The sequence below is a fragment of the Oncorhynchus tshawytscha genome, linkage group LG12 (genome assembly GCF_018296145.1).
Source record: "Oncorhynchus tshawytscha isolate Ot180627B linkage group LG12, Otsh_v2.0, whole genome shotgun sequence".
NCBI lineage: Eukaryota > Metazoa > Chordata > Actinopteri > Salmoniformes > Salmonidae > Oncorhynchus > Oncorhynchus tshawytscha.
In genome coordinates this window covers 3,592,584-3,664,672 of record NC_056440.1, presented here as the reverse complement: position 1 = coordinate 3,664,672, position 72,089 = coordinate 3,592,584, and the positions used below count along the sequence as shown (strand labels likewise).

Here is a 72,089-nt window from a genome sequence, read left to right as displayed (position 1 = left end):
TGATGACTGTGTTGTTCTCGGTTTGATGACTGTGTTGTTCTGGGTTTGATGACTGTGTTGTTCTGGGTTTGATGACTCTACTGCTCTAGGCTGGTTTGATGATTTCCTCTTCAGGAAAATGTACAGTAAGGTTGGTTATTATTGCAATGCAGCGCCCTCTGCTGGTGACTAGAATAACTGCGCTCTGTAACGTCAGGAGGTAGCAGCATTGAAAATGTACAGTAAGGTTGGTTATTATTATCTAAACTTTCAGCTCATACAAGGAGAAGACTGATCAGAGATGCAGCCAAGAGGCCCATGATAACTCTGGATGAACTGCAGAGATCTACAGCTGAGGTGGGGGACTCTGTCCATAGGACAACAATCAGTCGTATATTGCACAAATCTGGCCTTTATGGAAGAGTGGCAAGAAGAAAGCCATTTCTTAAAGATATCCATAAAAAGTGTAGGTTAAAGCTCGCCACAAGCCACCTGGGAGACACACCAAACATGTGGAAGAAGGTGCTCTGGTCAGATGAAACCAAAATTGAACTTTTTGGCAACAATGCAAAACGTTATGTTTAGCGTAAAAGCAACACAGCTCATCACCCTGAACACACCATCCCCACTGTCAAACATGGTGGTGGCAGCATCATTGTTTGGGCCTGCTTTTCTTCAGCAGGGACAGGGAAGATGGTTAAAATTGATGGGAAGATGGATGGAGCCAAATACAGGACCATTCTGGAAGAAAACCTGATGGAGTCTGCAAAAGACCTGAGACTGGGACGGAGATTTGTCTTCCAACAAGACAATGATCCAAAACATAAAGCAAAATCTACAATGGAATGGTTCAAAAATAAACATATCCAGGTGTTAGAATGGCCAAGTCAAAGTCCAATCGAGAATCGGTGGAAAGAACTGAAAACTGCTGTTCACAAATGCTCTCCATCCAACCTCACTGAGCTCGAGCTGTTTTGCAAGGAGGAATGGGAAAAAATTTCAGTCTCTCGATGTGCAAAACTGATAGAGACATACCCCAAGCGACTTACAGCTGTAATCGCAGCAAAGGGTGGCGCTACAAAGTATTAACTTAAGGGGGATGAATAATTTTGCACGCCCAATTTTTCAGTTTTTGATTTGTTAAAAAAGTTTGAAATATCCAATAAATGTCGTTCCACTTCATGATTGTGTCCCACTTGTTGTTGATTCTTCACAAAAAATACAGTTTTATATCTTTATGTTTGAAGCCTGAAATGTGGCAAAAGGTCGCAGAGTTCAAGGGGGCCGAATACTTTCGCAAGGCACTGTACATCCAAAGGTACACCTCCAATTGACTCAAATGATGTCAATTAGCCTATCAGAATCTTCTAAATACATGACATAATTTTCTGGAATTTTCCAAGCTGTTTAAAGGCACAGTCAACTTAGTGTATGTAAACTTCTGACCCACTGGAATTGCGATACAGTGAAATATAAGTTAAATAATCTGTCTTTAAACAATTGTTTAAAAAATTACTTGTGTCATGCACAAAGTAGATGCCCTAACTGACAAAACTATAGTTTGTTAACAAGAAATTTGTGTAGTGGTTGAAAAACGAGTTTTAATGTATCCAACCTAAGTATATGTAAACTTCCGGCTTCAACTGTATCAGGTTGCTGCCAACTCTTAGCGAACTGTTGGAAAAAATTGTATTTCACCAAATACAATGCTATTTCTCTGTAAACAAATTAACAACAGACTTTCAGCATGCTTATAGAGAAGGGCGCTCAACGTGTACTGCAGTGACACAAATCACTGATGATTGGTTGAGATTGTGGGAGCTGTACTGTTAAATATCAGTGCAGCCGTTGATATTATTGACCATAAACTGTTTTTGAAAAAACGTATGTGTTATGGCTATTCACCCTCTGTCATATCGTGGATTCAGAGCTACCTATGTAATAGAACTCAAAGGGTTTTCTTTAATGGAAGCGTCTCTAATGTCAAACATGTAACGTGTGGTGTACCGCAGGGCAGCTCTCTAGGCCCTCTACTGTTTTCTATTTTTACCAATGACCTGCCACTGGCATTAAAGAAAGCATGTGTGTCCATGTCAAATCAAATCAAGCTTTCTTTGCCACATGCGCCGAATACAACAAGTGTAGACTTTACCGTGAAATGCTTACTTGCAAGCCCTTAACCAACAGTACAGCTCAAGAAGAAGAAAATATTTACCAAGTAGATTAAAATAAAGAGTTATAATAAAAAGTAACACATTAAGAATAACAATAACAGGGCTATATGCAGGGGGTACCGGTACAGAGTCAGTGTGGAGGCTATATACAGAGTGTTACCGGTACAGAGTCAGTGTGGAGGCTATATACAGGGGGTACCGGTACCGAGTCAGTGTGGAGACTATATACAGGGGGCACCGGTACCGAGTCAGTGTGGAGACTATATACAGGGGGCACCGGTACCGAGTTAGTGTGGAGGTTATATACAGGGGGCACCGGTACCGAGTCAGTGTGCGGGGGTACAGGCTAGTTGAGGTAATCTGTACATGTAGGTGGGGGCGAAGTGACTATGCATAGGTAACAAACAGTGAGTAGCAGCAGTGTACAAGAGGGGTGGTGTCAAAGTAAATTGTCCGGTGGTGATTTTTATGAATTGATCAGCAGTCTAATGGCTTGGGGGTAGAAGCTGTTGAGGAGGCTTTTGGTCCTAGACTTGGTGCTCCGGTACCGCTTGCCGTGCGGTACCAGAAACTGGAGTCTCTGACAATTTTATGGGCTTTCCTCTGACACCGCTTATTATATAGGTCCTGGATGGCAGGAAGCTAGGCCCCAGGGATGTACTGTGCCGTTCACACTACCCTCTGTAGCGCCTTATGGTCAGATGCTGAGCCGTTGCCATACCAGGCGTTGAAGCACAGGTCAGGATGCTCTCGATGTTGCAGCTGAGGAACCTTTTGAGGATCTGAGGACCCATGCCAAATCTTTTCAGTCTCCTGAGGGGGAAAAGGTTTTGTCGTGCCCTCTTCACAAATGTCTTGGTATGTTTGGACCATGATAGTTTGTTTGTGATGTGGACACCAAGGAACTTGAAACTCTCGACCCGCTCCACTACAGCCCCGTCGATGTTAATGGGGGCCTGTTCGGCCCGCCTTTTCCTGTAGTCCACGATCAGCTCCTTTGTCTTGCTCATTGAGGGTGAGGTTGTTGTCCTGGCACCACACTACCAGTTCTCTGACCACCTCCCTATAGGTCGTCTCATTGTTGTTGGTGATCAGGCCTACCACTGTTGTGTCGTCAGCAAACGTAATAATTGTGTTGGAGTCGTGTTTGGCCACGCAGTCGTGGGTGAACAGGGAATACAGGAGGGGACTAAATACACACCCCTGAGGGGCCCCAGTGTTAAGGATCAGCGTGGCAGACATGTTGTTGCCTACTCTTACCACCTGGGGGCGGCCCGTCAGGAAGTCCAGGATCCAGTTGCAGAGGGAGGTGTTTAGTCCCAGACCTGGTTTCAAAAAAACAGATAAAGCAACACCTCGCGGCACAACGCCTCTCCCCTATTGGACCCAGATAGTTTGTATGTGTGCTTTAATATGCAGGCTACGTGTGCCACTTTTAAATGGATGTAATTCTGTTCTGTTAATGTTCTGTACTATGTCATGTTTTATGTTTTCATGTTTTTTTTTACCCCTGGAAGAGTCACAACAGCTAATTGGGATCCTAAAAAATATATAAAATCTATTCCAGATTCAGAGTATTAAACAAAAAACGCATTATTCAATTCATTATACAGAGTATAAAACAAAAAACACATTATTCAATTCATTATTAAGCAACCTTTTGATTTTGTATGTATGTAATTAAACGATTATTTTAACATTTTGTAGAGAGACACGTGGATCATCTGACAAGTTAGATATGTTTACAGTATCAGACAGGGATACAATGTGCAATTTAGGTGTGACAATTTAGGTGTGACAATTTAGGTGTGACAATTTAGGTGTGACAATTTCAGTTTCCGCCATAAGTGCAAGGAAAATAGAAAGCGACTCATTTCAGTAGCAAATATCTTATTTCTTTCTGTATTTCAGTGCTGGAATCTGCGGAAGGGGGGAACCAGCACCACCGTTGTTACTGTTGTTGTCAAGCTGAGGAGCGTCCACAGCATAATAAATATAACAGTAGTACTATATGCAATACTGTCCGAGGGGGAAAAACATATTTTACAGTAACTTCTTTGTTGTTGTAACATCGCAAACAGACGTGGCAGTTTCACCATCTAAGGATTCACAGGTTTTAATTTCATTAAAGTAGGCTGCAGTAGGTAGGCTGCAGTAGGTAGGCTGCAGTAGGTAGGCTGCAGTAGGTAGGCTGCAGTAGGTAGGCTGCAGTACAGGATGGTCCATAAGAAAATAAAGTTTTCACATTTTCTAAATCGCTTCATAACTACGGTAAACATGCATAAAGATTGTGGGCACAGGATATTATCAATGCTTCCTTGAAAAGGACATGCTATACATGATATAAGGATCAAATGTAAAATGAATGCATTCAATATGCACATTTACAGAGAGACTGAAAAACAGCTTCTATCTCAAGGCCATCAGACTGTTAAACAGCCACCACTAACATTGAGTGGCTACTGCCAACACACTGACACTGACACTGACTCTACTCCAGCCACTTTAATAATGGGAATTGATGGGAAATGATGTAAATATATCACTAGCCACTTTAAACATGGGAATTGATGGGAAATGATGTAAATATATCACTAGCCACTTTAAACAATGCTACCTTATATAATGTTACTTACCCTAAATTGTTCATCTCATATGCATACGTTGATACTGTACTCTATATCATCGACTGCATCCTTATGTAATACATGTATCACTAGCCACTTTAACTATGCCACTTGGTTTACATACTCATCTCATATGTATATACTGTACTCGATATCATCTACTGTATCTTGCCTATGCTGCTCTGTACCATCACTCATTCATATATCCTTATGTACATATTCTTTATCCCCTTACACTGTGTATAAGACAGTAGTTTTTTGGAATTGTTAGTTAGATTACTTGTTGGTTATTACTGCATTGTCGGAACTAGAAGCACAAGCATTTCGCTACACTCGCATTAACATCTGCTAACCATGTGTATGTGACAAATAAAATTTGATTTGATTTGATTTGATTACAGTACATCAATATTTAGGCATTAGTTTCAATATAGTTCAACCACCATTTATTGCCACATCCCAACCTTCAAATACAAATCAAATTATAATTCTCATAAAAATGAACAGAATTATTCCATTAACAGTTAAGATTCTCATCGTAGTTGTGCGGCCACTAGAGTTTTCCTGAGCTGACCATTTTCAGTCTTCAAGCTTTTCTACTGTGGGAGAATACAATGCTGCTACCTCCTGACGTTACAGAGCGCAGTTATTCTAGTCACCAGCAGAGGGCGCTGCATTGCAATAATAACCAACCTTACTGTACATTTTCCTGAAGAGGAAATCATCAAACCAGCCTAGAGCAGTAGAGTCATCAAACCCAGAACAACACAGTCATCAAACCCAGAACAATACGGTCATCAAACCCAGAACAACACAGTCATCAAACCCAGAACAACACAGTCATCAAGCCCAGAACAATACGGTCATTAAACCCAGAACAACACAGTCATCAAGCCCAGAACAATACGGTCATCAAGCCCAGAACAACACAGTCATCAAGCCCAGAACAATACAGTCATCAAGCCCAGAACAACACAGTCATCAAGCCAGCTGTATATATTAAAACAACTGCAGCTATATGGGCTGTACTGTAATACCTGTATATATTAAAACAACTGAAGCTATATGGGTTGTATTGTAATACCTGTATATATTAAAACAACTGAAGCTATATGGGTTGTATTGTAATACCTGTATATATTAAAACAACTGCAGGCTGTTAATGCCATACGAAGTAGAAGGCAGACTGTTACAGAATAGGATTCAAAGAGCACATTAGCAATTTTATGTCCTTATCCAATTACCGCAGTAACTAATGTAAGGTTGGACATAGTGCGGTAGAAATGAGTGAATGAGTGACTGACAGTAGACTAAATGCAGGCCAGAAGGTTCAATCTCCAGAAAGAGCCCTTACCAGGCCTTCTTCTCGTGTCCTAAGCCTAACAGCTACCTGCGCGGCAAGTATGACAGTATTGGTTTCGAATACCATTCCACAGAGTTTAAGTATGACAGTATTGGTTTCGAATACCATTCCACAGAGTTTAAGAGGAAAACAGTAGAGTACAAAAATAATCTCCCTTTCTGCGGTATAAAAACATAGAAGTTGTTCTCTTTTTAGTTAAAGCTGCAATATATAACCCGACCAAATTCACATAGAAATGTGAGTTATAGATCTGTCATTCTCATCGAAAGCAAGTCTAAGAAGCGGTATACAGTGCCTTGCAAAAGTATTCATCCCCCTTGGCGTTTTCCTATTTTGTTGCATTACAACCTGTAATTTAAATGGGTTTTTATTTGGATTTCATGTAATGGACATAAACAAAATTGTCCAAATTGGTGAAGTGAAAAAAAACAACAACTTGGAAATGGAAAGTAGTGCGTGTATATGTATTCACCCCCTGTGTATATGTATTCACCCCCTGTGTATATGTATTCACCCCCTGTGTATATGTATTCACCCCCTGTGTATATGTATTCACCCCTGTGTATATGTATTCACCCCTGTGTATATGTATTCACCCCCTGTGTATATGTATTCACCCCCTGTGTATATGTATTCACCCCTGTGTATATGTATTCACCCCCTGTGTATATGTATTCACCCCTGTGTATATGTATTCACCCCTGTGTATATGTATTCACCCCCTGTGTATATGTATTCACCCCTGTGTATATGTATTCACCCCTGTGTATATGTATTCACCCCTGTGTATATGTATTCACCCCTGTGTATATGTATTCACCCCTGTGTATATGTATTCACCCCTGTGTATATGTATTCACCCCTGTGTATATGTATTCACCCCTGTGTATATGTATTCACCCCTGTGTATATGTATTCACCCCTGTGTATATGTATTCACCCCCTGTGTATATGTATTCACCCCTGTGTATATGTATTCACCCCCTGTGTATATGTATTCACCCCTGTGTATATGTATTCACCCCTGTGTATATGTATTCACCCCTGTGTATATGTATTCACCCCTGTGTATATGTATTCACCCCTGTGTATATGTATTCACCCCTGTGTATATGTATTCACCCCTGTGTATATGTATTCACCCCCTGTGTATATGTATTCACCCCCTGTGTATATGTATTCACCCCCACCCCTGTGTATATGTATTCACCCCTGTGTATATGTATTCACCCCCTGTGTATATGTATTCACCCCTGTGCATATGTATTCACCCCTGTGCATATGTATTCACCCCTGTGTATATGTATTCACCCCTGTGCATATGTATTCACCCCCTGTGCATATGTATTCACCCCTGTGCATATGTATTCACCCCCTGTGTATATGTATTCACCCCCTGTGTATATGTATTCACCCCCTGTGTATATGTATTCACCCCTGTGTATATGTATTCACCCCTGTGTATATGTATTCACCCCTGTGCATATGTATTCACCCCTGTGTATATGTATTCACCCCTGTGCATATGTATTCACCCCCTGTGTATATGTATTCACCCCTGTGCATATGTATTCACCCCTGTGCATATGTATTCACCCCTGTGCATATGTATTCACCCCTGTGCATATGTATTCACCCCTGTGTATATGTATTCACCCCTGTGTATATGTATTCACCCCTGTGTATATGTATTCACCCCCTGTGTATATGTATTCACCCCCTGTGTATATGTATTCACCCCCAGTGCATATGTATTCACCCCTGTGCATATGTATTCACCCCTGTGCATATGTATTCACCCCTGTGTATATGTATTCACCCCTGTGTATATGTATTCACCCCCTGTGTATATGTATTCACCCCTGTGTATATGTATTCACCCCTGTGTATATGTATTCACCCCCTGTGTATATGTATTCACCCCCTGTGTATATGTATTCACCCCTGTGTATATGTATTCACCCCTGTGTATATGTATTCACCCCCTGTGTATATGTATTCACCCCTGTGCATATGTATTCACCCCTGTGCATATGTATTCACCCCCTGTGTATATGTATTCACCCCTGTGTATATGTATTCACCCCCTGTGTATATGTATTCACCCCTGTGTATATGTATTCACCCCTGTGTATATGTATTCACCCCTGTGCATATGTATTCACCCCCTGTGCATATGTATTCACCCCCTGTGCATATGTATTCACCCCTGTGCATATGTATTCACCCCTGTGCATATGTATTCACCCCTGTGCATATGTATTCACCCCCTGTGCATATGTATTCACCCCCCTGTGTATATGTATTCACCCCCTGTGTATATGTATTCACCCCTGTGTATATGTATTCACCCCTGTGCATATGTATTCACCCCTGTGTATATGTATTCACCCCCTGTGTATATGTATTCACCCCTGTGTATATGTATTCACCCCCTGTGTATATGTATTCACCCCCTGTGTATATGTATTCACCCCCTGTGTATATGTATTCACCCCCTGTGTATATGTATTCACCCCTGTGTATATGTATTCACCCCTGTGTATATGTATTCACCCCCTGTGTATATGTATTCACCCCTGTGTATATGTATTCACCCCTGTGTATATGTATTCACCCCTGTGTATATGTATTCACCCCTAGTATATGTATTCACCCCTGTGTATATGTATTCACCCCTGTGTATATGTATTCACCCCCTGTGTATATGTATTCACCCCTGTGTATATGTATTCACCCCTGTGTATATGTATTCACCCCTGTGTATATGTATTCACCCCTGTGTATATGTATTCACCCCCTGTGTATATGTATTCACCCCCTGTGTATATGTATTCACCCCTGTGTATATGTATTCACCCCCTGTGTATATGTATTCACCCCTGTGTATATGTATTCACCCCTGTGTATATGTATTCACCCCTGTGTATATGTATTCACCCCTGTGTATATGTATTCACCCCTGTGTATATGTATTCACCCCTGTGTATATGTATTCACCCCTGTGTATATGTATTCACCCCTGTGTATATGTATTCACCCCTGTGTATATGTATTCACCCCTGTGTATATGTATTCACCCCTGTGTATATGTATTCACCCCTGTGTATATGTATTCACCCCTGTGTATATGTATTCACCCCTGTGTATATGTATTCACCCCCTGTGTATATGTATTCACCCCTGTGTATATGTATTCACCCCTGTGTGTATATGTATTCACCCCTGTGTATATGTATTCACCCCCTGTGTATATGTATTCACCCCTGTGTATATGTATTCACCCCTGTGTATATGTATTCACCCCTGTGTATATGTATTCACCCCTGTGTATATGTATTCACCCCTGTGTATATGTATTCACCCCTGTGTATATGTATTCACCCCCTGTGTATATGTATTCACCCCTGTGTATATGTATTCACCCCTGTGTATATGTATTCACCCCTGTGTATATGTATTCACCCCTGTGTATATGTATTCACCCCCTGTGTATATGTATTCACCCCCTGTGTATATGTATTCACCCCTGTGTATATGTATTCACCCCTGTGTATATGTATTCACCCCTGTGTATATGTATTCACCCCCTGTGTATATGTATTCACCCCCTGTGTATATGTATTCACCCCTGTGTATATGTATTCACCCCTGTGTATATGTATTCACCCCCTGTGTATATGTATTCACCCCTGTGTATATGTATTCACCCCCTGTGTATATGTATTCACCCCCTGTGTATATGTATTCACCCCTGTGTATATGTATTCACCCCTGTGTATATGTATTCACCCCTTCACCCCCTGTGTATATGTATTCACCCCTGTGTATATGTATTCACCCCCTGTGTATATGTATTCACCCCCTGTGTATATGTATTCACCCCCTGTGTATATGTATTCACCCCTTTACTATGAAGCCCCTAAATAAGATCTGGTGAAACCAATTACCTTCAGAAGTCACATAATTAGTTAAATAAAGTCCACCTGTGTGAAATCTAAGTGTCACATGATCTCATGTGTCTTGGCTGTGCAGACATTTACACACGCGCTCAAGCAAACACTCATATTGATACATCTCAACTTTGCATGGTTTTGTGCCAAAACATGAATAAATGAGGCCCCTTCCATCCTCATCTATGGATCTGACATATTTTTAATCTGAGCCTAGAGGAAAGTTTGTCCTCAGGCCTGAAGAGAAGCCAAAGTAATTCCGCTACCCAAGAGTGGTAAAGAGGACCTTTACTGGTTCTAACAGCAGACCTATAAGCTTGCTGCGAGCTCTTAGCAAACTATTGGAAAAATTAGTCTTTGACCAAATACAATGCTATTTCTCTGTAAACAAATTAACAGATTTTCAGCATGCTTATAGAGAAGGGCACTCAATATGTACTGCACTGACACAAATGACTGGTGATTGGCTGAAAGAAATCGATAATAAGAAGATTGTGCGAGTTGTACTGTTAGATTTCAGTGCAGCCTTTAATATTATTGACCCTAACCTGTTGTTGAAAAAATGTATGTGTTATGGCTTTTCAACCTCTGCCATATTGTGGTCTCAGAGCTATCTATTTAATAGAACTCAAAGGGTTTTCTTTAATGGAAACGTCTCTAATGTCAAACATGTAAAGTGTGGTGTACCACAGGGCAGCACTCCAGGACCTCTACTTTTTTTCTATTTTTTATCAATGACCTGCCACTGGCATTAACCAAAGCCTGTGTGTCCATGTATACTGATGATTCAACCATATACGCATCAGCAACCACAGCTAATGAATTCACTGAAACACTTAACAAAGAGTTGCAGTCTGTCTAAGAGTATTGTATTTGGTAAGAAATCATTCCTTAAGTTCTAGACCTCAGTTGAATCTGGTAATGAATGGTGTGGCTGCTGAACAAGTTGAGGAGACTAAATTACTTGCCGTTACCTTAGATTGTAAACTGTCATGGTCAATGGTTGTAAAGATGGGGAGAGGTCTAGTCATAATAAAGAGATGCTCTGCTTTTTTGACACCACACTCCAAAAAGCAATAGTTTTGTCTAATTTTGATTATTGTCCAGTCGTGTGGTCCAGTGCTGCAAGGAAAGACCTAGTTAAGCTGCAGCTGGTCCAGAACAGTGGCATGTTTTGCTCTTAATTGTAATCAGAGGGCTGATATAAATACTATGCATGCCTGTCTCTCTTGGCTAAGAGTTGAGGAGACTGATTGCATCACTTCTTTTGATAACAAACATGAACGTGTGGAAAATCCCAAATTGTTTGCATAGTCAACTTACACACAGCTCTGACACACATACTTATCCCACCAGACATGTCACCAGGGGTCTTTTCAAAGTCCCCAAATCCAGAACAAATTCAAGAAAGTGTACAGTATTATATAGAGACATTATTGCATGGAACTTCCTCCCATCTCATATTGCTCAAATAAACAGCAAACCTGGTTTCAAAAAACAGATAAAGCAACACCTTGCAGCACAATGCCTCTCCCTATTTGACCCAGATAGTTTGTATGCATTGATATGTAGGCTACTTGTGCCTTTTAAAAATGTATGTAGTTCTGTCCTTGAGCTGTTCTTGTCTAATGATGTTCTGTATTATGTTTCATGTTCTGTGTGGAACCCCAGGAAGAGGAGCTGCTGCTTTTGCAACAGCTAATGGGGATCCTAATAAAATACCCTGGAATTTGCCAAACAGCACGGGCACTTGTATTAGAGCCGGTGCTTTAGTCAGATGAAATGAAAATAGAGCTCTTTGGCCAATGTCGATATTGAATACGAACTTGATCATGGGTTGTCATTTAGATGCAGCAAGCCTACAGTAGCCTACACCTTCCAAACATTGAACAAACATTTGTTTATTGCTAAAAATACTAGTATGGTTTCATGGGCCTGTCAGCAGGCTCTAGTTGTTCTGTTGTGTGGATTCCTCCGATCTTTTAAGACAAAACTGATATGACCTTATATGCTCTGAATTGGCTTTTTTGCAGGGATCAATATTATTATTTTGCCTATTACTTATAAACATGGCTGACAATGTCACAAAAGAATGGTGCATTGATGAGGACGGAACACATGCATTATGATTCTGAACGGTCAGACCGCTAGCAACAACAAGCTTCTGCCATGTGGGTAATCGTATAGGTGGCTCGTTTCAGCTCGTTATTGAAAACATGTCATTTTGTGTTTTGACAGATTTCATGTCTATGCTAATATGTCAAAACAATTCACTAGCGAACCAACTAATGTGTTTGATACAAAGTGCTCATTGTGTGTAAGTACAGTACCAATAAACATTGAGACTAAAATAGTTGATAAGTTGTCAACAATCTAAGCCAACCTTACGCCTCCATAAGTTGTGCTCGCGTCAGTTTTGTTTAGCAACAATCTACAGATGGATTGGTTGTTTAACAACCCGTCTGTGTTTGTATTTATTATGGTTCCCCATTAGCACTCTCCCTGGGGTCCATTAAAATTAAGGCAGTTTATGCAATTTTAAAAACATTCACAGATTTTACAACACACTGTGTGCCCTCGGGCCCCTACACCACCACATACCTACAGGTCTAAATCCGTGTGTATAGTGCGTATGTTATAGTGTGTGTGTTCATGCATGTGTCTGTGCCTTTGTGTTGCTTCCGTCCCATAAGGTGCATCAGTTACCTGATGTGGAATAGAGTTCCATGTAGTCATGTCTCTATGTAGTACTGTGCGCCTCCCATAGTCTGTTGGGGACTGTGAAGAGACCTCTGGTGGCATGTCTTGTGGGGTATGTATGGGGTGTCTGAGCTGTGTGCCAGTAGTTCAAACAGACAGCTTGGTACATTCCTCTCATAAATACAAGTAGTGATGAAGTCAATCTCTCCTCCACTTTTAGCCAGGAGAGATTGACATGCAAATTAATATTATCTCTGTGTACATCCAAGGACCAGCCGTGCTGCCCTGTTCTGAGCCAATTGCAATTTTCTTAAGTCCCTTTTTGTGGCACCGGACCACACGACTGAACAGTAGACCAGGTGCGACAAAACTAAGGCCTGTAGGATCTGACCAATCAGTCAAAAAGGAAGCCCCACTAGAACAGTTTACTAGAGAAAGACTTACCCTGATGAAATAAATCGAGGAGAAACAAATTTAGGTTATCGTCTCAGAGCTTACCTTTACTCTCTAGTCCTTGTACTAAAATGAGACCTGCTGTGAGGTGGACTGTTGAACAGAGAGCAAAAAAAACAAACTTCACCACGAGTCCCTTCATTGAGGAAATGTCTTTATTCTGCCCATGGTAAAGCAGGTACTGAGACAGAGAGGCTGACAGTCAGGCATCAAAGAGTGGCTCTACATTTAAACCTCAATTACAACATCAACATTACGCTTTCTTTTTTACTCAACTGTTTTTCATTTTCTATAGATTATTCAAATTAAACTATATGTATACAACATTAAACCAAGATTAGGGGCAAGCCATTACATTTCCCATTATAATCAATCTGTAAAAACCAAAACATGTTAAAAGCCATAAAATAACAAAACAAAATCTGAAAACACAGCCATGCGCACTCTTCAACAAACCAAACACTTTTTTTGATCTGTTGCGAGATTATTAAAGGTATATTTTCATATGTTAGAGAATTAACTGCACTACTAAACAACGAATAAGAAATCAGTCTTTTCTTCAGATAATGTAGTATAACGGGGGGCCTGTGTTAAACATTAGAACACATTGCAGTCTGGCCTTTATTGAGGACAAGACGATAGATTTTACACCACTTTATGCATTATGCCACTTAAAAAAAGAAAAATAAACTATATTCAAAATTACAGCTTATGAGGAAAATAAAACATTACTGGCGATTAAATTATGGGTATTAAACTTTCTCACTAACAACACTGACTGTCTGCAACGAGAAATAACATACATGTTAGGTAGTAACATGGATCATGATCCTCCGGATTTATTAACAATTAGATGCGTCTTTTTCATAACTTCAACCTGGGAAGTCGGTCCTGAAAATAAGAGGGGGGGTCAAAAAAGGAGTAGATGCTGAGGAGGCCCCGTTGTCATGGAGAGTACAAGTAGTATCAGCTTGGAAGGAGAAGTTTAGGTCCCAACCACAGGTCGTATCAATCGCTAGCCAAAACAGAAACATCGTGGACAAACTGGGTGCTGCAGTAAGCCTATACAGTGAGCTGCAGAACAAAATAGGGTCTTATTTATTAGGCAACAAACGGAAGAAAACAGACTCACATTTGTTTGAAAATTGTCCGAATTAGAAATCTTTTTTTTTTCTCCTCTTCTTTTTTCCGTTGCAAAACATTTAAAAACGTGTGCCCTAATGAACGCATCGCTAGTCTATAGGGCTGACAGGACCAGGCCCTATCCGATGTGGGCTTTCAATTCTAAACAAACCCCTTTGTTAATATCAGAGACAGAATAAAAAAAAGGTACATATAGGCAAGCGTTTCAGGCCGACTACATTGCAGTCTTTCTACGGGAATAAACCAATGGCGGTGTGTGACTGCGCAAACTGGCATCAGAACATTGCTGTATCATACGATGCGGTTAACTCGCATTTTTAAAACACCTATCCAGGTGTTGTGAGATCTGGCAGGCGACTGCAATGTAGTCTGTCTGGAACGTGGCCACAGACTACGTTAAATGAATAAAGGGGGACAGGTCCTAGTAACTACTGTCGAAATCTTTCTTGTCCTTCTTCCCTTCGCCCTCGAAGCCGTCCGCTCCGTCGATGTCGCGCCGACGCTTGCGGTTGTTGTGGACGTTGAAACGAGGGTTCATCTGGGGCAGTGGGTCCATGCCCAGCACCTTGTGGATCTGACGGAAGGCTAGCAGCCGCAGAGCAAACTGGACAGAGACACAGCGAGTCAGCCTAATAACTACACACAGTACATTATATTTATGGTGTACCTCAAGGATCTGTTATTGCGCCGTTATCGTGTATATAGAGACCAATCAATATGTGCCTCTGGAGGATCAGTACCACAGGATTACAAATCAGACACCATTTTATTTTTAATCCCAGGCCCTCGTCCCCGCAGGAGGCCTTTTGGTAGGCCGTCATTGTAAATAAATAAGTAAATAGGAATTTGTTTTTAACTGACTTGCCTGTCAAATAAAGGTTAAATGACGACTATATTCATAGTCATCGGTTACTGGGTCATTATAGTTCATATAAAATGATTTGGCAGCGGTATCAAGTACGACCATTTTATTTAGACGATGAGTTGATACTGCTTTCCAACAAGTCTCAAAACCTTTAGGGAAAAACCATTACAATGCATGTTGGATGGCCAGTACCTTCTATTGATGGTGTAGCTCAAATGATCCTTTCTGAAGGCTATTATAACGTGTACATTATATAGGATTTATTCTATATCAGTACAAGTACCTGGGCACTTGAGGTGATGTCCTCTCTGTGCTGCTCCTCCATGGTTGTCAGGGTGTCAGTGGGGTTCTTCTCACACGGGTCGACCAATCCCGGACCACCTAGGAGGACAGACCGACACCTATCAGCATTCTGCTAACCCCACAACACCGGAGGGGGGATGTCTATCAGGATTGTCAAAAATAGTCGGCCATGATGGTCAAAATCCAGGTATAAAATAAAGATAAACACTGGTACTGACAGGTAAGAATATCTATAACACCAGCCACGTTGGCGGGTGGTCCATTTGAAGGGCCCTACAGTGCGAGCATTACATTAGAGAATATTAGTCAAGTGTGAGCACATTAAGGTTAGAAGAATGCTACAGTAGCTGTTTTCAAAGTGTTTCTGCGGTTCTGTTTCATAGCTGCTAATTGCACAAAGAAATACGAATCCTATATCCGGCCTCGCGCAGCAACACCGCCTGCCCAGTGTGAACCGGCATAACAGTCTAATTTACGTCTACAAAAATGAGACAGTCCTCATATTTCTTCGCTATTTACATTTGTTTTGTTCGCAAGCTTGTTTATCAATGTTAGTTTGAGTCTGCTGCGTCAACTGATCGCGAAGAGACACCCTAGTCGGATCCCCACAGGTGACTCAAACGGCTACGTTACCACGGCAACCTCCCGCCCCTTAAAGGGACAACTGAACATTTTTGTCTTCATATTTTTGTTGAAAAGACTGGAGGTCACAAAAACGATTATGAAATGTAGCCTCATACGACTAATTCTTACGAATACATTTCTTGATTTAGAAACATTACAAAGCAATTATTATTATTATTATTATTATTATTATTATAGCAGAAACTAAATTTGTCTCGTAAATGTTTTAAAATCTACCTGCCACAGTGACTAGTGGACCAGAAAGTACATGTTAGACCCTGGTCAAAATAGTCTATCACAATCAGTCAAGAAATACGACATTGTCATGGTTACCGGGGAGCAGGACTCCGGAGGAAATGCATTCAAAGACTCGTCTCAGTGCATCGCCTGGGCTCAGGGGGCCAGAGGCACTGCTAATGGTCTTCTCTACCAACAGCTCCATGGCCTGGAGAAAAGACACCAATCACAGGTAGGGAGAATGTACAGGTCAGTAAAGCAGGAGAACATTTCAAAAGGGTCCTTCTGGCTTTTAATTCCAGTCTGGAAAGACTAGGGACGCAAGAGAAGTCATTTCTATTACACTTCCTCTGCTTCAAAAACATTAGAGGGAACACCGCCATCACTTTATAACGTTGAAGATAAGAGAAATATCAGCCTGCAACGAACTCACCCAGCTGGGGAAGGAGGACCACGTGGGGACCCTCTGACAGAGGTCACGCAGGATTCGAATTACAATCACGCAGGACTGGAGTCCGTTGGCCCTAGCCTTGCAGTGCAACGACACGTTTAGTTTAGTGACAGTAAGAGACTGGAGCAGACAACAAGGGATCATAGTACACAATATATATACACACACACACACACACGACAACAGGTCTGTCAGAGGTCCAAATACTACTGTGCACAATGGAAGCTTGTGATTGGTTGATTGAAGCATTGTTAAAAATGGCCGTAATTGGTTGGGAATCAGCTGCCATTTCCAGGAGTATTTCACCTCTTCGTAACGTTAGTGAAAAGAGAGAGTTCACAGTTTGCAAGATGAAACAAGAAAAATTTAGGTTTAGTTTCCTTGTCATCTTATAAACTTTGACTTCTCGGGTTGTTCCAGGTGTTTCACAGACAGTCCGGTACTAAAGAAGATATAAGGGGACAGAGAGTGGAGGGAATCTGCTTTACTTTGCCTGTGTGTTTGCTTTTCGGACATGGCAGCGACACAGTAAACTAATCAGATGTCCCTTCTCTCAATCCCCATCATTCTACTAACAGAAAATAAAAGATACTAATGCTCAACATGGAAGCTCTTATCAGATGACAAAGATATCTCTGCAGCCTTATGGAATCATGTGTTAACACGAAGAAAACAGTTTGTTATGGAGGGAAAAACAAAAGGAATGCCATTTATTCCAATTTTTTTTGAAAAAAAACAACAAATTAAACAATTCTAAAAGTTCAACTGAATAAATATCATAAAAGATTAAATAGTCAAATCTGGTCAAAAAAATCATTATCATTACAAGGGTGGCATCCTTGAATATTTGTATTTATAAATGAAAAATCAGTTTTGTTGATGCTTAAAATTCATTATTAAATAATTCCTTCATTAACAAAAAAAATTAAAAACCAAAAGGTAAATCAAAAAGAAATGCATCTCATAAGGCTACAATAAGAAAGTAAGATGGATGTGTCCGAACCTGGAACCACTTAGCGTGCCGCAGAGCCGCCAGAGCGGCAAGGCATTTTAGCCTGTCCAAGACGTCCTCTGGGTCTTTCACCAAGGTTACATCTAAAAACGGATGAGTCCAATTGTCAAAATGGTGGTCGGTTGGGTTGGTGGTTGTGGTGAGGAAGAGGGAGGAGGAGGAGGAAGAGGAACGGGTGTTTGACCAGGTAAAGCAAGACTCATTGGGCTTAAAGACACAAACACATTGCCACACATACCAAGTTTCAGGGTTTCCGGAAGGAACTAGGAATTTAACCACTCTTTGATTTATTTTCTGCCAAATGAACGACCAGCAACCTGACCTCACCTCGATATTACTAGGGATTGGAGATGTAGTGTCATGAATGTAACATTAGATTCACATTGGTGTGAGGTGTTTGGTTATATGTTAGGTTAGGGGGATTGTCAATTATGGGACTGGCGTAAAATGCTGACCAAAATAGAAGCAGGATGAGTTCAACCACAGAGCTACAACAGCCAGAGAATTATCAAACAACTCTTGCTTAGGTCTTGCGTGAAGGCTGACCTAGTTGTCCCAACAGTGATCATAAATAAAAACAACCTCAACTGTAATATATTGGTAACGTGTTGAAATGCAACACCCGACAGAGAAGTTAAAAATCTTTGGGGGGAAAACGGAGAAGTTTACTCGTTAATGTAAGCAACGTTACGCCAATCATTAGTCAATTTTCAGTCTTACAATCCTCTACCGAGTTGACAGTGTAGGTGGATTCCAATGGGTCATGGTATAAATAAATATATAAGTAAATATAAAATATATATAAGTAGAACAAACAAAGGAGAGACAGAATCTGAAGTCCATCTGTGAACAGTAATGACTTGTTGCTTGGCGTGTGAACAGAGTTGCTACTAACAGCAAGTGGTGTGGCAATGGTAGGTGTGGCAGAATGTTTAGCTGTTTGGGGGGAGGGGACCTTGGTCAAAAATCCTTCCGCAGGAGCTGGTTGGCTGGGGTTGGAAACCTCTCATACACTTCAGAGGGCTTTGGGGCTGGACCAGTTAGAAAGATGGAAATTATGGTGACAGCAGCGTGTTGGAAAGCAAAACACAACAACATGCTCCCCCAGCAGCAAAAATAATGGTTAGATTGGACATCACTGCATGCATGGCTGGGGTGAGTCATACCTGGCTGATAGGTTGGCAGATACTACTCATACTAACTCAGGTCCAACCACAGAGTCCTCTGCCAAAAGCCTTCATCCCTGGCCTACCGGAGGTGGACCACGTCCCCATTTTGTGCAACTTTTCTCGTGAAGTGTGCACTTGCTCAATTTCTGGACACTAGATTTACCACTGGTGGACAATCAGGGAAATAGTCTCGGGGACAGAACACCAATCCCATGCTTTCAAATCCATTGACAGAGTGCACAAGTGTACACTTCTGGAAAGGGTGGAACATTTGGCACAACAAAACATATAAGTGCGTGCTAGAAACACGAGTGTTCCATTGTTGAGACGGACATAGACCAGTCCATTTCAGCCTGGCAACACTCACTACTTCAACCCTCCATTGTCAACAAATGTAAAAATATTGTGATTGAAAAGGGCTTTAAGTCATATCTGACAGAAGGATTAGCTACAATAAGGAAATGGAGTGCGATTGTTCTGAACACCAGTTCACTCAGGGAGACACCAGTTCACTCAGGGAGACACCAGTTCACTCAGGGAGACACCAGTTCACTCAGGGAGACACCAGTTCACTCAGGGAGACACCAGTTCACTCAGGGAGACACCAGTTCACTCCGGGAGACACCAGTTCACTCAGGGAGACACCAGTTCACTCAGGGGAGACACCAGTTCACTCAGGGGAGACAGACACCAGTTCACTCCACCAGTTCACTCAGGGGAGACACCAGTTCACTCAGGGAGACACCAGTTCACTCAGGGGAGACACCAGTTCACTCAAGGGAGACACCAGTTCACTCAAGGGAGACACCAGTTCACTCAAGGGAGACACCAGTTCACTCAAGGGAGACACCAGTTCACTCAAGGGAGACACCAGTTCACTCAAGGGAGACACCAGTTCACTCAGGGAGACACCAGTTCACTCAGGGAGACACCAGTTCACTCAGGGAGACACCAGTTCACTCAGGGAGACACCAGTTCACTCAGGGAGACACCAGTTCACTCAGGGAGACACCAGTTCACTCAGGGAGACACCAGTTCACTCAGGGAGACACCAGTTCACTCAGGGAGACACCAGTTCACTCAGGGAGACACCAGTTCACTCAGGGAGACACCAGTTCACTCAGGGAGTACTTCACAACTACCTCACTGCCAGACAAAAAAAAGTATGATTTGTTTCCTGTGGGGGACGTGTGATCCTACTTCCCATTTCCTGTTTGTGTTCGAAAACAGTCTGTTCTGTAACCCTTTTCTATCTACACTAGTCATTTGGGTAAATCCCACTAAAATAAACATTTTTTTTTTCTTTTTTCCTTTGCTGAAAATCTCCCCGGTGACATCAATCTATGAACGAGTTGGGTTCTGAGCACATTTCAGTGAGCCCACCACTTCCCTGTCCAAATGGTATCTTCTGTAGAGAAAAAAAAACAACGTTTCTCTGATGTGTGTAGTTCTGAGCTAAATAACGATTGACCCGGTAGGAAAGTTGGTTTAACGTAGCGATGAAACTGAAAAAACAAAAACAAAACCAACAACCCCGAAACAAAACAAATGTATCTTACCTGTGAACAAAAAAATAGACTGCGTTGTCAAACACGGATCATGCTTTGTTTGTAAGGGGACAGCTTTTCAAGAGAGCACCGAAGCCGAGTTGGAGATCTAAGATCTACTCTGCTGGCACTATTACAAACAGGATCTGAACTTCAAAAGGAGTGCTGAGCTAACCATGACTAGAGGGAAGGGTTTTTATCCCTCCAATGACGAGTCTTTGATGCAGATTTCCCTTTGCGGCACAGATTTGTTATTTTTTATGAAAAAGATGGCTTCTCGAACTTAAAAAAAAATAAAAAAAGTGTTGGACAATCTGAATTCTTGACCAAATGGTAGTTCCTTGTATTATTTTTCGTATCGTGAGTAAAAAAAATATTAAAAAACACTAAGCTAAATTAGAATGTCTACCCCAAGGTTTAGACGACACGCTAAGCACGAGTACTGTTTTTGAGAATGAACCAACCAGCTTCTCCTGTCATGACATGCTCCAGCACCTCCTTGGTTGAAGTTAAACAACTAGCGTTTCTAAAAGACAAAAAAAAAAAAAAAAAAAAAAAAAAATCTTGAGCGAGAGGCTTGGATGCCCAATAGATTAAATCCACTTAGTGGCCAGGGCAAACTAGAAAGTCACATTTAAAGTGCCACCAGGGTAGGTCTCTTCAGGATCAATCAACATAAAGGAATTTATCTTACAGGGTACATTTATTTGTGCTTGCCCAGTGGCCCCAGGTGAGCAGAGATTTCACATTAGGACTATTGAAATAGCCCAAAACATGTAAACTCCACACATCCAGCGCTCCTGGACAAACTAAACTAACGCACCCATAGCTAGGTGGCAGAGAGAAGGAGAAGGAGCAAGGGCTGAGAGAGAGGGAGGGAAAGAAGGGCTGAGAGGAGGAGGGAGGAGAGAAGGGCTGAGAGAAGGAGGGCGATGTCTTTCCAACCTCCATCCCGTGGCAGGGGTGTGGCAGGGGTCTCCTCCTCTCGGATGCTTGGGGAGGTCAGGGTGACGGTGACTGTCATTTTGGGGTCGGCTTCTGACGTCAGGATGATAGAACAGTCCTCGATGGAACCCTTCACCTCGTACTTCTCTGGGGTCACCAGCTGTCAATCAACCAAATCAAATCAACAGCTGGCACACAGGAAGGAAGTGTGTGACGCTATGCAGAGTGGACTGTGTGTGTGCGCGCAGAGTGGAGTGTGTGTGTGTGTGTGCGTGTGAGAGATGCTGTGCAGAGTGGACTGTGTGCGTATGTGTGTGCGTGCAGAGTGTGTGCGTGTCTGTAAGAGAGACGCTGTGCAGGGTGGACTGTGTGCATGTGCGTGTGTGCGTGCGTGCGCGTACCACCAGCTGTTTGGGCAGGTGTTCCACTATGCAGCTCAGCAGGGTCTTGGTGGGCTTCTCTGAACAGAGCAGGACCAGGTTGACGTTCTTGTCTCCGCGGAGCAGCAGTCCTTTAGCCAACACCCCTACCCGCATCACCCCCTTCAGAGCTCTACAGGAGGGAGGTGTTCATTAGGTATCTAACGTTAGAAACAGAGCAGCCGACAGAGTTCTATGCTTGACGTAGACGTTCCGCTATGCAGTGACGCAGGGTCTTGCTGGGCTTGTCTGAACAGAGTAGGACCAGGTTGAGCCAAAGGCAACAGCTCAGACGGGAAAAAATGAAAAATGACACCGGGAATCAATAGAACGCAGCTCAGATGGACAAAAACAATACAACATTCAAAATGGGTGAACCTCCTCCTCACCGGTCTTGGGCAGTCTTTGGGACCTCCTTCTCTTTCTCCTCCCCAGTCGTCTCCTTAGTCTTCTCCTGATCTGTGATGTCCGAGACCAGTTTGAGGGCTCTCTCTGTGATGGAGACGATCTTCTGGACGGCCTGCAGCTCCTCCTCAGAAGGGTAGATGGCCGTGTGCTTCGTCATCACGTAGCGATCGTCTGACGAGTCCGGGCGACGGGGAGGCTGTCAAGAGAACACAAAACAAAAAACGGCTCAAATAGTCTGTATAGTAAGAAATAAAACATCACAGGGTTTGGGCCAATTAAAATGCCACAGCACTGCCTTGGACTGGATTGATGCCTCTTTTATAGTCCCCAGTGCATTTTCACTAGATCATACAGCAATTACATCTAGTGTGTGTGTGTGTATACATGGGGTTGTTTCCAGCCACAGGTCCCTGTGGCTGAGAGATGGGCATGGTGGATTGTGTGTGGATCTACGTGTGTGGATCTGTGTATGTGTGTGGACTGGTAGATATGCTACCACAGGTCCTTGTGGCTGATGACTGGTAGATGATGGTGAGATGGGCATGGTGATGGGCATGGTGGTGTGTGTGGATCTACGTGTGTGGATCTGTGTATGTGTGTGGACTGGTAGATATGCTACCACAGGTCCCTGTGGCTGAGAGATGGGCATGGTGGATTGTGTGTGGATCTACGTGTGTGGATCTGTGTATGTGTGTGGACTGGTAGATATGCTACCACAGGTCCCTGTGGCTGAGAGATGGGCATGGTGGATTGTGTGTGGATCTACGTGTGTGGATCTGTGTATGTGTGTGGACTGGTAGATATGCTACCACAGGTCCCTGTGGCTGAGAGATGGGCATGGTGGATTGTGTGTGGATCTACGTGTGTGGATCTGTGTATGTGTGTGGACTGGTAGATATGCTACCACAGGTCCTTGTGGCTGAGAGATGGGCATGGTGGATTGTGTGTGGATCTACGTGTGTGGATCTGTGTATGTGTGTGGACTGGTAGATATGCTACCACAGGTCCCTGTGGCTGAGAGATGGGCATGGTGGATTGTGTGTGGATCTACGTGTGTGGATCTGTGTATGTGTGTGGACTGGTAGATATGCTACCACAGGTCCTTGTGGCTGAGAGATGGGCATGCCAGGCCGAACCCCCAGTAGTCCAGGTGGGCCAGGAGGCCCCTGGAGGTATGGTCCGTCCCCTGGCATCCTGGGCCCCCCACGTCTCTCGTCCCAGTGGTGCTGCTCCTCCATACAACGCCAGTACATGTCCTCCTCATAACGTCTAGAGCGACACACACACACACACACGAGAGAGAGAGAAAGAGTCAGTTTCTCCACCTTTCCCCCTTTAGTGTTCACTCAGTTAACATAAGAGGGTTAGCTAGGGAGGGCCTAGTACTACTAGGAGTACTGTTGACTAGTACCCCTGAAGGGGGTGTACACTTCAGCTATCGAACTTTAGACTTCGCACAAACAGACAGAAAAAAAAAACCTGTCGGACTACAAAAAAAAAAGGCACAATTATCATAATATATATGAGTGTGAACGGTTTCAACTGGGAAGCGACAGCCCCACCCCATACCTCATCTCCATCCTCCATCTCTCCTCTTCCTCTCTCCTCCTCCAGTACTCCTCCTTCTGCATCTGTTTCCTCATCTTCTCTTCCTGGATCTTCCTGGCTCTGATAGAGGGCTTCACCTCCACCTGCAGCTCCGGGTTCACCTTTTTCTACAGGGAGGGGGGGGGGGACGTGCTGTTGAGAATGGCGCTGCGTTGCATAGCAACCATTTAAGGGGCTCGTGACCAATTAATGAGTTCCGTTGGAGACTATCCTAGCAACAGGATCTGTAGAACTAATATCCTGTTTCACAGAGTCGTGGCTGAACGAGGACAACACATCTAGCTGTTTTTGTTTTTTATGGCAGGACAGTACAGCAGCGTCGGCTAAATTCAAGGGAGGTGGTGTTTTTTTATTTTTATGTATTTATACTTTTCGAATGCACTGCAAGCATGTGATGAATAAAATTGGATTTGATCTCAGCTCTGATAGAGGGCTTCACCTGTAACGTCTCATTTAAGGGTTACCCAAAAAGGGTCATCCGAAATGGCCATGGATAGACAGGCACACCTTCAAATACCAATGTGACTGACTGGATATCCAAACACTTGTGGTTTCATGACAGTGGGCAACAGAGTCGACCTGTTAAAATACTGCAGGCGGTGTCTCCTGCCCTTCAGTGACTCCACTAACTTCATACTGCAGGCGGTGTCTCCTGCCCTTCAGTGACTCCACTAACTTCATACTGCAGGCGGTGTCTCCTGCCCTTCAGTGACTCCACTAACCTTGTACTGCAGGCGGTGTCTCCTGCCCTTCAGTGACTCCACTAACCTTGTACTGCAGGCGGTGTCTCCTGCCCTTCAGTGACTCCACTAACCTTGTACTGCAGGCGGTGTCTCCTGCCCTTCAGTGACTCCACTAACCTTGTACTGCAGGCGGTGTCTCCTGCCCTTCAGTGACTCCACTAACCTTGTACTGCTTCATACTGCAGGCGGTGTCTCCTGCCCTTCAGTGACTCCACTAACCTTGTACTGCAGGCGGTGTCTCCTGCCCTTCAGTGACTCCACTAACCTTGTACTGCAGGCGGTGTCTCCTGCCCTTCAGTGACTCCACTAACCTTGTACTGCAGGCGGTGTCTCCTGCCATTCAGTGACTCCACTAACCTTGTACTGCAGGCGGTGTCTCCTGCCCTTCAGTGACTCCACTAACCTTGTACTGCAGGCGGTGTCTCCTGCCCTTCAGTGACTCCACTAACTTCGTACTGCAGGCGGTATCTCCTGCCCTTCAGTGACTCCACTAACCTTGTACTGCAGGCGGTATCTCCTGCCCTTCAGTGACTCCACTAACCTTGTACTGCAGGCGGTATCTCCTGCCCTTCAGTGACTCCACTAACCTTGTACTGCAGGCGGTGTCTCCTGCCCTTCAGTGACTCCACTAACCTTGTACTGCAGGCGGTGTCTCCTGCCCTTCAGATGCATCTCTTTGGCGTTGGGATCGTTGAAGCTACATTCACACAGCTTACAGTGGAACCGGATCACCTTGCCTTCGTCGTTACGCACCTACAGATAGGAAATACATTTTTATTTTTAAAGGCTATAGGAGTTAGTCGTGTTTCAGATACTGCTTTCATTATTCAACAGTGAAGACCTAGGTCTCTTTTTCAAAATGTGCCCTGTATACAAAACACCCCCCCATATATCCACACACGACCAAATAAAAATGTGTGGAAACCTACTCTTCAAACACCTCATTCCAAAATCAAGAGCATTAATATGGAGTTGGTCCCCCCTTTGGTGGAATAGCCTCCACTCTTCTGGGAAGGCTTTCCACGAGATGTTGGAACACTGGTGTTGGGCGATTAGGCCCGGCTCATAGTCGGTGTTCATCCCAAAAGGTGTTCGATGGGGGATGAGGTCAGGGCAGCAGTGGAGGCTCCTCAGAGGAGGACCATCCTCTGAATTTCACACACATTATTTTAAATTTTCTTCTTTATTTAACTAGGCAAGTCGGTTAAGAACAAATTCTTATTTTCAATGACGGCCTAGGAACAGTGGGTTTAACTGTCTTGTTAAGGGGCAGAACGACAGATTTTTACCTTGTCAGCTCGAGGGATTCGATCCAGCAACTTTTCGGTTACTAGGCCACCTGCCGCCCCAAATTAAACTAAATATAATCACGTCACCAAATAACTGATTAAAACACACTTTTGTAATGAAGGTCTACAGTAGCCTCAACAGCACTCTGCAGGGTAGCACCATGGTGTAAAAGGAGGACAGCTAGTTTCCAACCTCCTCTGGGTACACAGACTTCAATACAAAACCTAGGAGGCTCATGGTTCTCGCCCTCTTCCACAGTAATTATGACAACTTCCGGAGGATATCCTCCAACCTATCAGAGCTCTTGCAGCATGAACTGACATGTTGTCCACCCAATCAAAAGAAGAAATCTAGTACTGAAAGCATAAGCTTCAGCTAGCACTGCATAAAATGCAGTGTTTACTAACACATTAGTTCTATTAGTTATGCTGACTATGACGTTATGTTATCTAATATGGGGACAATGATGTAGGCTGTGTGTAGAGGTTTGGCTTGGAAAGGTTTTTTCTCCTGGTCACATACAGCTGATGTGTTGTGCATTGAAGTCCACAAGCGAAGGGAAAAGGTGAGAAGGAATACAACGTGGCTGCTATGAAAGTGAACTGTGTTTGTGTGATCGGGTGTACTCATTCCACCGATTATGTTGAGAAACATTTCTTAAACGGAAACTAACAGAAAAGGTGAGAAACATACCCGAATTTGTCCAATAGAAACTCTCGTTTGCTACGGTTGGACCGTGGATTACATCCTAGATCAGCTAGATGCAGACGAGTGTGCAAGGCGGTGTTGAATGTTACTGTCTTTCCATGTGTCACCGTCTGTCACCTCAAATTTCTCGACCGGTGTGCAGCCATGTTTTAATCTTTCATTCATAGGCTAGGTTGTATCAACCTCATGATGGGTATAGGGAACATTCTAGTATCATATAGTAGCCTAAACCTGTCACTGTTACATTGAACTGGGTGAATGGAATATGAATGACAGGCACCAGAAATACTGTAAAACTAAAAACCGCGAGTCTCAAATAGCCACCTGTCCATTTTAATAGCCCGGGCAACGACAAACATTTCAGTACAGACCCCCAGAAAGCGGTCGATCGCACTCTAGTGACGAAAGTAAGAAATGGCTCAAATGCATAGTGAGAATAATAATTATTAAAGTCCTTACTTATTATTATAAAACATTTTGTAGAGTAATACTAAGACAAAATAAATGATAGTGCAGGAAATGAAGAAATGTATTTAAATGCTAGCAGTAAATGCTGGAATTAAACAATTATGCAAATGAGCAAAAGCTGTGTGCATTAGAGAAATAGACAGCCAAATAGAAGCATGTCTCTAATAAGCACCTATTGTGTTTTAAATAGGACATTCTACTACACCTGTCAGTCATTCTAGATGTCAACCGTACCTCTTCCACATAGTCATGTCCAACAGGCTGCACATCACTCTGCAGGGCAGCCAGGGTGGACGCAGACAGGGAATCAGAGGACTCGTTCTTGGACTCCTGAACCTGGGGAACCAATGAGGGCAGAGGAGGTTTGGATGCCTCCACTTTGGCTTCCTCTGTCACTTTCCCGGTAGTCTGGAGCTTGTTTCCTCCTGGGAGAAAAAGAAGAATTCCAGAATGAGTTGCAGCTTTACAGGAAACATGTCATTCCATATACATTTCAGCAATACCATTACACCCACGATCTCAGATAGTTTTGAAATCATTTGTAGTTAGAAACCTGTAGGATTAGCATTCCTGAAACATTTAGTTCATTTAGGTTAAATTACTATTTTAATGTAATATCCGATTTGGACCAAACTTTGCATCGCACCCAACAATATTAAAACCTATAAAAATGTAATTTAAAAAAAGCCAATTTGGGTGCAATCAATTAGCTTAATTTCTCAGAGATCAAATATTTCAAGAATGCTAAATTGTGTTGGGTTACCAACTCCAGGATAATCTGAGATTGGCATCGAAGCCTCTTTCTGGTGCTTTGAAGTTGATTGACCCAGATGTCAGAGTCGTAAATTGTGATATATTCCTGTCAGAGAGCTATCCTCTAACAGAACATAGGAATTTTCAGCCACAGAGCAGAAACAAGTCAGTAGTTGCTTAGTGAAAAGGTTTGGGAATGCTAGCGATTGTTAAGATTACGACGTTGTCCGCTTGGGCTAGTTAAACTCGGCAAAAAAAAAAGTAAACCGTCCCCTTTTCAGGACCCCGTCTTTCAAGGGTAATTTGTAAAAATCCCCCAAAAACTTAATAGATATTCATTGTAAAGGGGTTAAACACTGTTTCCCTTGCTTGTTCAATGAACCATAAACAATTAATGAACATGCACCTGTGGAACGGTCGTTAAGACACTAACAGCTTACAGACGGAAGGCAATTAAGGTCACAGTTATAAAACGTAGGACACTAAAGAGACCTTTCTACTGACGCTGAAAAACACCAAAAGAAAGATGACCAGGGTCCCTGCTCATCTGCGGAATGTGCCTTAGGCATGCTGTAAGGAGACATGAGGACTGCAGATGTGGCCAGGGCAATAAATTGCAATGTCCGTACTGTGAGACGCCTAAGACAGTGCTACAGGGAGACAGGACGGACAGCTGATCATCCTCGCAGTGACAGACCATGTGTAACAGCACCTGCACAGGATCGGTACATCTGAACATCACACCTGCGGGACAGGTACAGGATGGCAACAACTGCCCGAGTTACACCAGGAACGCACAATCCCTCCATCAGTGCTCAGACTGTCCGCAATAGGCTGAGAGAGGCTGGACTGAGGGCTTGTAGGCCTGTTGTAAGGCAGGTCCTCACCAGACATCACTGGCAACAACGTCGCCCATGGGTACAAACCCACCGTTGCTGAATCAGACAGGACTGGCAAAAAGTGCTCTTCACTGACGAGTCACGGTTTTGTCAGATCCATGTTTATCTCTGAAGGAATGAGAGTTACACTGAGACCTGTACTCTGGAGCGGGATCGATTTGGAGGTGGAGGGTCCGTCATGGTCTGGGGCGGTGTATCACAGCATCATCGGACTGAGCTGGTTGTCATTGCAGGCAATCTCAACGCTGTGCATTACAGGGAAGACATCCTCCTCCCTCATGTGGTACCCTTCCTGCAGGCTCATCCTGACAGAACCCTCCAACATGACAACTCCACCAGCCATACTGCTCATTCTGTGTGTGATTTCCTGCAAGACAGGAATGTCAGTGTTCTGTCATGGCCAGCGACGAGCCCGGATCTCAATCCCATTGAGCACATCTGGGACCTGTTGGATCGGAGGGTGAGGGCTAGGACCATTCCCCCCCAGAAATGTCAGGGAACTTGCAGGTGCCCTGGTGGAAGAGTGGGGTAACATCTCACAGCAAGAACTAGCAAATCTAGTTCAGTCCATGAGGAGGAGATGCACTGCAGTACTTAATGCAGCTGGTGGCCACACCAGATACTGACTATTACTTTTGATTTTGAGGGGGGATTTTGAGGGGTGGCCCTAGCCCTCACCCTCTGATCCAACAGGTCTCAGACGTTAGTTCGGTTCAAGAGCGGTTTCAAAAGAGGCCCTATTGGAATGTAAATGCATGATTATCTGAAAACAAACATTAAATTGTCATTCACACTATGTAGTAGCATGTTCTACACTGAAGAAATACATAAAAATGCACATGTAAAGTGACGGTCCAATGATTTGCTGAAATAAATACAAATCTGAAATTTTCAATATGCACAAAACAAGCTAAATTCACAAAATTGGTTTCCATCCTTGTTAGTGAGCATTTCTCCTTTGCCAAGATAATCCATCCACCTGACAGCTGTGGTATAGCAAGAAGCTTCATGTCCAGTCATTTCATACAAATAGTTTATAAATTCTTCCAGTAGATAAAGCATGAGAATTCAATTATATGCATTTTTGGTACATCTGATAGGACTCTTACCTACAACTCAGTTTGAAATGGTCATAAATCCAAGAATAAAAGGAGATTGTGAAACTGCATCAAATTAACAAATGGTTACAAAGACAGAGATAATCAGAATGAAAGAGAGATGCTCCTGTCAGAACAATCTGTCTGAATTCTGGCCTTAGTTGACCCCGGCCTCAGCTTGGCCTGGCTTTAACCTCCGTGATTAATCTCCTCATTAGCAAGGACTGCCAACTATGGCTAACCTCAATTTAGCTGGTCGATGGGCTGTTGGTCGACCGATTATTTTCTCAAGTCGAGAAGTGGTAAATATATGCAAATTTAAAATGGCACGAGACACCTGTCTGATTGGACTAATCCATTGGAGGCCGCGAGGATGACACCAGTACCACATTTAACATTCATTACCTTCATTTATAATCTACCATGTTTATGGTATTTTCTGTTAATGCATTCAATATCAGTCTTGTCGTTGTCAGAGTGGACACGTTGTTCGCAGAGCGCACTACAAAAAAAACATTGTTCCATTTATTTATGCGTTGTCAATTCATTCATCGTCTTTTGTTTGAAACGCACATGTCAATCTTGAGTAAGGACACACACCTGATTACCATTAGCAGCAGGCCTAGGCTACCTGGCCTGCACATTAATGTAGTCCTATAAAGGGGGGGGTGTGATACTAATTCTGATTCTCTTAACTCACCATCCCTGTGGAGCAATTGGTCAAAAGAAGGGACTGTCGGTCAACCAATATTTGTTGGTCATGGAAGCCCTACTGCCAACACAGCACCAGACTAACCTAGTGCAGACTTAGCCTCTTGTCATTCAACAGGAACCATGTTCCACATTGCAAAGCTTATTTCAGTAGGGGGCAAAACGGTCATATATATATATATTTTTTAAATATCCTATGGTTTTTTGGAAGGGAAAAGATTCTCCAAGTCTTTCAGTACTTCCCATTTGATTTTTTTTTAAAAGAACTTACCAACAAAGTTGATCTTGGGGGTGTTGACCTTCTTGACGGCTGTGGTGGCATTGGCTGCTGATAGGCTGTTTGTGGCTGGACCCTTACCAATCCCAACCCCACCCTGGCTGACAATGTTGACCGGTTTCAGGTAGGAAGAGTTAGACGTAGAGCCTGTGAGGGTGGAAGAAGAGGAAGCAGGGGTCTTGGAGGAGGAGGCCGTGGTTGACGTAGGGGTCTGGGTCACGACATTGGGTTCTGTAGAGGGGATGGGCTTCCCCAGCTTGGTGTGGAGCTTCACCACCTTTACACAGGGAACAAGAAACATTTTAGCAGTACTTCAACCAGTGCGGCCGTAAACATTTCAGAGAGTCCGGGGAAAATGTAAATGTAACGCTTTTCAGTGGGGCTTCAGCACAAAACATCCCTGATATGCAACCCCAGCAGTTTTAAAACTAAAAATAATGTTGACTGGGATCGGGATGAATAAATTAGAGGAGGTGACCAAAACGGCACTTGTAGATGGAGGTGTTTCTGAAAAACATGCCAGCTCTTACAACGCCTGGATAGGTATTTTAACGGAGCGCGTCACACGTGTCAGCAACGTGGTGACAGAACACAGTCGACGACGACGTGGCACGCAGCCATTGGTTGAAACAATGAGACGTTTAAGCAGGGGAACCTGACCGGATGAGTGATGTAGTCATAGATCGAGTGCTCATTGGGTGACCAAACAGCATGTGGTATCCTTCTCCCCTAAGCCTCCCCCTTCTCCCTAAGCCCCCCCCCCAGACTGGCCCTGAGGTCTGGAAGTATTTGATAGGAGTTGTTGACCCATTAAGCAGATCGCTTTACTTAAGACACCAACAATACCAGACAGCTAAGTACTATGACTCTGTAATTGTGGAACTCCCCTCAGAGTCTGGTTCTTTGGGTCCATGTAAAAATGTAAAGCACTGTGACAACTGCTTCATACAAGCATTTTTTAAAAGCAGGTAGCCTACCTTCTGGTGCTTGGCTCCTCGGATGTGTGCAGCGTATGCATCTGCTCCGGTGCAGGAGATGTCACAGAGCTCACAGCGGAGCTGGTTCTGAGTCCCCCGGGCTGAGCCTCCTCCACTACTACTGCTGCTGCTGCTCTGGGAGACTTTCAGGGCCACCTCCTTCTTCTTGTGCTTCTGGCCCTCCAGGTGCTCCTTGTAGGTCTGGGTGGGAGGACGGGGAGACATGTAAAATTATGTTCTCTAGATCGTTTTTAGCTCAGAGTTCAGGTGGGCCTTCGCGCTTCAGCACACAATGGAAAGGAGGGGTGTGTTCAACAATGACAAATCACCAAGGGCTTACTAAGAAAAAACAAAAAAAAGGACTAAGTTTGAGGTAGAAAGGAGTTGGAACACTCAAAAAGAAGTAGCTGGATTTATTTTTAGCTCACTTTAAATCCACTGTTACAGAAAGGCAACAGGTGACTGGCGTTTGGACATTAAGCCGACAACTCCCTCAGAGTGACCTGACCATTGGACTTAGCTCCTATTTCTAGCCCAGTGGCCCCATTGAGATAATGTAACTAAATAATGATACGTTAAGGTAAATTATAGCTAGAGGGACAGAGGTGTTCTCTAACCTCACCCCGGGGGTCCCGGCGACAGGTGTTCTCTAACCTCACCTGGGGTCCTGGCTAGAGGTGTTCTAAACTCACCTGGGGTCCTGCACAGCTGATCTTGCAGACGTCACAGTAGTGGATCTGTGGTGGTTTGGGGGGCTGCTTGGGTTTCAGCTGCTTGCTCTGGAAGGGGGGGGTAAATAATGAATTAGAATCTTAACAATAAAAGCAGTTAAGCTACAAAAAATATATATCCTTAAAACAGTAAGAAAACACGAATAGAAATATGACCTGGAAGGGAGGTTTCTTGGTGAAGGAGCTGCCTGTCCAGGCTGCTGAAGCTGCGACAGCCGCCACAGCCTGTTTCTGCTGCTGCTGCTGGTAGTAGGTTGAGGCAGCAGAGTACACCGCAGCTTCGTAGCCCGAATACGAGGTGCCTTGGGGGGGGGGCATTGATAAGAGGACACCAGGGATAAGACGAGGGGACAACAGGGATAAGACGAGGAGACAACAGGGATAAGAGGACAACAGGGATAAGACGAGGGGACAACAGGGATAAGAGGACAAACAGGGATAAGACACCAGGGATAAGACGAGGGGACAACAGGGATAAGAGGACAACAGGGATAAGAGGACAACAGGGATAAGACGAGGGGACAACAGGGATAAGAGGACAACAGGGATAAGACGAGGGGACAACAGGGATAAGACGAGGGGACAACAGGGATAAGAGGACACCAGGGATAAGAGGACACCAGGGATAAGAGGAGAGGAGGTTTAGAGGACAGGCCAGAAGTCAGACAGTTGGGTAGGCAGTGAAGTTAATTACAGTAACAATCCCAAAATTCAAAGAGGTTTTCCAGAAATCTTGGTTGGAGGACTTCTTGCTTCAGACTCTAGGAATACTCCAACCGCGATTTCTGGAATCCTGGGAGGGGTGGGGGAGATGTGCCCAATTTTGCAACCCCTAGGTGTATTTGAATGCTTACCAGAGTAGGCGACGGGGTTGGTACTATACGTGGGGCTCTGGGAGTACGTGACTGCGTTGGTGGAGTAGGTAGTTGGCAGGTAGTGCATGCTGGTTACGGCTTGCATGTCGTGCTTACCAGAGTACGTGACCGCGTTGGTGGAGTAGGTAGGGCTCTGGGAGTAGGAGGGGACCACAGAGGCGGCGGCTACGGGCTGAACGGTGGAGGAGACCGGGTAGATTGAGAAGGTGGAGGGCACAGCAGGCTTGATGGCCGTCACCTGCCTGGTCTGCTGGGTCTGGGTGTAGGGGGCCAGACTTGTCTGGGTGTAGCCTGTTTTAGAAGCTGCAGAAGCAGAGATGTGAATACTTGCACGGTTTCAAAAAATAGGTTCATTTTCCCAACAGATATGTTTCCATTAAATGGACTTTTTGCAGATAAGTCTGTGCGTGATGACAGTGTAGACAATAATGCAAGTGAAATAGTTCACATTCAACGCTAATGAACACATTTTTTTATACAAATATATATATTTTTTTAAGTGTCTCCACCAACCAGGCAGATCTAGTGTCTCCACCAACCAGGCAGATCTAGTGTCTCCACCAACCAGGCAGATCTAGTGTCTCCACCAACCAGGCAGATCTAGTGTCTCCACCAACCAGGCAGATCTAGTGTCTACACCAGAGGTCCCCAACAGGCTGATCTAGTAACTACCAGCCCACCTATGAGAATCTTGCCAATCAATTCTGAAACCACATTGATTTTTTGTATGCGTTCCATCGCAAACTGTCATAAACAAAGATCCCAGCTACTATCCAATCAGACACATCGATATGATCCCTGGCTTAAAAAAAATAAAAAAAAGCCTGAACAATATCTACCAATGAATGTCCAGCGATTACTGCCCTGGGCTGTCAGGTGGCGGCATTTGTCCCTCTGTATATAACCAGTTAGCAATGTTAATGACAGCAGTCTTGTGGGGAAACCGACTTTCCCGTCCAAAACCTTTAAATTAAAACTGACACAACTATGTAATGATTATTTGTATGAATTGGGTGTTGATTGTTTGGCTAAGTGTGTATTGACGTGCAGCATCAGTCCTCACAGCAGAAACACAAAGCACAATTAAAATGGGGAATGTACATTCACACACACCACCCCTCAACCTCAAATAGTCTTCGGTTGTGATTTAAGCATTGACATTGTTCCGAGTCATTCATTTCATTGTTTGGTCGGTGAATAATTAATACCGAGAGTAAAAAAAATATATAAAAAAATAAATCCCAAACCAGAAAAAAAAAAAAATAAATGTTATGGGGTTTTAGGAGTAAATAATCAACTATTATTTTACCAAATATATTGACAGAAAACACATTTTACACCAAGGACCCCGGGGAAAGAGTTGTAGGGTAGAGGAGAAGACTGTGCCCATTTGAAAATACAAAAATAAAAGTCTCTCTTATGCTAGAAAATGTTGGAGACCCCTGGCCTACATGATGAGATTATGTCAATCTAATTGAATGTCCCCAAAAAAAAAAAACACCAAAAAAAGGAATATGTAGCGAAAGTGTAAAGTCGCCATCACCTGGTAGGGATTTCTTCCACGGGGTGTCCCAGGAGGTGTTAAGGGAGGCGGTCTGGTAGTAGGACTCGGCCGTGGGTTGGGGCTGTACGGCTACCGCAGCGCTAGCTACGGGCTGCTGGTAGTACTGCTTAGGGTCGTAGGTTACCGCCGGGGCCGTAGACCGTACGTAGGAGTAGGAGTCCTGAATGAGGAGAGCACAGGGGAGTTCTCAGGGAAAAACAAAATAATTTCACCTCCCATATTTATTATTATTATTTATTTAAACATAAAAGATGTGAAACAAGGTGATTCAGTACGGTATCCTGATTCTCTAACCTTCTCTCAAAATAGCTAATGCTAGCTAATGCTACATTCATGGATTAAAAACACAATTTTTTAACCTTTTATTTAACTAGGCAAGTCACTTAAGAACAAATTCTTATTTTACAATGACGGCCTAGGAACAGTGTGTTAACTGCCTTGTTCAGGGGCAGAACGACAGATTTTGACCTTGTCAGCTCAGGGATTCGATCCAGCAACCTTTCGGTTACTAGTCCAACGCTCTAACCACTAGGGGTAGTTCCCCTACCCTTGTTAAATGGTGCAGGACTGTAATAAAACTTATTTTGGCCGTAACAGAGTTATTCGAACAAATTATCCCCAATCTAATATCACAGCAGCATCTGCATAGTAGACCTAGTTGAAGACATTACAAGGAGTTTTGATCACAGCTGACAGCAATACTGGGTAAAAATGATCACCAGCAGCAGTTTAAAGACCCCCTCTAATCATTCAGCTGTTCTGTGATTAAAAACCAAAACAGAATCTGGGAACAGACTTTAAATGAATATCTGAGGTCCAACACCTTCAAAAATCAGTCTGGAGAAAAAATAAATAATTAAAATAATTAAAATAAATAAGCCTAAAAACCGAGTAGACACAAAATAAGTATTGAAATGGGGAGCCTTCACAACGCTTCTGAGAAAGAAACTTAAAGGGGAAAGCTAGTCGCTATTTCTTCAGCCGTTTCCTTGTTTGTTATTCCCTATAGGGTACATTTCCCCATAGGGTACATTTCCCCATAGGGTACATTTCCCCATAGGGTACATTTCCCCATAGGGTACATTTCCCCAGGGTATATTTCAGAACGCTTTAGCCTAAAAATTCATGAACACTCAAAACATTGTGTTGAATTAAAACAGAGTTGGGCAGTTAGTTACCTGGTAACCCACCTGGTAGTTCTGGGAGGTGACCGGGGGAGGCGGGGGTGGGACGTCCGGCTGGCGTTGTGCGTAGCCGTAGTCTGCGGTGGCGTGCGCCGGCTGGTACCCGCCGTAGGCTGCGGCGGTGGCTGCGGCTGCCACGGCAACTGGGGCGGGCCTGGCTACAGCAACCGTGGCAGCGGTGGGAGCGTAGGCTGCTGCCACGGTGTGGGCAGCCACCGGTGCCTGGTGTACTGTGTAGCTGGCCACGGTGGTAGGGTGGGTGTAGGCCACCGCGCCCGGCTGCTGACTGGAGAAAAAGGAGGGCAGTATTAACGGCTGCGTGCCAATAGGCCAGAGTTCTGATTGCAGGTCATGTCTGCGCTTTACGACAGCTAAACGGCCAATCAGAGACTCACTGTGAGCTTCTTTTTCCACTTCATAAATTAAAAAAACTCCTTTTACATTTTAGTTTCAATTCACTGTGTCAGAAAAGTCTGTTTAACCCTTCTCCCGCTAGAATGAACGATACGCATCTTCTAGTGATCTATTGATAGGACAGGCACCTGTCAGTCAAAGCCAGCGATGACAGGGGGAAAAAGAACTGGTTTGTCAGTCTGCCCCGCCTCCTTGGTACCAGTGTTATTTGTTGTACGCTGTGGTTGCCCGCAGTCAAATTTGTTTTCACAGAGCATTATGCTTCATCATCGTCTCCGGTGAGTGAATGTAAATGTAGGTGGTAATGAGTTGAATGATTTTGAGTTTGCATGATTCATAGGCCTATACAGCCACCGAGTTGGGCGCCAAGGCTATTTACTGTGCTTTGATGAGTGAACAGCGAGTGTGGACTAGGTTTATATATAAAAAAAGGTGTGGAACTGAATGAAGTCTATCCTATATCCATCAGAGGTCTATTCAAAGCCCATGTTTAACACCTGCTTCATTCTCCAACCAGTCCGTTTATTACAACTTACGTCATATAAAAGTGGGGGTGCATAATCTGTGTGTGTGTGGGGGGGGTCCTCCCCTGAAAATTTGTGCATTTTTAAAACCATTTTTCCTGCAATTCTATATGGTTTCTCAACAGGAAATCAATATTGACAGAACCCCTTAGTTTTTTTTGCCTCGAAATGTAAATCGAATCAACAAATTTCATTCAAAGTCCCACCCACAGTGATTGACGCACAGGTCTGAAACCCTACCAACTGATAGTTCAGTTTAAATGACACATTGGTTTCTTTACTCTTAAGTGTCCAGAGCAGCAGAGACAATGAAATGCATAAATTTGAAGATCATCATTGTGACAATTCATAGACACAAATAGTATGTGGACACCCCTTCAACATGTGTAGGTTCGGCTATTTCAGCCACACAAGTTTGCTAACAGGTGTATAAAAACACAAGCTCACAGTCATGCAATCTCCATAGACAAACATTGGCAGTAGAATGGCCTTAAGAGCTCACCATCATAGGATGCCACCTTTACAACAAATCAGTTAGTCAAATTTCTGTCCTGCTAGAGCTGCCCCAGTCAACTGTGCCATTATTGTGAAGTGGAAACGTCTAGGAGCAACAACGGCTCAGCTGTGAAGTGGTAGGCCACACAAGCTCAAAAGAACAGGATGATCAGCCGAATGCTGATGCAAAGTCTGTCCTCGGTTGCAAACTGCCTCTGGAAGCAACGTCAGCACAAGAACTGTTCGTCGGGAGATTCATGAAATGGTTTTCCATGGCAGAGCAGCCGCACACAAATGCATACTGTCCCAATGCATACTGCTGTCGTGTCTTTGGCTATGCCGGATTAAGTGATATGACATGCTATTCTATAAAATAATTTCTCCGTAATTAATATCACCTGATTGAGCCAATCATGTAAATGTAATTAGAGAGTCGGGCACCATGAAATAATATTTATAGAGCTGTTATATTCCGAAATAAACTCTTAAAGACCTAGTAATATTTTACATAAATATCAATCGTCATCTTAATTCAGTCTCAACCAAGAATTTACAACTTTCAGATATCTGCACGAACCCTGGCTAACAATTTGAATCAGCAATACAAAAATTGGGTTTAATTATTTTATTTACGAAATAGTCACACAATTAAATCATAACTTGATTACAAAATTACGTCATAAAGGAAAACGTACCTAGCGGGCGGAACAGATATGACAGCTTGCTACACAAAGGAAAAGGTCTGGAGTGAAAGAGCGGGAAGACTGAGGGACACAGGGAGAAGCTGTGCTATCGTAAATACAGTATCTTATGCATTCTAAATTACCGCCCATTTGGAAAAGTGCAATAAATATTTACTCTGAGCTGCGCTTCAGTAGGTTGGTGGTAGATGGAAGACCGTGTTGCCAAACCGAGTCCTTTGTATAATGTCTCTGGTGGTCAATTGGATACATTGTAGTAACGTCGTTGGGTGATAGATGGGATACTCTGTCTGTTCCTTCCAAACCCTCATTTGCATCTGCTGTTGCTAACTCAACGGCTAGGAGCTATCACTTCTGTAGTGAATAAGAGTTCAAAGTTCATACCATTCGCAACCAAAGCTCACGCTGATGTTAGCTTTGTTCTGTAGTCATTATCTGAACCATTCTGACATAGGACCGTCATCCTACATCCTCGGAACAGGAAGTTATATTGTCGTCAAGGGCTTATATAGGAAGGGAGAGGAGGGCGTGTTTGAAAAGTTTTATAGCCCACGTCCCTTCACAGGGGCGGGCCACTGATCGAGCAGAGCACTGCCTTATGAAAACCTAAATCTCACATTTTAGAAGCTAAAAATCACATTTCATCCAATCACGAATCATTTCATATTCAAACATTTAAATTGAACAACAATTCCATGTGAATCTGATAACTCTGATGTGTAGACTTTCCACTGTAGAGTTTGTCATCTTGTCATTGATGAGAATGTCTCAGATGACAACCGAACTGACATCATATTCATTAAGTATCACCGCACATGTTCCATTGGTCAGATTGCCAGAATATACACTGCTCAAAAAAATTCAAGGGAACACAAATAACACATCCTAGATCTGAATGAAATATTCTTATTAAAATACTTTTCTTTACATAGTTGAATGTACTGACAACAAAATCACACAAAAATGATCAATGGAAATCAAATGTATCAACCCATGGAGGTCTGGATTTGGAGTCACACAATATTAAAGTGGAAAACCACACTACAGGCTGATCCAACTTTGATGTAATGTCCTTAAAACAAGTCAAAATGAGGCTCAGTAGTGTGTGTGGCCTCCACGTGCCTGTATGACCTCCCTACAACGCATGGGTGTAACGGATGTCAAACAGCTAGCTAGTTAGTGGTGGTGCGAGCTAAATAGCGTTTCAAGCACTTGCTGAGACCTTGAAGTAGTGGTTCCCCTTGCTCTGCAAGGGCCGCGGCTTTTGTGGAGCGATGTGGAGTGATGGGTAACGATGCTTCGTGGGTGACTGTTGTTGATGTGTGCAGAGGGTCGGTCGGTCTAAAGTTATACTGTTACATGGGCATGCTTCTGATGAGGTGGCGGATGGTCTCCTGAGGGATTTCCTCCCAGACCTGGACTGATGCATCCGCCAACTCCTGGACAGTCTGTGGTGCAACGTGGCATTGGTGGATGGAGCGAGACATGATGTCCCAGATGTGCTCAATTGGATTCAGGTCTGGGGAAGGCCAGTCCATAGCATCAATGCCTTCCTTTTGCAAGGAACTGCTGACACTCCAGCCACATGAGGTCTAGCATTGTCTTGCATTAGGAGGAACCCAGGGCCAACCGCACCAGCATATGGTCTCACAAGGGGTCTGAGGATCTCATCTCGGTACCTAATGGCAGTCAGGCTACCTCTGGCGAGCACATGGAGGGCTGTGCGGCCCCACAAAGAAATGCCACCCCACACCATGACTGACCCACCACCAAACCGGTCATGCTGGAGGTTGCAGGCAGCAGAACGTTCTCCACGGCGTCTCCAGACTGTCACATGTGCTCAGTGTGAACCTGCTTTTATCTGTGAAGAGCACAGGGTGCCAGTGGCGAATTTGGCAATCTTGGTGTTCTCTGGCAAATGCCAAACGTCCTGCACGGTGTTGGTGTTACGGTGTTACACGGTGTTACCATCCTGGATGAGCTGCACTACCTGAGCCACTTGTGTGGGTTGTAGACTCCGTCTCATGCTACCACTAGAGTGAAAGCACCGCCGTTATTCAAAAGTGACCAAAACATCAGCCAGGAAGCATAGGAACTGAGAAGTGGTCTGTGAACCACTCCTTTATTGGGGGTGTCTTTCTAATTGCCTACAATTTCCACATGTTGTCTATTCCATTTGCACAACAGCATGTGAAATGTATTGTCAGTGTTGCTTCCTAAGTGGACAGTTTGATTTCACAGAAGTGTGATTGACTTGGGAGTTACATTGTGTTGTTTAAGTGTTCCCTAATTGCCTCTGTGTTTAGATTGTCAGATTCTACTTTAAAGCCCTTAAGACATACCTCAATACGAAGTGGTAAAACATTCAAGTCTCAAACAAATAAATACATTTGAGAAGTTCTCAGAACCCTTCACCTTTTCCACAGTTATGTTCTAAAACATATTAAAAGTTTCCCCATCAATCTACACACAATACCCCATAATGACATCACAATACCCCATGATGATAAAGGAAATTTGTAAAAACATTTAGAAAAATAACTGAAGTATGACATTCACATAAGTATTCATACCCTTTACTCAGTACTTTGTTGAAGCACCTTTGGCAGCGATTACAGCCTCAAGTCTTCTTGGGTATGACGCTACCAGCTTGGCACACCTGTATTTGGGGAGTTTCTTCATTCTTCTTTGCAGATCCTCTCAAGCTCTGTCTGAATGGGGAGCGCTTCTGCACAGCTATTTTCAGGTCTCTCCAGAGATGTTTGATTGGGTTCACGTCTGGGCCACTCAAGGACATGTCCCGAAGCCACTCCTACGTGGTCTTGGCTGTGTGCCCCCAGTCGGAGGTCCTGAGCAGGTTTTCATGAAGGTTCATCTTTCCCTTGATTCTCACTAGTCTCCCAGTCCCTGAAAAACATCCCCACAGCATGATGCTGCCACCACGCTTCACCGTAGGGATGGTATTGGCCAGGTGTTGAGCGGTTCCTAGTTTCCTCCAGATGTGACGTTTGGCATTCAGGCCAAAGAGTTCAATCTAGGTTTCATCAGACAAGAGAATCTTCTTTCTCCTTTAGGTGCTTTTTGGCAAACTCCAAGCGGGCTGTCGTGTGCCTTTTACTGAGGGGTGGCTTCCGTCTGGCCACTCTACCATAAAGGCCTGATTGGTGGAGTACTGCAGAGATGGGAGAACCTTCCAGAAGGACATCCATCTCTACAGAGGAAGTCTGGAGCTCTTTCAGAGTGACCATCACCTCCCTGACCAAGGCCATTCTCCCCTATTTGCTCAGTTTGACTGGGCAGCCAGCTCTCCGAAGAGTCTTGGTAGCTCCCATTTTATTCTAAGAATGATGGATGCCACGGTGTTCTTGGGGATCTTCAATGCGACCGACATTTGTTGGTACCCTCCCCCAGATCTGTGCCTCAACACAGTCCTGTCTCAGAGCTCAAGGGACAAGTCCTTTGACCTCATGGGTTGGTTTTCGCTCTGACATGCACTGTCAACTGTGGGACCTTATATAGACAGGTGTGCCTTTTAAAACCATGTTCAATCAATTGAATTTACCCCAGGTGGACTCCAATCAAGTTGTAGAAAGTTCAATGGAAACAAAATGCACCCGAATCTCAGAGCAAGGGGTCTGAATACTTATGTAAATAAATGTTTAAAATTTTTAATACCTTTGCAAAATTTTCTAAAAACCTGTTTTTGTTTCTTCATTATGGGGTATTTTGTGTAGATTGATGAGAAAACTATTCAAATCAATTTTAGAATAAGGTTGTAACATAAAATGTGGAAAAGGTGAAAGGTTCTGAATACACTGTTTTCAAAACGCATACTGCCTTCAGCTCATTGCAAAGTGGTGTGATGCACTGAAGCCTACCTACCATTGCCTATGCACTTTAATGGCAAATGGGAACCGCGCTTCAATTGAGAATTTAAAATAGTTCATTAAAACCATCTAAAACTGTTCACACAATTGCATTTAGAATTGTTGCGCAATGATTAGGCAGAAGTTTCAATACAGGGGCGCCGCTGTCAGAGGGGCTGGGGGCCGCCGAGGGGCTGGGGGCGCAGAGGGGCTGGGGCGCCGCCGTCAGAGGGGCTGGGGGCCGCCGTCAGAGGGGCTGGGGGGCTGGGGGCTGGGGGCCGCCGTCAGAGGGGCTGGGGGCCGCCGTCAGAGGGCTGGGGGCGCCGTCAGAGGGGCTGGGGGCCGCCGTCAGAGGGGCGGGGGGGGGGGCCGCCGTCAGAGGGGGGGGGCTGGGGGGGCTGGGGGCCGCCGTCAGAGGGGCTGGGGCGCCGCCGTCAGCCGTCAGAGGGGCTGGGGCGGGGGGCGGGGGCCGCCGTCCGCCGTCAGAGGGGCTGGGGCGCCGTCAGGGGGCCGTCAGAGGGGCTGGGGCGCCGCCGTCAGAGGGCTGGGGCGCCGCCGTCAGAGGGGGGGCTGGGGCGCCGCCGTCAGAGGGGGCTGGGGCGCCGCCGTCAGAGGGGGGGCTGGGGCGCCGCCGTCAGAGGGGCTGGGGCGCCGCCGTCAGAGGGGCTGGGGCGCCGCCGTCAGAGGGCTGGGGCGCCGCCGTCAGAGGGGCTGGGGCGCCGCCGCGCGCCGTCAGAGGGGCTGGGGCGCCGCTGTCAGAGGGGCGGGGCGCCGCTGAGATTCAGTTCATAGTAGTTTATCAAAGCCTAATGAAAATCAACACAGCAATTTAATTCCACTATATTATACAAAAGCAACCTATTGACCGATATGCATGACTGGTCATGTATTTCTATTGACTGGTATTTCCATCAATGAATTAAACAGCATTCACTTGCAGTTGGACCCCCCCCCTCCAGACAAAATTAGCCAATGGCAGTTTTATAACTAAATATTTAAAATCATCCAAACGCCGGCTATTCCCGTCTTAACGGAAACCCTGGCCGAGGCGATAACCAAAACTACCAACACCACGTATCAATACGTCCAGTCATTTATAGAGTCGTGGTTTTTTCTACTCCATACAACAATTCAAAAAAATCTGAGGTGTAAAGTCGAGTATTAAATCATTTCTCTGTGGATTTCAGACTGGACTCAAAGGCATTAGGATACACCGAAGGATGCACACACAGGAGACCGATGCAGCTCAGCTCCTGAACACCATCAGTAAAAGTTCCAGTAAATCGCTGTAATCAAATAGGAATTGAGAACAAAATGTCAAATATGTATCAATTCCATATCTAGATGGGTATCGAAGCATAGCCACCATTCAATTTCCCACTTAAAAAATAAATAATCATATATGACAGCGAGCCTATATGCTCCCATAGATTCTAATAGAATACTGTAGTGATGGCAGGCCGTCGTGTGTTTATTAAGAGGGGAACCATTTCAACAGGAATCTTTGACAACACTGATTCGGCAGGAACTTGTCATCATGTGACTTGCAGAGGAGACGTCACTGCATCAAAATGAGGAAACAGGTGTTGGACATATTAGAGAGCGAGAGAGGCAATATTCAGGAAAATCATTTGACGTTTGCTCTGATGACCAGCAGACTAAGAGGTCGGTTGGGTCAGGAAAAGCTTCCGACAAAAGGCTCTGCGTGCAGAGAGATACATGCGAGAGCTTGGGCGGAGTCTGTGCAGCGGATTTCTAGACTCCAATAACATTTTATTTATGACAATTTGTAAAAAAAAAAAAATTATTATATTAATATTATAATATTATATATTAATATTTTTAAAGATGATATTTCACTAACAGTAACAATCAAATGCTTACAGGTACTTACGGGGGGAGAGATCAGAGATCTGTTTTCCCATTTGATGTAGGCAGATGGGAAACTTTAAAAACATTACCACTAAGCTAATTTGAAAGGACTGCATATTTAAATACTAGCTAGGCCTACATGTATATCCAACCTGAACTTTCATTACATTGCCTTGTTTTTGCGCCGGGCCTGTCGGTCGCCTTTAAGCTTCCCAGATCTTCCCCCATGCGAAATAAGATTAATAAAATAACTAGCCCTGACAAATATTCCTGTAGCCTACAACATTATTCCAGTTTGATGTGCTGCTTCAATGTATTTTCGCTCCCATAGGATTAGGTTCTATTTTAATCTGATATCAGAGAGACGGCTCACGGCCACCAGCTGTGTTTACGGTGCATCAGTAGTTCGCTATTACTTCAGAAATACCCATTTGGTGGATTCTTATAAGACTACAATGTTAAGTTTATTGTTTGAACAATTGCTGAGATTATATTTGGTTATCAAGGCAGCGTATGCTACTTTGATACATAGCCTATAGATCAAGGAACCAAGCGACAACCACAGAGATCCTATTCAAATTACTGGAGAAGCTATGTCATAAACACTCAACATTCTAGAATGGGTCAAAAAAAAAAAATGGCAGCCATCTTGGTCAGGGAGATATCCAAAAGCCATTTAAAATTGGAATGAATGGCAGCAGAGACATAGGTAATGCATTTCCTGCTTTTATTCAAATAGGAAATACAAAAAAGGCATGTGCTGTGTATCAGACTTTTGTCAGTTAGAAATACTGTTAGTGAGTTTCATACAGATTCTGTATAAAACTCAAACTGTAAACAGACCAAGTCTCAGATTTAGTTTTCTTGGAAAACTGTGAGTGCAATTATGATACAGTATCAATACTTGTTGCATTTACTACCCCTACCTGTCCCAAGTCCTATATTTACTAAAAAAAAAAAACGGCATTGTACTAGAGGGTACAACAGTTTGTGAACCACAGTTCAGGACATATTGGGGTTTTGGGTGTCACGGTTCGGTATAGCAGGAAAACTAAATGCCAACAGCTGCTGTGGTTAATTTAAGAAAAAATAAATAAATGTTTTAATATATTAAGTGTTGGTTTTCCTGATAATCATCATGAGTCAATGTCTGATGATCGTACCATCAGGAATAACTCATTTTATTAAATTTAAACAATATGATTATTGAAACAATAAAATACAGTGCAATATGGATGTGAAAGCAATGTTAAACATTGCTCGGACTTTCACACGGTGCTGGAACCACCCATTATTCTCGACCTCCGAGAATGGACGCATATCTGCGCCTATTATCAAAATGTAATTTCTTTGGTCCCGGTAAGACTAAGCTACAAAGGGCTGCTCGAATGCGGAGGGGAGACGGATGTTGGCGTTAATGTGTCAACATGTTGTTTGAGGAGTTGACAGCTGCATAGGCTATTCTAGTTGAGCAGTGGAGACTTACTCTATCCGTCACCGTTGTAATCTACTGGGAAGCCAAAATATGTTCCCAAACTGGACATTTAAACGATGAGCTGTACGGGTGGCTGGTTTCAGATAATCCATCAAGTGTAGAAGTCAGATGTTGAAGTCCTGGGCTGCTGTGGTCTGCGGTTGTGGCCAGTTGGACATACTGCCAAATGATCTAAAAACGATGTAGGAGGGCTTGTGGTAGAGAAATTACTGGCACACATAGCTGCAGTGAGCATGCCAATTGAGACATTGTGGAGTTGTGTGACAAAACAGCACTTTAAACTGGCCTTTAAAATGGTCCCCATCACAAGGTGCACCTGTGTAATGATCACGCTGTTTAATCCGCTTCTTGATATGCCTCACCTGTCAGGTGGACGGATTATCTTGGCGAAGGAGAAACGCTCACAAACAGGGATGGAAACACATTTGTGCACAATTTAAGAGAAATACTGGATTTTTTTTATTTCAGCTCCTCAAAACATGGGACCCACCACATGTATATTTTTGTTCAGAATAGATATTCTCGGGCACCGAGACAATACGTTTTAGTTTGAAACAACTCTGTACGAGTGAGTTTGATTAGAGGAACAAATAAATGCACTGACATTTTATATTTTTTTAATTTCACCTTTATTTAACCAGGTAGGCACTAACATGTTGCATACACATCCATTTTCCATTCTAAATTAATAAATCGGCTGCGGATGGATCTGCCGGCATCTGTAAGGGAGACTAGGCATTTACCACTTTCAAATTTACCACTATCAAATTTGTCCACCCACTTTGGTTATGAAATCACCCACTAATTAACATGTCATTTTTGCACTAGTAATACATATAGGTTGGAGTCATTAAAACTTGTTTTTAAAACACTCAACAAATGTTTTGTTTAACAAACTATAGTTTCGGCAAGTCGGTTAAGACATCTACTTTGTTCATGACACAAGTCATTTTTCCAACAATTGTTTACAGACAGATTATTTCACTGTATCACAATTCCAGTGGGTCAGAAGTGGGTCAGAAGTTTACATACACTAAGTTGACTGTGCCTTTAAACAGCAAGGAAAATTACAGAAAATGATGTCATGGCATTAGAAACTTCTGATAGGCTAATTGACATCATTTGAGTCAATTGGAGGTGTACCTGTGGATGTATTTCAAGGCCTACCTTCAAACTCAGTGCCGCCTTACTTGACATCATGGGAAAATCAAAATAAATCAGCCAAGACTTCAGAAAAAGAATTGTAGACCTCCACAAGTCTGGTTCTTCCTTGGGAGCAATTTCCAAACACCTGAAGGTACCACGTTCATCTGTACAAACAATAGTACGCAAATAAACACCATGGGACCATGCAGCCGTCATACCGCTCAGGAAGGAGACGTCTTCCGTCTCCTAGAGATGAATGTACTTTAGTGTGAAAAGTGCAAATCAATCCCAGAACAGCAGCAAAGGACCTTGTGAAGATGCTGGAGGAAACAGGAACAAAAGTATCTTCATCCACAGTAAAACGAGTCCTATATCGACATAACCTGAAAGGCGCTCAGCAAGGAAAAAGCCACTGCTCCAAAACCGCCATAAAAAGCCAGACTACGGTTTGCAACTGCACATGGGGACAAAGATCGTACTTTTGGAAAAACGTCCTCTGGTCTGATGAAACAAAAATAGAACTGTTTGGCCATAATGACCATCGTTATGTTTGGAGGAAAAAGGGGGAGGCTTGCAAGCCGAAGAACACCATCCTAACCGTGAAGCACGGGGGTGGCAGCATCATGTTGTGGGGGTGCTTTGCTGCAGAAGGGACTGGTGCACTTCACAAAATAGATGGCATCATGAGGTAGGAAAATTATGTGGATATATTGAAGCAACATCAAGACATCAGTCAGGAAGTTAAAGCTTGGTTGCAAATGGGTCTTCCAAATGGACAATGACCCCAAGCCTGCTTCCAAAGTTGTCCTTAAGCCATTTTGCCACAACAAAGTCAAGGTATTGGAGTGGCCATGACAAAGCCCTGACCTCAATCCTATAGAAAATGTGTGAGCAGAACTGAAAAAGCGTGTGCGAGCAAGGAAGCCTACACACCTGACTCAGTTACACCAGCTCTGTCAGGAGGAATGGGCCAAAATTCACCCAACTTATTGTGGGAAGCTTGTGGAAGGCTACCCGAAACAGTTGACCCAAGATAAACAATTTAAAAGGCAATGCTACCAAATACTAATTGAGTGTATGTAAACTTCTGACCTGAAATAAACAATTCTCTACTATTATTCTGACATTTTACATTCTTAAAATAAAGTGGTGATCCTAACTGACCTAAGAAAGAGATTTTTTACCAGGATCAAATGTCAGGAATTGTGAACTGAGTTTAAATGTATTTGGCTAAGGTGTATGTAAACTTCAACTGTGTTGTGGGAAGCTTGTGGATGGCGATTGCATCATCCCACCTGGACAAGAGGAATACCTACGTAAGAATGCTGTTCATTGACTATAGCTCAGCATTCAACACCATAGTACACCCCAAGCTCATCATCAACCTCGAGGACAGCAGTGGATAAGGTGGAACGTTTTAAAAAGTTCCTCGGCATACACGTCACTGACAAACTGAATTGGTCCACCCACACAGAGTGTGCTGAGCGCCACATCAACCTCAGGAGGCTGAAGTAATTTGGCTTGTCACCTAAACTTTTACAGAGGCACAATTGAGAGCATCCTGTTGGGCTGTATCACTGCCTGGAACGGCAACTGCACGGCTCTCCCGAAGGTGGTGCGGTCTGCCCAACGCATCACCGGGAGTAAACTACCTGCCCTCCAGGACACCTACAGCACCCGATGTCACAGGAAGGCCAAACACTAGTCACTTTAATGTTTACATACCTTGCATTACTCATCTCATATGTATATACTGTATTCTATACCATCTATTGCATCTTAGACTATACCGCTCTGTCATTTCTCATCCATATATTCTTACTCCATTAGGTATTTGTTGTGGAATTGTTAGATATTGATGCACTGTCGGAACTAGAAACACAAGCATTTCGCTACACTCGCAATAACATCTGCTAACCATGTGTATGTAACCAATAACATATGTTATGATTTCTAGCTACGCTAGGGTTACTTTTAGGAGTTAACTGAACGTGCTAAGTAGTTGCTCGTGGTTGAAAAATGGCTAATTAGCTAAAATATTAAAGTTGTGCATGATAAGATTTTAACTCACTAGACAATCAGTATATACACCCATCCATTCACCCACCCTGGGTCTCTGCCTTAAGTAACCATACCAAAACGTAACATCATACTAATTACGAGTGTCCCGGAATCACATTTACTATGTTACATCTAGTCAATGAGACGAGGCTGCCTCTATCTTGGCACTCCCAAAATATTGTTTAGAATGATGGGGAAGCTATAGAAATGCATTTATTAATGTCTACATTCATTCAATTAGACACCATATTGTTCCAGGTTTATTACGGGTGCTAGCTACAGAACTCAGCACTGTGTTTTATATCAAAATGTGGGTTGGACTTCGCTGTCCGTGAGACGAGAACAACATGCTCTAGTGTTTGTCTATAAAGAATAATTCTGAATAAACTACCTTATTTATCATCGGTCATCAATATTATAATTTCTAAAACCAGGTCTCACGCATGGATTCCACTTGAGGCCCATGTGGTTTCCACAGAGTTGGGTATGGCTGCCTTTTCCTGTTACGTTCCTTGCCTGTGGATTCCACTTGAGGCCCATGTGGTTTCCACAGAGTTGGGTATGGCTGCCTTTTCATGTTACGTTCCTTGCCTATGGAATAGCCTGCAGGCTAAACTTAAACCTGAGACTCTTGTCCCCAGTCACCCATTTTAAACATTTATTGGAGGATTTTTATTTCCGTATTGCTTGTAACTGTTTTGGGTAATGCAAGTTCTTGTGCTGTTAGGTTATTCTACTAACAGGTTATTCCCCTATGTGTAAAATGTAATCTGTTGCTGTATGTTTGTTTGTTATCTGTGATGGTTGTGTTTGTCTTGTGTAGTTTCTTAAATCATTGGACCTAAACTGTATATGTGTAAACATGTATATGCAGGGCCCAACTGTAAAAGAGACAGTGGTCTCATTCTATGTTCCTTGTTGAAATAAAAAGTAAAATAATATTAATAAAATGTTTAATTATGTGAGTTAAAACACAAGATACCTTAAAAACATTTTCCTTAAAGTATATATTTTTGATGACCAATGTTACCATCCTCATTACAACAAAAATACATGTTAATTTTTATCCTTGAAATATTTAAAATTGTAATAGTGTAAATTTCATTGATCACTATGGATGACTGCTCCTACGGGACAGTGCCAATATGGCTGACCAGTGGCCTTCAAATCCTCTCATGTCCAATACAAAGCATCAGCAATCCAGGATTTATATACACGTTGCTTTACTAACCCCCTTCAGACGATTCGGGACAAATTACTAGGCAGACTTGATCCACTCAATCAGTACATAACGTAAAGACATTTCACAGAAGTAACCATTTCGGTTCTAGTACCGGGAAAAGTACCGAATTTCGTTATAACATACAGTACTACAATCTGTAGCTACTGTTGAACGAGTGTCATGTGTAACCTCCGGCTGTAACGTAGGAGACGTGAGAAACGTACAATTCACTCGAGAATCAATACTTCTCGAAATCCTCGTCAATGAGAATAAAAGACCCGTGTTCTTAATTAACTGGCAGATATCAGCTCCGCAGAATACTTACTATTATCACCCCCTCCCCCAACCTGAAACAAAAGCAACCTAACTATGGGTTGGGGGGGGTATCTGAACTGACAGTAAATTGGTCTCGTACGGCGATGGATCGCATCTCCCAATGCGTCGTTTCTTACCTGTACTGCGCGGCAGCACCGTGGGTAAATCCAAAGTAGTTGCCGGTAGCCATTTTAGCATCTTCACCTAGCCGGCTGGGCACTGCAGAATAGATATATTGAGGGTAAACGGTAGGCTAGTACTGGTTGGCTAGCTAGTTAACAGCTATACCCCGCATTAGCGCAAAGAGAGCTCCTCAATCCAAGACCCACCGATCCAAAACCAAGCTTTCCTCGTAAACATGATAAATAATGAATAGTTTTTAAATAATATTTATTTGTTTTTCATAAAGATTTACTCACCATAGGTGAAGGAGACCACTGGACATATGGGAATCATTGGTTCGTGTTTCTCAGACTACGAACTCTGACTCATAACCCTGCGTATGGTATTTATATGAGAAGGTCGGACCAGGAAATGGATCCGCACATGCGCTGTACACACGGACATGATGGGAATTGTAGTTCTACTAGGCCGAATCATTTGTTTTCCTCAAGGTCAGATGACTGTGCCACACAATTATATCAAATCATAGACTCTTTATAGGAAATGTGTCTATAATGGGTTGGGTCTAAGTAACTGTTACAAGGAAAGTAACACCATTCATTTGTTATATTTTTCTCTTAGAGTAGTATAATATGCCATAGCAGATGCTTTTATGACATACGTGGTTCGAAGCCATGCATGATGATGATTAACCTTGCAAGAGAGCAGAAGACGGATTTAGCTCAGTGGGATATTTTCCTAGCCACTGTACTCCTGCCTCTGCGTTGCTTGTGTAACGGATGTGAAACGCTAGCTTAGTTAGTGGTGGTGCAGCGCTAAATAGTGTTTCAATCGGTGACGTCACTTGCTCTTTTGTGGAGCGATGGGTAACGATGCTTCGTGGGTGACTGTTGTTGTGTGCAGAGGGTCCCTGGTTCGCGCCCTGGTATGGGCAAGGGAACGGTCTAAAGTTATACTGTTACACTTGTTCTTTGGGGTTTTAGGCTGGGTATCTGTAAATCCCGTTCGTGACAACTGCTGATGTAAAAAAAAAGGGCTTTATAAAATAACATTTGAATGATTCATGTGAATAGCAGGAAACCTGGGGTTGAAGAGCGGTGTGCCTATGGTGGCACAGAGGGAGACTGTGTGTGGTGTGTGCTCAAAACATGCTAGGTAAGCAACAGGTGTAGACTAACAGGGAAATGTTTGGTAAACAACAAATCAAATCAAATGTTATTTGTCACATACACATGGTTAGCAGATGTTAATGTGAGTGTAGCGAAATGCTTGTGCTTCTAGTTCCGACAATGCAGTAATAACCAACAAGTAATCTAGCTTTCCAAAACTACTACCTTATAGACACAAGTGTAAGGGGATAAAGAATATGTACATAAAGATATATGAATGAGTGATGGTACAGAGCGGCATAGGCAAGATACAGTAGATGGTATTGAGTGCAGTATATACATATGAGATGAGTATGTAAACAAAGTGGCATAGTTAAAGTGGCTAGTGATACATGTATTACATAAAGATGCAGTAGATGATATAGAGTACAGTATATACGTATACATATGAGATGAATAATGTAGGGTATGTAAACATTATATTAGGTAGCATTGTTTAAAGTGGCTAGTGATATATTTTACATCATTTCCCATCAATTCCCATTATTAAAGTGGCTGGAGTTGAGTCAGTGTGTTGGCAGCAGCCACTCAATGTTAGTGGTGGCTGTTTAACAGTGTGATGGCCTTGAGATAGAAGCTGTTTTTCAGTCTCTCGGTCCCAGCTTTGATGCACCTGTACTGACCTCACCTTCTGGATGACAGCGGGGTGAACAGGCAGTGGCTTGGGTGGTTGTTGTCCTTGATGATCTTTATGGCCTTCCTGTGACATCGGGTGGTGTAGGTGTCCTGGAGGGCAGGTAGTTTGCCCCCGGTGATGCGTTGTGCAGACCTCACTACCCTCTGGAGAGCCTTACGGTTGTGGGCGGAGCAGTTGCCATACCAGGCGGTGATACAGCCCGACAGGATGCTCTCGATTGTGCATCTGTAGAAGTTTGTGAGTGCTTTTGGTGACAAGCCGAATTTCTTCAGCCTCCTGAGGTTGAAGAGGCGCTGCTGCGCCTTCTTCACGATGCTGTCTGTGTGGGTGGACCAATTCAGTTTGTCTGTGATGTGTACGCCGATTAACTTAAAACTTACTACCCTCTCCACTACTGTTCCATCGATGTGGATAGGGGGGGTGTTCCAATCATCTCCTTAGTTTTGTTGACGTTGAGTGTGAGGTTATTTTCCTGACACCACACTCCGAGGGCCCTCACTTCCTCCCTGTAGGCCGTCTCGACGTTGTTGGTAATCAAACCTACCACTATTGTGTCGTCCGCAAACTTGATGATTGAGTTGGAGGCGTGCGTGGCCACGCAGTCGTGGGTGAACAGGGAGTACAGGAGAGGGCTCAGAACGCACCCTTGTGGGGCCCCAGTGTTGAGGATCAGCGGGGTGGAGATGTTGTTGCCTACCCTCACCACCTGGGGGCGGCCCGTCAGGAAGTCCAGTACCCAGTTGCACAGGGCGGGGTCGAGACCCAGGGTCTCAAGCTTGATGACGAGCTTGGAGGGCACTATGGTGTTAAATGCTGAGCTGTAGTCGATGAACAGCATTCTCACATAGGTATTCCTCTTGTCCAGATGGTGTAGACTAACAGTGAAATGCTTGGTAAACAACAGGTGTAGACTAACAGGGAAATGCTTGGTAAACAACAGGTGTAGACTAACAGGGAAATGCTTGGTAAACAACAGGTGTAGACTAACAGGAAAATGCTTGGTAAACAACAGGTGTAGACTAACAGGGAAATGCTTCGTAAACAACAGGTGTACAGACTAACAGGAAAATGCTTGGTAAACAACAGGTGTAGACTAACAGTGAAATGCTTGGTAAACAACAGGTGTACAGACTAACAGGAAAATGCTTACCAATTGCCCTTCCCAACAACACAGAGAGAAAGAAAGTAGAAATATTAAAGTAATAATAAATACACAATGAGTAACTTGGTTATATACACAGAGTACCAGTACTGAGTCTATGATAACTTGGTTATATACACAGAGTACCAGTACTGAGTCTATGATAACTTGGTTTTATACACAGAGTACCAGTACTGAGTCTATAATAACTTGGTTATATACACAGAGTACCAGTACTGAGTCTATGATAACTTGGTTATATACACAGAGTACCAGTACTGAGTCTATGATAACTTGGTTATATACACAGAGTACCAGTACTGAGTCTATGATAACTTGGTTATATACACAGAGTACCAGTACTGAGTCAATGTGCAGGGGTACATGGTAATTGAGGTAAATATGTACAAATAACTAAATATGTACATAATAAATAGTAGCAGCAACGTATGTGATGAGTTAAAAAAATGTTGTCCAAAAAGGAGCATGCAGATAGTCTGGGTAACTATTTGGTTAACTATTTAACAAAGTATTTAGCAGTCTAATGGCTTGTGGGTAAAATCTGTTGTTTCTAAACTTGGTGCGTCGGTACCGCTTGCCATGCGGTAGCAGAGAGAACAGCTTATGACTTGGGTGGCTGGAGTCTTTCAACATTTTTAGAGTCTTCAGCTCAGAATGATATGCACAGGAAGTTGGTGGCACTTTATTTATTTTATTTTTTTCACCTTTATTTAACCAGGTAGGCTAGTTGAGAACAAGTTCTCATTTGCAACTGCGACCTGGCCAAGATAAAGCATAGCAGTGTGAACAGACAACACAGAGTTACACATGGAGTAAACAATAAACAAGTCAATAACACAGTAGAAAAAAAAGTGAGTCTAGATACATTGTGTGCAAAAGGCAGAGTACCAGTACTGGTATAATGGGCTTTGGTGACAAAACGGATGGCACTGTGATAGACTGCATCCAGTTTGCTGAGCAGAGTACTGGAAGCTATTTTGTAAATGACATCGCCGAAGTCGAGGATCGGTAGGATAGTCAGTTTTACGAGGGTATGTTTGGTGGCGTGAATGAAGGAGACATTTTTTTGCGAAATAGGAAGCCGATTCTAGATTTGATTTTGGATTGGAGATGTTTAATGAGTCTGGAAGGAGAGTTAACAGTCTTGCCAGACACCTAGGTATTTGTAGTTGTCCACATATTCTAAGTCAGAACTGTCCAGAATAGTGATGCTAGTCGGGCGGGCAGGTGTGGGCAGTGAACTGTTGAAAAGCATGCATTTGGTTTTACTAGCGTTTAAGAGCAGTTGGAGGCCACAGAAGGAGTGTTGTATGCTATTGAAGCTCGTTTGGAGGTTAGTTAACACAGTGTCCAAAGAAGTGCCAGATGTATACAGAATGGTGTCGTCTGCGTAGAGGTGGATCAGGGAATCACCCGCAGTAAGAGCGACATTGTTGATATATACAGAGAAAAGATTCGGCCCGAGAATTGAACCCTGTGGTGCCCCCATAGAGACTGCCAGAGGTCTGGACAACAGGCCCTCTGATTTGACACACTGAACCCTGTCTGAGAAGTAGTTGGTCATTTCAGAAACCAAGGCTGTTGAGTCTGCCGATAAGGATACGGTGATTGACAGAGTCGAAAGCCTTGGCCAGGTCGATGAAGACGGCTGCACAGTCTGTCGTTTATCAATGGCGGTTAAGATATCGTTTAGGATCTTGAGCGTGGCTGAGGTGCACCCATGACCAGCTCGGAAACCGGATTGCACAGCGGAGAAGTCATCTGTTTATTAACTTGACTTTCGAAGACTTCAGAAAGGCAGGGCAGGATGGATATAGGTCTGTAACATTTTGGGTCTAGAGTGTCACCCCTTTTGAAGAGGGGGATGACCGCGGCAGCTTTACAATCTTTAGGGATCTCAGACGATACAAAAGAGAGGTTGAACAGACTAGTAACAGGGGTTGCAACAATGGCAACGGATAATTTTAGAAAGAGAGCGTCCAGATTGTCTAGCCCAGCTGATTTGTACGGGTCCAGGTTTTGCAGCTCTTTCAGAACATCTATCTGGATTTGGGTGAAGGAGAAACTGGGGAGGCTTGGGCAAGTAAGCTGCGGGGGGTATGGAGCTGAGCTGAGATCAGCTAAGAATGATATGTACAGCACAGGAGGTTGGTGGCACCTTAATTGGGGAGGACGGGCTCGTGGTAATGGCTGGAGTGGAATCAATGGAATGGTATCAAATACATCACCAGCAGTTGAAGAACAGTTTTGGGGAAACGTATCATTCAGTACAAACCATCACGCACTGTAGCAAACGTTGAATCGAAACTGAACGCACAAAAGGGAGTGAAGTCTAACTCATGAACTCATTTGATGAGTGCCAAGGCTTTTAGCTCAGTGGAGCTCAGGAAACTAAGGTTTGAACCAAGACATTGTTTTAACTGATCAGTCAGCTAAATAGGTGGGTCAGCAGCCAGAATGTTGTTAGTTTAAGTCCTAGTCTCTGTCTGGGGGTGTTGGGAAAAGGCAGAAGACAATTTGTATTCAAATTGACAATATAGTCTGTATTTTAATCAATTATATTCTGTAATATGCAACTGCACTACATACATAAAAATGTATCCAAATATGATTTAAAATATATATATATATATTATGTTGACTGTTTATATATTCATTAATACGGTGCAGATACATGATGTGAGTGTGACCATTCAGAGTCAATGCGTCCGTCCTTCGGAAACAATGAAACTACATTTCCCAGGACTGCATCGGTTCGCGCTAATCAAAAGCACAAGCTTCCGGACCTCGCTTGCTAAATTAACCAACCACAAATCTTTAGCATCTGTCCATACTGCCTGCCTGTATCAACTGCTTGCCTGTATCAACTGATCCTTCTTATTCATAACAACAACAAAAAAAACAGGTAAATTGTCTTTTTGTACCGGGTCAAGAAATGACACACCTGCTCAAGTCTTTGGCTAGTTAACCACAAGAGAGGTGGCAGTCGGCACGAACGTTAGTTCTCTAGCTAGCTGGTAATTCGTGCATGTGTTAAGTTGTTAAGTTATATTCCCGTTAACTAGCTAGTTAACGTGTTAGGACATTTTTAAAAAGCTAACTAGGTTAGCTTGTTATTTCACCTACGAGTAATCTAATTATAATATAATAACACACAGAAATACGAGCCTTGGGTCATTAATAGAGGTTAGTCGGATTGAAGCTTTCACCTGCAGTAACAAGGCAAGGGAATTTATAACTTCCTCCTATGCCATGAAAACCCAAGCCTTTTGGTAGGTCATATGATTGATAAGTCTTTAATGTACTGATGGACGGCCATTACAAACTATACTGCTGTAGACCACTGTGTCTATGACGTGTTTAGTGTTGGTATACACCGTACTCTATGTGGATACCTGTAGGCAGTGTTGAGCTTCACATGGCTGCTACTCTAATGGTGATGTCCTTGTTTCCCTAGCAGAATGCCCAAATCAAGGGAAGTGGTGTCATCCACATCTGGCAGTGACTCTGACAGTGAGGTGGAGAAGACCAAGGTGTGTGTCTTGGGAAAGGGGGGGGGGGGTTGAGATGAAACAAATGGTGTCCTGTGCTGTGACTACCGAAGCCCTCCTCCCTATAACTGGGCATGTGTTTCAGGCCAAGAGAAAGAAGGCCAGTGCTCCACCAGAGAAGCCCGAGGCCAAGAAACCGAAGCTGAGTGGAGAGGGCTCTCGACCTGGCGCAGGAGGGTCCTCTAAGGCTGCAGACAGCAAAACGGAGGCTGGCATGTTCCAGGTTAGTCATCTCTGGGTTACAGATGCAGGTAATGCTGCTACGGCTACACTATTAGACTGTTACAGACTGTTACAGACGCAGGTAATGTTGCTATGGCTACACTATTAGACTGTTACAGACGCAGGTAATGCTGCTACGGCTACACTATCAGACTGTTACAGATGCAGGTAAGGCTGCTACGGCTACACTATTAGACTGTTACAGACTGTTACAGACGCAGGTAATGCTGTTACGGCTACATTATCAGACTTTTACAGATGCTGCTACAGCTTCATAGTCAGACTGTTACAGACGCAGATAATGCTGTTACGGCTACAGGGGCGGACTTGGGGCCCCACAAGGGTGCATTCTGAGCCCTCTCCTGTACTCCCTGTTCACCCACGACTGCGTGGCCACGCACGCCTCCAACTCAATCATCAAGTTTGCGGACGACACAACAGTGGTAGGCTTGATTACCAACAACGACGAGACTGCCTACAGGGAGGAGGTGAGGGCCCTCGGAGTGTGGTGTCAGGAAAATAACCTCACACTCAACGTCAACAAAACTAAGGAGATGATTGTGGACTTCAGGAAACAGCAGAGGGAACACCCCCCCTATCCACATCGATGGAACAGTAGTGGAGAGGGTAGCAAGTTTTAAGTTCCTCGGCATACACATCACAGACAAACTGAATTGGTCCACTCACACAGACAGCATCGTGAGGAAGGCGCAGCAGCGCCTCTTCAACCTCAGGAGGCTGAAGAAATTTGGCTTGTCACCAAAAGCACTCACAAACTTCTACAGATGCACAATCGAGAGCATCCTGGCGGGCTGTATCACCGCCTGGTATGGCAACTGCACCGCCCTCAACCGTAAGGCTCTCCAGAGGGTAGTGAGGTCTGCACAACGCATCACCGGGGCAAACTACCTGCCCTCCAGGACACCTACACCACCCGATGCTACAGGAAGGCCATAAAGATCATCAAGGACATCAACCACCCGAGCCACTGCCTGTTCACCCCGCTGTCATCCAGAAGGCGAGGTCAGTACAGGTGCATCAAAGCTGGGACCGAGAGACTGAAAAACAGCTTCTATCTCAAGGCCATCAGACTGTTAAACAGCCACCACTAACATTGAGTGGCTACTGCCAACACACTGTCAATGACACTGACTCTACTCCAGCCACTTTAATCATGGGTATTGATGGGAAATGATGTAAATATATCACTAGCCACTTTAAACAATGCTACCTTATATAATGTTACTTACCCTACATTATTCATCTCATATGCTTACGTAGATACTGTACTCTATATCATCGACTGCATCCTTATGTAATACATGTATCACTGGCCACTTTAACTATGCCACTTGGTTTACATACTCATCTCATATGTATATACTGTACTCGATATCATCTACTGTATCTTGCCTATGCTGCTTTGTACCATCACTCATTCATATATCCTTATGTACATATTCTTTATCCCCTTACACTGTGTATAAGACAGTAGTTTTTTGGAATTGTTAGTTAGATTACTTGTTCGTTATTACTGCATTGTCGGAACTAGAAGCACAAGCATTTCGCTACACTCGTATTAACATCTGCTAACCATGTGTATGTGACAAATAAAATTTGATTGGATTTGGACTGTTACAGACGCAGGTAATGCTGTTACGGCTACATTATCGGACTGTTACAGGCTCAGATAATGCTGCTACGGATACATTATCGGACTGTTACAGACGCTACATTATCGAACTGTTACAGACACAGGTAATGCTGCTACAGATACATTATCGGATTGTTACAGACGCTACATTATCAGACTGTTACAGACGCTACATTATCGGACTGTTACAGACGCAGGTAATGCTGCTACATCTACATTATCAGACTTGCAGACTCATATAATGCTTTTACGGCTACAGGGTCGGACTGTTACCAACGCGGATAATGCTGCTACAGCTACATTATCGGACTGTTACAGACGCAGGTAATGCTGCTACAGCTACATTATCAGACTGTTACAGAATCAGATAATGCTGTTACGGCTACAGGGTCGGACTGTTACAGATGCCGATAATGCTGTTACGGCTACATGATCGGACTTAGATGTGATGTCATCACTGTTCCTACTTAGCAGTGTAGTGTCGTCCCTATCTCGACTCACTGTCTGTACAACTGAGCTGAGCCCTTTGCCTTCGCATAAACACACGTGACTTCTAGCTTGACAACATTACTAGCCAGTCGCGCCACATAAAAGGTAGCAATACGGCAACACATGTCCCCCGGGAAGAAAAGAGTAAGCTTGATTGGTCTGTTTTGTGTGTTCCAGATTGGGAGAATGCGATACGTCAGCGTGAGGGAGTTTAAAGGGAAGTGTCTAGTTGACATCAGAGAGTACTGGATGAACCAGGACGGGGAAATGAAGCCTGGCAAAAAAGGTACGACACCCAGAGGACTGCTGTCCCTCACTTCAAATGGTAGTCGTGGAAACTGAATCGTTGTCATTTTAATAGGCTGCCGAGGTACTGTACATGCCAACATCCTGTCTGTGACACAGATATTCAAGCCCGTTTATTACAGTGTCCTTGTCATCCTCTTCTGTAATTGTACCATGGCCATGTTCTGTTATAATCTCCATCCGGTACAGCCAGAAGAGGACTGGCCACCCCTCATAGCCTGGTTCCTCTCTAGGTTTATAATCTCCACCCGGTACAGCCAGAAGAGGACTGGCCACCCCTCATAGCCTGGTTCCTCTCTAGGTTTATAATCTCCACCCGGCACAGCCAGAAGAGGACTGGCCACCCCTCATAGCCTGGTTCCTCTCTAGGTTTATAATCTCTACCTGGTTCCTCTCTAGGTACAGCCAGAAGAGGACTGGCCACCCCTCATAGCCTGGTTCCTCTCTAGGTTTATAATCTCCACCCGGCACAGTCCTCACCTGGTTCCTCTCTAGGTTTATAATCTCTAGCCAGCCAGAGAGGACTGGCCACCCCTCATAGCCTGGTTCCTCTCTAGGTTTATAATCTCCACCCGGCACAGTCCTCATAGCCTGGTTCCTCTCTAGGTTTATAATCTCCACCCGGCACAGCCAGAAGAGGACTGGCCACCCCTCATAGCCTGGTTCCTCTCTAGGTTTCTTCTTAGGTTTTGGCCTTTCTAGGGAGTTTTTCCTAGCCACCGTGCTTCTACACCTGCATTGCTTGCTGTTTGGGGTTTTAGGCTGCGTTTCTGTACAGCACTTTGAGATATCAGCTGATATAAGAAGGGCTGTATGAATACATTTGATTGTGCTCTAACCCCTCTGTGTGTCTCCGGAAGTTTTGTATAAAACTGAAAGACTAATGTGTTTATTGTGGCTGTTTTTTTCTTAGTGTATTGTTGATTTTTCTTCCCCCCCCAGGCATCTCCTTAAACCCGGAGCAGTGGACCCAGCTGAAGGACCAGATGTCAGAGATCGACGACGCGATCAAGAGAACATGATGACCGTTCCCAGGGTGCTGACAGTCCAGCTTGTCTATCGAGTGATCTTAATGTCACCACTGACGTTTCGGCTGAGTCCCACATGGCACCCTATCCCCTATATAGTGCACTACTTTAGACCAAGGCCCTATTGAGCACTATTCCCTATATAGTGCACTACTTTAGACCAAGGCCCTATTGAGCACTATTCCCTATATAGTGCACCACTTTAGACCAAGACCCTATTGAGCACTATTCCCTATATAGTGCACTACTTTAGACCAAGACCCTATTGAGCACTATTCCCTATATAGTGCACTACTTTAGACCAAGGCCCTATGGAACCCTATTCCCTATAGGGCCTTGGTCTAAAGTAGTGCACCCTATTCCCTATAGGGCCTTGGTCTAAAGTAGTGCACCCTATTCCCTATAGGGCCTTTGTCTAAAGTAGTGCACTATATAGGGAATACGGTGCCATTTGGACTTTCCCAAAACCTGTGTAAGGACTGAATTATTTTATAATTCTAAGTTTGCTGTTCTGTTGAATTAGTTATTTTGCATGTGCTGTTTTAGTTTGCTCAGTGCAAGAATTGCTTTGTGTTTTGAACTGTGAAGATGTTTGATTGTGATCGATATTTGGTTGGTATGGTTATATGACTTCCTTTTTTTCTCTTCCTACCTTTTATTTAACTACGCAAGTCATTATTTTCAATGACAGCTTAGGAACAGTGGGTTAACTGGTCTAGGAACAGTGGGTTAACTGCCTGTTCAGGGGCAGAACGACAGATTTGTACCTTGTCAGCTCAGGGGTTTGAACTTGCAACCTTCCGGTTACTAGTCCAACGCTCTAACCACTAGGCTACTTGCTGGTTACTAGTCCAACACTCTAACCACTAGGCTACCTGCTGGTTACTAGTCCAACACTCTAACCACTAGGCTACCTGCTGGTTACTAGTCCAACACTCTAACCACTAGGCTACCTGCTGGTTACTAGTCCAACGCTCTAACCACTAGGCTACCTGCTGGTTACTAGTCCAACGCTCTAACCACTAGGCTACCTGCTGGTTACTAGTCCAACACTCTAACCACTAGGCTACCTGCTGGTTACCTCCAACCACCACTAGGCTACCTGCTGGTTACTAGTCCAACACTCTAACCACTAGGCTACCTGCCTCTAACCACTAGGCTACCTCTAACCACTACTCTAACCACTAGGCTACTGCCGCTACCTGCCTCTAACCACTAGGCTACCTGCCTCTAACCACTAGGCTACCTGCCTCTAACCACTAGGCTACCTGCCTCTAACCACTAGGCTACCTGCCGCCTCTACACTCTAACCACTAGGCTACCTGCCGCCTCTACACTCTAACCACTAGGCTACCTGCCGCCTCTACACTCTAACCACTAGGCTACCTGCCGCCTCTACACTCTAACCACTAGGCTACCTGCCGCCTCTACACTCTAACCACTAGGCTACCTGCCGCCTCTACACTCTAACCACTAGGCTACCTGCCGCCCCTCCACTCTAACCACTAGGCTACCCTTTGAATAATTGACCTTTTGTTGTTGTTGTATGAAAATGATTTAAAAGCCATGTAAAGTTCTCATGATTCTCTCTACCTATGGTATTTTCTTACTTTCACCCCCTCATGGTCAGTGTAGTTTTAGACAGTATTACAAAGGTCAGATAATGAATCCTGGTGCCACAAGACTGTTAGCCCGCTGAACATTAACACATCGATCTAAAACAAGTCTTGGGGTCTCTGGGTAAAGTGAAGCTACTCACCAAGCCACCTCCGTTGCTTCCAAACAACCACTGTTAGCATTAGCACCCCCCCCACCCCCTCCTCAGTCACAGTTCTGTTATCTAGATCCAGACCAGCTGGTAGCACCCACCTCAGTCACTTCTGTTAGTCACAGTTCTGTCACAGTTATCTAGATCCAGACCAGCTGGTAGCACAGTTCTGTTATCTAGATCCAGACCAGCTGGTAGCGTTCTGTTATCCAGCTGGTAGCACCCCCTCACCCTCCCCAGTCACAGTTCTGTTATCTAGATCCAGACCAGCTGGTAGCACCCCTCACCCCCCCCCCTCCCTCAGTCACAGTTCTGTTATCTAGATCCAGACCAGCTGGTAGCACAGTTCTGTTATCTAGATCCAGACCAACTGGTAGCACCCCCCCCTCCTCAGTCACAGTTCTGTTATCTAGATCCAGACCACCCTCCTCAGTCACAGTTCTGTTATCTAGATCCAGACCCCCCCCCACCCTCCTCAGTCACAGTTCTGTTATCTAGATCCAGACCAGCTGGTAGCACCCTCCCCAGTCACAGTTCTGTTATCTAGAACCGGACCAGCTGGTAGCACCACAGTTGTATTCCCTCTTGTCGGCCTGCATCCAATTACATTTGATGTCTAAATCAGATCAGAGCCTTTTGTTGAGTCACCTGGCCAGGAAAGCCCTGGCACAGCACACACTGGTGACATGGTGGCTCTGAGCGAGACGTGCTGAACCACACATCCATGATGAGTTTGTTTATTTTGTTTTTAAAGCTGCCACTGCTAGGACACTACTGAGCTGGATAAGGTATTGTAGTGAAATTGTTTCCCAATATACATACTTGCATATATATCACTGTATAAACTACAAAAGGATACAATGACCAAGTATACTATAAAGTACCTTAGCAGAGCATGCTGACTGACATTGGTCTTGTCCAGACACTCTTCCTACAAACTTCACATGAAACTAAATCATTTCCTTTAATAAACACTTGAAAACAAGAGGGACACGTGACCATCGAATTCACTAGATGTCTGGTACCTTCTGTCTAAACCGCTAGATGGGAATCAGAGATGGTCTAAATCAAGGGATGGCACCAGAGACTGCCTTAATCACTAGATGGTAACAGAGACTGACTAAATCACTAGACGGGCACCAGAGACTGCCTGAATCACTAGATGGTACCAGAGACTGCCTGAATCACTAGATGGTACCAGAGACTGCCTTAATCACTAGATGGTACCAGAGACTGCCTTAATAACTAGACATGTAACAGACACTGCCTTAATCACTAGATGGGTAACAGAGACTGCCTTAATCACTAGACGGGTAACAGAGACTGCCTTAATCACTAGACGGGTAACAGAGACTGCCTTAATCACTAGACGGGTAACAGAGACTGCCTTAATCACTAGACTGGTAACAGAGACTGCCTTAATCACTAGACGGGTAACAGAGACTGCCTTAATCACTAGACGGGTAACAGAGACTGCCTTAATCACTAGACGGGTAACAGAGACTGCCTTAATCACTAGACGGGTAACAGAGACTGCCTTAATCACTAGACGGGTAACAGAGACTGCCTTAATCACTAGACGGGTAACAGAGACTGCCTTAATCACTAGATGGTAACAGAGCCTGACTAAATCACTAGACGGGCAGAGACTGCCTTAATCACTAGATGGTAACAGAGACTGCTAAATCACTAGACGGGCACCAGAGACTGCCTGAATCACTAGATGGTACCAGAGACTGCCTTAATCACTAGATGGTAACAGAGACTGCCTTAATCACTAGACATGGGTAACAGAGACTGCCTTAATCACACTGCCTTAATCACTAGATGGGTAACAGAGACTGCCTTAATCACTAGACGGGTAACAGAGACTGCCTTAATCACTAGACGGGTAACAGAGACTGCCTTAATCACTAGACGGGTAACAGAGACTGCCTTAATCACTAGACGGGTAACAGAGACTGCCTTAATCTTGCCTTAATCACTAGACAGGTAACAGAGACTGCCTTAATCACTAGATGGTAACAGAGACTGCCTTAATCACTAGATGGCACCAGAGACTGCCTTAATCACTAGACGGGTAACAGAGACTGCCTTAATCACTAGACGGGTAACAGAGACTGCCTTAATCACTAAACGGGTAACAGAGACTGCCTTAATCACTGGACAGGTAACAGAGACTGCCTTAATCACTAGATGGTATCAGAGACTGCCTTAATCACTAGATGGTACCATAGACTGCCTAAATCATGAAATGGTACCAGAGACTGTCTCTACCACTAGATGGTACCAGAGACTTCCTTAATCACTAGACAGGTAACAGAGACTGACTAAATCACGAGATGGCACCAGAGACTGCCTTAATCACTAGATGGTAACAGAGACTGCCTTAATCACTAGACAGGTAACAAAGACTGCCTTAATCACTAGATGGTACCATAGACCGCCTATATCATGAGATGGTACCAGAGACTGTCTCTACCACTAGATGGTACCAGAGACTGTCTCTACAACTAGATGGTACCAGAGACTGTCTCTACAACTAGATGGTACCAGAGACTGTCTCTACCACTAGATGGTACCAGAGACTGTGGTATTTGGCACCATCTAGTGATTTAGACAGTATCTGGTACCGTCTAAATCACGGGATGGTACCAGAGACTGACTAAATCACTAGATGGTACCAGACACTCTAAATCACAGGATGGTACCAGAGACGGATTAAATCACAGGATGGAACCAGACACTCTAATTCACTAGATGGTACCAGAGACTCTAAATCACTAGATGGCACCGGACACTCTAAATCACTAGATGGTACCAGACACTCTAAATCACTAGATGGCACCGGACACTCTAAATCACTAGATGGTACCAGACACTCTAAATCACTAGATGGTACCAGACACTCTAAATCACAGGATGGTACCAGACACTCTAAATCACAGGATGGTACCAGACACTCTAAATCACTAGATGGTACCAGAGACTGACTAAATCACTAGATGGTACCAGAGACTCTAAATCACTAGATGGTACCAGACACTCTAAATCACTAGATGGTACCAGACACTCTAAATCACTAGATGGTACCAGAGACTGATTAAATCACAGGATGGTACCAGACACTCTAAATCACAGGATGGTACCAGACACTCTAAATCACTAGATGGTACCAGACACTCTAAATCACTAGATGGTACCAGACACTCTAAATCACTAGATGGTACCAGACACTCTAAATCACTAGATGGTACCAGACACTCTAAATCACTAGATGGTACCAGACACTCTAAATCACTAGATGGTACCAGAGACTGATTAAATCACAGGATGGTACCAGACACTCTAAATCACAGGATGGTACCAGACACTCTAAATCACTAGATGGCACCGGACACTCTAAATCACAGGGTTGTACCAGACACTCTAAATCACTAGATGGTACCAGAGACTGACTAAATCACTAGATGGTACCAGAGACTCTAAATCACTAGATGGTACCAGACACTCTAAATCACAGGGTTGTACCAGACACTCTAAATCACTAGATGGTACCAGAGACTCTAAATCACTAGATGGTACCAGACACTCTAAATCACTAGATGGTACCAGAGACTGATTAAATCACAGGATGGTACCAGACACTCTAAATCACAGGATGGTACCAGACACTCTAAATCACAGGATGGTACCAGACACTCTAAATCACTAGATGGTACCAGACACTCTAAATCGCAGGATGGCACCGGACACTCTAAATCACAGGATGGTACCGGACACTCTAAATCACAGGATGGTACCAGACACTCTAAATCACTAGATGGCACCAGTTTCTCATCTTTGCCTTCTGTCTTCCTCCAAGCAGCTTTATTCAATTGGGACCAAGTTCCCTCTTCAATATGAGTAAATCCAGCATGGAGGCTGATATCAATGTCATAATTCACAGACTATGGAGGTGAAATCTTATTATGTATGACAAAACATTTATTTTTACTGCTCTAATTACGTAACCAGTTTATAATAGCAATAAGGCTTTGTGTTATATGGCCAATATCCCACCACTGAAGGGCTGTGTCCAGGCACTCCGCGTTGTGTCGTGCCTGGACGCAGCCCTTAACCGTGGTTTACCTCCTTGGGCATTTATTGCTTAAATAATGCACGGTATATCAGGTAGAATTCCATGGCTATAGTTCACTCTTACATGAGCTATTTGTACTGGTTTTGAAAGCAAATGTCTAATTGAAAACATTGACATTATTGAATTTGATTTTCATAATAGTAAATTTAGAGTCGTGGTTTGAGTAGCTCAACTAAGAAGTCTTTTTTTGGTTACCACGTTAACTACTGTATCTGCTATCTAGTAAACTTACTAGCAGTTTAGGTGTAGTACACTGTGCTCCACTGATAGTACATAACATAAGAGATAATCAACTCGCCTCTATGCAGTGTACGTGTACTAGAGTGCACTGTGCTCCACTGATAGTACATAACATAAGAGATAATCAACTCGCCTCTATGCAGTGTACGTGTACTAGAGTGCACTGTGCTCCACTGATAGTACATAACATAAGAGATAATCAGTTCGCCTCTAAGCAGTGTACATGTACTAGAGTGCACTGTGCTCAATGATAGTACATAACATAAGAGATAATCAACTTGCCTTTATGCAGTGTACGTGTACTAGAGTGCACTGTGCTCCACTGATAGTACATAACATAAGAGATAATCAACTGCCTCTATGCAGTGTACGTGTACTAGAGTGCACTGTGCTCCACTGATAGTACATAACATAAGAGATAATCACTTCTATGCAGTGTTAGTGTACTAGAGTGCACTGTGCTCCACTGATAGTACATAACATAAGAGATAATCAACTCGCCTCTATGCAGTGTACGTGTACTAGAGTGCACTGTGCTCCACTGATAGTACATAACATAAGAGATAATCAACTCGTCTCTATGCAGTGTACATGTACTAGAGTGCACTGTGCTCCACTGATAGTACATAACATAAGAGATAATCAACTCGCCTCTATGCAGTGTACGTGTACTAGAGTGCACTGTGCTCCACTGATAGTACATAACATAAGAGATAATCAACTCGTCTCTATGCAGTGTACATGTACTAGAGTGCACTGTGCTCCACTGAACAGCTTTGTACCTGTTATTCACAAAACTGACCCACTGGAGAGGACGCTAGGCTGATACATCTCTGCTTTACTGTCCTGTAATTATGTAGGCCGAATCTCTTGTTTATCGTCCTGTTTCTCTCAGTTGGTATAAAACGTGGCACTACTAGTGGGGTCACAGCCAGAGTCAGCCATGATCAACGGTTAGGGTTATGTGCCTTGGTCAAGGGGCACGTCAACAGATTTTTTTTCAGCCCTGTCGTCTCAGCGGATTTGAACTAGCTACTTTGCAGTTACTGGCCCAACGCTCTAACCACTAGGCTACCTGCTACCCAAATTTGTTTCAGATATGAGGCTGACTTTGATTTGCTTACACACAAATAAATGACATGGCATTAATTAAACCCAATGTATGTATTTAACTGTTTGTTTTTGGAAACTATCATGATAACAGCACATATAATGGGGAGGAACTGAGGATTCATTTGTTTCCAGTGGTAGCAATGTGGTTGAATCATTCCAGCTGTGGAAATGATGGCCATTATGAAGTATTAAAACAGGAAGTGGGAGTTGTGTTCTAATGGAAAAGAGATGTTTTCTGTTACACACGCAATACGTGTCCCTTTAAATCCAAACTTCTGGAGGGGATACTCCTAGCTGGAAGTGGTTTGGAGGGGACCGGTCGACCGTGCAACCAGCACCTGGGAGCTAGATGAAACTAGACTTGGCCCGCAAGGAAAGGTAGGCTCTCAGGAAACGCTGCGTTTCTCACTCAAACGAACTGTAAGAACACTTTGATGGTTTTATGATGGACCGAGGCATTGCAAAGTGTATCCTGGCAAACAAAAAAAAACAAAAAAACGAGTGAGAGAGAGAAAGAGGCGAGACGGGAGGGTGTGCGCTCCAATAAGGAGGGTCACTAATGCCTCTGAAGCTGTGAAACTTCCTGACCGACATCTGCTTCCATTTCAGGGCCCTGAAATAAGGCAGTCTGATGGTCGGTGCGTCGCGCCCTGAAACATCCACAGCCTTCCTTGTGGTTGTTGGACCGCAGAGGCTCCTGTCACTCAAGACCCCAGGATTCCATCCATGACTGGTGTTCCATTGCTAGTCGCTAAACTCGCTACCTCAAACCCAGGTTAGGGCCTGTCTGCCCCTCTCTCTCTCTCCGGTTCCCTGGAAGGAATGTGTTGGTCCATTGAGATGTGAAGTGTGTATTGATTATGGGGCTCCTTCAGTTTCCTGTCTGTGACGCCGATGCTACTGGCACAAATCACTTTGGTTATTAACTAGCCGCCTCCAGCGCGCCAATTTGTCTTAACTTTTATTATCTTAGCAACGGACAAATGATATCTGAAAATGAACAGCCCAGAAATCACTTCACCGGAGAGAGAAAGAGAGATGGGGGAGAGAGAGAAGGAATCATTTATCTTTGGTCTGTCAGTGGGAGACAAATTATATTTTTTGACGACTGCTGCAGCATAATAGTTAACCATCAGATACCACGTCTCGTCAGATACCACGTCTCGTCAGATACCACGTCTCGTCAGATACCACGTCTCGGCAGGTACCACGTCTCGGCAGATACCACGTCTCGTCAGATACCGTCTCGTCAGATACCACGTCTCATCAGATACCATCAGATACCACGTCTCGTCAGATACCACGTCTCGTCAGATACATCATCTCGTCAGATACCACGTCTCGTCAGATACCACGTCCATCAGATACCACGTCTCATCAGATACCACGTCAGATACCACGTCTCGTCAGATACCACGTCAGATACCACGTCTCATCAGATACCATCAGATACCATGTCTCGTCAGATACCACGTCTCATCAGATACCACGTCATCAGATACCACGTCTCATCAGGTACCATCAGATACCACGTCTCAACAGATACCACGTCTCGTCAGATACCACGTCTCGTCAGATACCACGTCAGATACCACGTCTCGTCAGATACCACATCTCATCAGATACCACGTCTCGGCAGGTACCACGTCTCGGCAGGTACCACGTCAGAGGTACCACGTCTCATCAGATACCACGTCTGTCTCATCAGATACCACGTCTCGTCAGATACCACGTCTCGATACCACGTCTCGGCAGGTACCACGTCAGATACCACGTCTCATCAGATACCATCAAACACCATGTCTCATCAGATACCATCAGATACCACGATACCATCAGATACCACGTCTCATCAGATACATCATCGCGGCAGATACCACGTCTCATCCTATACCATCAGACACCACGTCTCATCAGATACCATCAGATACCACGTCTCGTCAGATACCATCAGATACCACGTCTCATCAGATACCATCAGATACCATGTCTCGTCAGATACCACGTCTCATCAGATACCATCAGACACCATGTCTCATCAGATACCATCAGATACCACGTCTCAACAGATACCATCAGATACCACGTCTCGTCAGATACCATCAGATACCACGTCTCGTCAGATACCACATCTCATCAGATACCACGTCTCGTCAGATACCACGTCTCGTCAGATACCATCAGATACCACGTCTCATCAGATACCATCAGACACCATGTCTCATCAGATACAATCAGATACCATGTCTCGTCAGATACCATCAGATACCACGTCTCATCAGATAACACGTCTCATCAGATACCACGTCTCGTCAGATACCATCAGATACCACGTCTCATCAGATAACACGTCTCATCAGATACCATGTCTCGTCAGATACCACGTCTCATCCTATACTATCAGATAGCACGTCTCATCAGATACCGTCAGATACCACGTCTCGTCAGATACCGTCAGACACCACATCTCGTCAGATACCATCAGATACCACGTCTCATCCTATACTATCAGATAGCACGTCTCGTCAGATACCATCAGATACCACGTCTCGTCAGATACCGTCAGATACCACGTCTCGTCAGATACCACGTCTCATCAGATACCATCAGATACCACGTCTCGTCAGATACCGTCAGATACCACGTCTCGTCAGATACCGTCAGATACCACGTCTCGTCAGATACCATCAGATACCACGTCTCGTCAGATACCATCAGATACCACGTCTCATCAGATACCACGTCTCATCCTATACTATCAGATAGCACGTCTCGTCAGATACCATCAGATACCACGTCTCGTTAGATACCGTCAGATACCACGTCTCATCAGATACCACGTCTCGTCAGATACCGTCAGATACCACGTCTCGTCAGGGTTCTCGGGTGGCCTGGAGAGACACGCTGCTCAAAGTGGGATTACTGAGGGGCTTTGAGGTTACTGTCGTGTTTTAATGGACAGGTAGACACGTAATGACCTGTACTTAGGTTACTGTCGTGTCTGGCTCCCTAACAGACAATCAGCGGAATTGCTCCAGTAATGTATTCAAGGCACCGTCAAGGTCAATCCTTCCACAAGACCTTGAAGAAACTCCCTGTGTATCGCCGCGTTGCGGAGCTGGTCTGAGTCTGCTGGGTCAGTCATGGCCAGTTCGTACTATCAGAACTCAGGATAATACCCAGATGCAGACAATTCGAATCACACAAGTTTACAACTAAAGACCGTACCCCTACCAGTCATCTACAACCCCCCCCCCAAAAAAACTATTAGAACTAAAGACCTTACTCCTACCAGTCATCAGCTGATGTTACATAGCTGTAGTCTACTGATGTTACGTAACTGTAGTCTACTGATTGACGTTACAAAGCTGTAGTCTACTGATTGACGTTACGTAACTGTAGTCTACTGATTGACATTACATAGCTGTAGTCTACTGATGTTACATAGCTGTAGTCTACTGATGTTACATACTGTAGCTGTAGTCTACTGATGTTACATAGCTGTAGTCCACTGATGTTACATAGCTGTAACTGTAGTCTACTGACGTTACGTAGCTGTAGTCTACTGACGTTACAGAGCTGTAGTCTACTGATGTTACAAAGCTGTAGCTGTAGTCTACTGACGTTACATACTGTAGTCTACTGAAGTTACATAGCTGTAGCTGTAGTCTACTGACGTTACGTAGCTGTAGTGTACTGACGTTACATAGCTGTAGTCTACTGACGTGACGTAACTGTAGTCTACTGATGTTACGTAGCTGTAGTCTACTGACGTTACATAACTGTAGTCTACTGACGTTACGTAGCTGTAGTCTACTGACGTTACATAACTGTAGTCTACTGACGTGACGTAGCTGTAGTCTACTGATGTTACATAGCTGTAGTCTACTGAAGTTACATAGCTGTAGTCTACTGACGTTACATAACTGTAGTCTACTGACGTTACATAACTGTAGTCTACCAACGTTACGTAGCTGTAGCTGTAGTCTACTGACATTACGTAGCTGTAGTCTACTGACGTTACATAACTGTAGTCTACTGACATTACGTAGCTGTAGTCTACTGATGTTACGTAGCTGTAGTCTACTGACGTTACATAACTGTAGTCTACTGACGTT

The 72,089-nt window shown here is 44.0% G+C and overlaps 2 protein-coding genes across 13 annotated transcripts; one reads left to right on the top strand and one right to left on the bottom strand.

Moving 5' to 3' along the window:
- Positions 1 to 13,386: 13,386 nt before the first annotated feature.
- Positions 13,387 to 50,945, bottom strand: LOC112262494 (zinc finger RNA-binding protein-like). 7 transcript variants are annotated; one of them, XM_042331210.1, is made up of 21 exons: positions 50,788 to 50,945; positions 50,506 to 50,587; positions 36,252 to 36,543; positions 35,053 to 35,233; positions 33,489 to 33,812; positions 32,791 to 32,936; positions 32,596 to 32,682; positions 31,904 to 32,104; positions 30,921 to 31,203; positions 27,424 to 27,614; positions 25,357 to 25,476; positions 23,942 to 24,087; positions 23,467 to 23,641; positions 22,354 to 22,568; positions 21,947 to 22,097; positions 21,546 to 21,705; positions 17,876 to 17,967; positions 16,855 to 16,950; positions 16,518 to 16,629; positions 15,541 to 15,638; positions 13,387 to 14,996 (listed from the first exon to the last, which is right to left on the bottom strand). In XM_042331210.1, the coding sequence occupies exons 1-21, from the start codon at positions 50,822 to 50,824 to the stop codon at positions 14,814 to 14,816; spliced, it is 3,372 nt and encodes a 1,123-aa protein (XP_042187144.1). In that variant the 5' UTR covers positions 50,825 to 50,945; the 3' UTR covers positions 13,387 to 14,813. The 7 variants fall into 7 exon arrangements, with proteins under 7 accessions (XP_042187144.1, XP_042187147.1, XP_042187148.1 ...); XM_042331213.1 differs by having other exon boundaries at positions 23,509 to 23,641; XM_042331214.1 differs by having other exon boundaries at positions 33,606 to 33,812.
- Positions 50,946 to 51,581: 636 nt separating this feature from the next.
- Positions 51,582 to 60,899, top strand: LOC121847907 (activated RNA polymerase II transcriptional coactivator p15-like). Of its 6 annotated transcripts, none has more exons than XM_042331204.1 (5): positions 51,582 to 51,646; positions 56,920 to 56,992; positions 57,096 to 57,233; positions 59,553 to 59,660; positions 60,622 to 60,899. In XM_042331204.1, exons 1-5 carry the CDS (start codon positions 51,597 to 51,599, stop codon positions 60,835 to 60,837), a joined length of 585 nt encoding a protein of 194 aa, XP_042187138.1. In that variant the 5' UTR covers positions 51,582 to 51,596; the 3' UTR covers positions 60,838 to 60,899. The 6 variants fall into 6 exon arrangements, with proteins under 6 accessions (XP_042187138.1, XP_042187143.1, XP_042187140.1 ...); XM_042331209.1 differs by having other exon boundaries at positions 56,917 to 56,992; positions 59,553 to 59,661; positions 60,624 to 60,891; XM_042331206.1 differs by lacking the exon at positions 51,582 to 51,646 and adding an exon at positions 56,207 to 56,364 and having other exon boundaries at positions 60,622 to 60,896.
- Positions 60,900 to 72,089: the final 11,190 nt, after the last annotated feature.

Excerpts from the sequence above, each read along its gene's own strand:
- LOC112262494 (XM_042331210.1), bottom strand. The coding sequence starts at position 50,824 with ATGATTCCCATATGTCCAGTGGTCTCCTTCACCTATG. Across the intron at positions 22,098-22,353 it reads CCAAAGACTGCCCAAGACCG|AGCTCTGAAGGGGGTGATGC; the intron begins GTGAGGAGGAGG and ends TCCCTCCTGTAG. Across the intron at positions 17,968-21,545 it reads ACCCCTGCCACGGGATGGAG|ATGTAACCTTGGTGAAAGAC; the intron begins GTTGGAAAGACA and ends ATCCGTTTTTAG.
- LOC121847907 (XM_042331204.1), top strand. The coding sequence starts at position 51,597 with ATGGTGGCACAGAGGGAGACTGTGTGTGGTGTGTGCTCAAAACATGCT. Across the intron at positions 56,993-57,095 it reads GTGAGGTGGAGAAGACCAAG|GCCAAGAGAAAGAAGGCCAG; the intron begins GTGTGTGTCTTG and ends CATGTGTTTCAG. Across the intron at positions 57,234-59,552 it reads CGGAGGCTGGCATGTTCCAG|ATTGGGAGAATGCGATACGT; the intron begins GTTAGTCATCTC and ends TGTGTGTTCCAG.